The sequence below is a fragment of the Micromys minutus genome (genome assembly GCF_963924665.1).
Source record: "Micromys minutus genome assembly, chromosome: 1".
Classification (NCBI taxonomy): Eukaryota; Metazoa; Chordata; class Mammalia; order Rodentia; family Muridae; genus Micromys; species Micromys minutus.
In genome coordinates, this window is record NC_137969.1 from 52992400 (window position 1) to 53055408 (window position 63009).

General features: G+C 45.3%; 3 protein-coding genes across 9 annotated transcripts; 1 reads left to right on the plus strand and 2 right to left on the minus strand.

The window, feature by feature from the left end:
* Positions 1 to 8864: 8864 nt before the first annotated feature.
* On the minus strand, positions 8865 to 32278 carry NSL1 (NSL1 component of MIS12 kinetochore complex). The gene is made up of 7 exons (XM_080914404.1): positions 32140 to 32278; positions 31579 to 31988; positions 30378 to 30456; positions 25143 to 25273; positions 24060 to 24114; positions 12470 to 12537; positions 8865 to 11055 (listed from the first exon to the last, which is right to left on the minus strand). The coding sequence occupies exons 2-7, from the start codon at positions 31810 to 31812 to the stop codon at positions 10777 to 10779; spliced, it is 846 nt and encodes a 281-aa protein (XP_080770530.1). The 5' UTR covers positions 31813 to 31988; positions 32140 to 32278; the 3' UTR covers positions 8865 to 10776.
* Positions 31857 to 45138, plus strand: TATDN3 (TatD DNase domain containing 3). Of its 7 annotated transcripts, none has more exons than XM_080914349.1 (10): positions 31857 to 32047; positions 33544 to 33576; positions 34598 to 34716; positions 35546 to 35630; positions 37625 to 37687; positions 38663 to 38772; positions 39116 to 39171; positions 40760 to 40872; positions 42628 to 42708; positions 44672 to 45138. In XM_080914349.1, the coding sequence occupies exons 1-10, from the start codon at positions 31883 to 31885 to the stop codon at positions 44813 to 44815; spliced, it is 969 nt and encodes a 322-aa protein (XP_080770475.1). In that variant the 5' UTR covers positions 31857 to 31882; the 3' UTR covers positions 44816 to 45138. The 7 variants fall into 7 exon arrangements, with proteins under 7 accessions (XP_080770475.1, XP_080770471.1, XP_080770472.1 ...); XM_080914345.1 differs by having other exon boundaries at positions 34598 to 34671; positions 35492 to 35630; XM_080914346.1 differs by having other exon boundaries at positions 34598 to 34671; positions 35492 to 35630; positions 42631 to 42708.
* Positions 45139 to 49136: 3998 nt separating this feature from the next.
* On the minus strand, positions 49137 to 52167 carry SPATA45 (spermatogenesis associated 45; the record flags this gene model as incomplete). Its single annotated transcript, XM_080923728.1, has 2 exons — positions 49137 to 49222; positions 51882 to 52167. The coding sequence occupies 2 exons, from the start codon at positions 52165 to 52167 to the stop codon at positions 49137 to 49139; spliced, it is 372 nt and encodes a 123-aa protein (XP_080779854.1).
* Between the last annotated feature and the right edge of the window lie 10842 nt (positions 52168 to 63009).

Below are 63009 nucleotides of genomic sequence, written 5' to 3' on the forward strand. Positions count from 1 at the left end.
ATATATGTGTGCCGGGTGCACACCTGTGGCCTGAAGAGGGCATTGCATCACCCGGAACTGGAGTTACAGTCGTGAGCCACCACACAGGTGCATGTGACTCAAACCTGGAACCTCTGGAGAGCAGCCAGTCTGTCCATCAGTCCTGTCAGCTGAGTTTCACATCCTTGCTGATTTTGTTGTCCTGTTTGCCATGCTTATTTTCCTGTCTAGTAATTGCAAAATTTTATTCGCCGATCATATTAAATTTGCCTTTCCTTTCACTTTGGTGAGATTGCTCATGAAATTTAACATTCTCTTCCCCTCTTGATTATAGGTCAAATATGTAGTTGCAAATTTTCTCAATATCAAATTCCATGTGTGCATATATGTGCACACATATGTGGAAGCCAGAGGTGTACCTCAGATGTCATTTTCAGATGCCTTCTACCTTGTTTTTTTTAAGACAGAATCTCTGTGTCCTGGAACTCAGCAAGAGTCGGGCTAGAGAGTCCAGGAATCCCCCTGTCTCAGCTTCCTCAACGATAAGATTGCAAGTTTAAGTCATCACTCCTAGATCTCAAGCTTGGTTCTTCTTTGTGAGGCAAGCACTTATCTATGAAGGCACCTCTGAGTCGGTGTCACTCAAAGTAAACCCTTTATGAACTCTGTTCTTGTTTTGCTTTGGTTCTTGTTCTAGAAGAGGCCTGTGCTGATGTAGACAAGCTCAGAAGTACCCTCCAGCCACCGTGTCTGTGTGCAACTCTCCTGCATGGCCCCCGCCACACACACACACACACACACAGAGCACACTGCACAACCAACACAGGTGCAGGCAAAAAGCCTTCATTTCCTATTCGATATGGTTTTAAATGTTTGAAGGCTCTGCAGCATACTTCCAGTTTATCTAATATATCAGGGTTGATGCCCACTAGGCTATATAGCTTACAGCGTTGATGCTGCAGTTCCTCATGATTATTTTTAGCCCCACATGTTCTTCAAGTATATTTCCTCTTACTCTCCTCAGTGGAGGCAGGAAGGCTCCAGCCACCCAGCCCTTCTATCTGCCAAGGACCTTCACAGAACTAAGCATGCCCAGTCTTCGGCAATCTGCCATACTCTATCCTTGGCGTCTGACCCTGTCAACCAAGTCTGTCGTTTCTCTGAGGCATCCCTTACATGGTCTGTTATTCACTTTCCTAGGTTATTTTAAATTGGCCTCTCTGAAAGCTGGGAGCTACATCCCATGCTTTGGGACATGTTCTCTGACCTGGATTTATGCTAGTCCTCTGACCTGGCTATGGGTCATCTTGTGGCCAGTTCTTACTGAGCCCTACAGCCTGTGACTGAAGCATGAACTTCCTAGGAAAAGTCACAGTGAGTCACACAGACAGTTCCCGGAATTGGCCACTTTCTCTCAATGAATGGGGGATTAAGAAGGAAAAACTCCAGATTTCCAGTGTTTCCAGCCAGGGCTCCTCCCAGACATCCTGGAAAGCGTGGTTAGGGGTCGGGAGGCTCCTGGGATGGGTGCTATAGAAAGAGACACACATGTCTGAGGACCAAGTTCTTCTGGCCAGCAGCCGGGGCCACAGTTCGGCAGGGAAAAGGCTTGCAGAGTATCCTCGTTACCTTTCTATTACTCCGATAAAACACAGAACAACCTGGGGAGGAGAGGGCTTATTTCATCTCAGTTTGTCATCCATCACTGAGAGAAGCCGAGGCAGGAACCTGGGGTCAGGGACTGAAGCAGAGAGCGTGAGGCTCCCTTACCATGGCCTGCTCCCACAAGTTTTCCCACAGGCCATTCTGAGGGAGGCAATTCCTTCATCAGGGTCTCTCTCCCGTGACTCCTCTTGAGTCAGGCTGGCAGGGAACAACCAGTGCATTGAGCTTGCTCTCAACCCTGGGCTCAATTCCCAGCACAGAGTAAGCCAGGCGCGGTGCAGTCCTGCCTGTCATCACAACCAGGATGTCTGGGTCATCCTCCGCTACATAATGAGTCCCAGGCTAGCCTGGGATACACCATTTAACCTGAACTCCTGCCCCCACGCCAAAGCCACTCTGGTTTCTTGGGGGCAGCTTAGAAGCTCCAGGAAATTGACATTCACCCAAGTTGCTCCCTCCTGCTTCCTCATTTCTTTCCAGGCCACTTCTAAATGTAGGGCCACTGACACTGCTTGGGCGTCTCAGGTGCCAGAGAAGCCAAGAGATACAGTCCTGGTACTCCATGCCTCAGACTGAATCCTGCAGGAGTGTGGCTGGGAACTGTGTGCAGAGCCCTGGCAGTGTTCTGACAGAGTGGCCCAGTCTCCTGCTGGGAGCCCAGGCTGTGCCAAGGCACCTGATGGTGCTAAACATCTGCAGGTGACTGGACCGTTCCTGCAAATACTCACCTGATTAGGTTGGGGGGAGGGGATGGGGACAGGCACAAGATGTCCCTGATTTGGGCAGCCTCTCAGAGCCAAGGGTCTGTTGGTCCTACTGCATCAGGGGAGCTGTGTTCCTGGCCTGTGCTGTCACCAGAAGCCACATGGAGGGCCAGAGGACCGTGATCCGTGCTCCTGCTGACCTTGAAGAGCTCTGATATGGAAGACTGCAGACAGTGGAGAGAGGAGGACACGGTAGGCTTCTGTGACAACCTCCCCCACCCCCTGCAGAAGCCACCGAAGAGAACTCTCCAGTTTGGGCCGTGTAGACTGTGTCACCAGAGGAGCTTCCATGGGACTGCTGAGGTAGAGTGAGTTCAAACCCCAGAAATCCCAACACTCACTGAGTCAGCAGGAGAGGGACTAACACTCCCCACCCCCCCAACCCATTTCCATTCCTCCCTGAAGCATGTGACCCAGCAAACCCAACCAGGTTCACAGTCACCTGGAACTCTTCCCCCATGCTACTGAGGCATCCTGGACGTTCTCACCGCTTTCCCCAAACTATATAACCCTTGCTTTGTCCTGAATAAAGTGTCTGCGTATAAATCCACCCCAACAAAGGTATATGTACAAGCTAAGATAGTCCAAGAGAGCTGTGTTATTAAAAAGATCCTTGGAGAAGGCCTTCTCTCCCCACCCCTCCCTCTGTGCTCACCCCCAGCCCCACAGCATTCACTCCCGACTGGACCAGGATCCTGTCCATTGCAGACTCCACTCCATCCTTCAGGCCCAGCATGCTGTAGTGTCCGTACAACCCTAGAGGAGAGGCAGAACTCCAAGGCACACTTGGGTGGGGAGATGCTGAAGTGTGGCTCTCCACAACTGATGGTTTCTGGTAGAAGAACAGAAGATAGACTCGATTCTATTTAACAGGCAGGCCACTGGGAGTTTCCAGTGAGTATACAGAAAACACAAAGTAAATTTGTTTTTATTTTTTACTTCTTTTGTTGGGGGCAGGTCACAAGGCAGGGGCGGGGTGTGTGTGCAAAGGAAGAACTGGGAAGGGATTGTGATACGAAACTCAGAGAATCACTAAGTGTTATGTGGCGAAAAAGAAACCACTCACCCAAGTGGCCTCCGTCCTGTGGAAAGGGTCTGGTTTTGGGGCTCTGGCCTTTATCTTACCTCATTATTTTACTCTCTAGCTCACACCTCCTTCCAGAATACCCACAGGGGGTTTTTGTGCTCTCCGATCATTCATGAGGATCTTGGAGCCACCTCTTCAGGAAGTCCCCCTTTAGGCCCTCAGTGTGATCAGCCTCTGTCCTCCTAGAGCTGCCCCCTTTCTCCACAGAATGTAAACTCTGCAGCTTACCATCAGCTCACCATGTCTCAGACAGGTTATGAGAAGGCTGTAATCTATGGGGATCCCTCCCAAGGTGGGGGGCATGTAACTGGTCATGGGGTGCTGAACGGCAAGGCTTCAAACGAAAACGTGTGCATTTCCGACGAGCTGCTGCTTAACTGTGAAGCGCCAGAGGGCATCCATCCAACGAGTGTGCATGGGGACCAGCAAGTGCCACAGGTGTAGTCTCAGTGAAGTTTGAAGTTGGGGGGGGGGGTGTTTGCTGCTTTGTTACTTTGAGACAGTCTTACTAGGTAGCTAGGCTGGTTTCAAACTTATGACCTCCTCGACCTAGCCCGAGCGCTGGGAGTCATGCATCTTAGGGACAGGACTGCAGGGCTACGTTGGCTTTTACAAATCTTTTATGCACGTGGGTGTTCTGCACGTATAGGTGATGGATTCCTTGAAACTGAAGTTTCAGGAAGCTGGGAGCCAGTGGGTGCTGGGAATTGAACCTGGATCCTCTGGAAGAGCAGCCAGTGCTGATGCTCTTAACCACTGAGCCATCTGTCCAGCCTGTCTCCATGTGTCAAGTTTTGTTAGAAGGCCATGAATCTGGTTAGTAGGCCACTTTTGACTATCCCTGCCTTTGTGTGGTTCCCCGCCTGACCTGACTGAGTCAGGGCTGACCTGTGAGCTTTTATCAATGGAGCAGGGTGGGGCTGGAGAGATGGCTCTGTGGTTAAGAGCACTGGCTGCTATTGCATAGGACTGAGTCTTAGTTCCCAGAACCCACATGGAAGCCCACAACCGCCTGTAGCTCCAGCTTCGGGGACTGTGAACCCCTTTTCTGGCCTTGGTAGGTATGGCACACACCGTGCACATGCATACATGTGGGCAGAACACGTGAAAATAAACACATTTTTACATAGACTAGATGTTAGAAGTGAGATGAGAAAGAAGGCTGCTGGGCATGGGCTTTGGTGTCAGATGGGGCTGAGGAAGCTAGAGCCAGTCCTGCAGCCGAGACATGGTGTTCACACTGCATTGTCTGCAGGGCCTGTGCCAGGCAGCCTTCATAGTTCTTGAGACTGCTCCAGGCAGGATCAGGAAGTCAGACAGTAGACTGATGTGACGATCAGCAAGCCACTAAAATGACAATTAAAATTTTAGTTTCTCGGGCTGGAGCGATGGCTCAGTGGTTAGAGCACCATCTGCTCTTCCAGTGGTCCTGAGTTCAAATCCCAGCAACCACATGGTGGCTCACAACCATCTATAATGGGATCCAATGCCCTCTTCTGGTGTGTCTGAAGACAGCTACAGTGTACTCATACATAAAATAAGTATATAAATCTTTTTAAAAGTTTCTCCAATGGGAAAGAATAAGGATTAATTGTATGGATTAAGTGTATGGCAAGTGCTGTTCTAAAATGTGATGACCCAGTTATCAGGAAATCACTGGAAGCCTTATTAGAGCAGTTCAGCGAGTCAGCATTTCTTGTAACTGGTTTCTGAGTAGTGAATACTCTTCGTACCTTGGCTTTAGAGGCAGGAATATCCCAAGTTACAAGCAGCAAAACACATGTGACCCAAGGAAACCTGCTTTAAACATCTGTTTCCTTTCATAATTGACCCTACTTCTTTACATTAGCCACACCTGACGCATGGGAAATTCAGAAAGGTTTCTCGTCAGCCTTTACTCATTTGTGCTGCTGAGAGCAAGACAGAAGAGTCAGGAGGCTGAGGTGCAAAGCTGAGGACACCTGAGACCAGACTCGGCCTTAGCCGAGAGCCAGGCCTCTTTGTGCCTGCTCAGATCTGCTGGAAGGCAGCAAGGTGCTTAGCCATTCTCAGATCCAACTCTTCAAGACAGTGGGGGTGATGTTGCTCCATCTCAGGTGGTCTCAGCTTGTGGGAAATCCCGTTAGCAAACAGTGGTAAATGTACAAACTGGACATGGACGATGGCAGATGCTAGCCCACCGAGGCTCACCCACAATACCCAAACCTTGGCTTTGATCCTCAGAGTAAGTTTCCAGCATTCCCAGATGTGGTGAGGGACTAGGAGTTGGACAGATCTCTGGAGCAAATCAGACAGAAAGAGGAGGCAGGTTCTCACTATGTAGCTCAGGCTGGCCCCAAACTCGACATCTTCCTGTTTTAGTCTCCTGTCTCAAAAATAACAAAACAACAAGAGAGCTGCCTAGACCACACAGCCGAGACCTGTGTAAATGATCTTAATTATTTACATGCTACTTTAAACAATGCTATTGTCTGGACTCAGGGCCTTGAATATCCTACCACTGCTCTGGAGCAAATCTGTTCCGGCAAAGTTTTAATGAGACTTCCTTCTGGGAGGCACAGAAGAGGAAGTGAACTCATTAGGAAAATCGTGTTTTATGAGGATTAAACTCTGGCATCCTGCAAACGGTCTCAGGCAGCTGCAGCTGAGATCCCTGAGGGGGTCCCTTTCACAGATGGTACTGAGTGAAGTTCCTCACGGTTCCTCAGCTGCCTCGGCTGAAATGCCCTCGGTTCACTCTGTGGGGGACCCAGCACAGGCCCTCAGCTTGAAGCCACTGGCGCCACAAGGAAGCCTGAGGTGCTAGGGTTGGGCTGGGGACAGACTCCATCACCCCAGGCAGGGGGCTGTGATTGTTTATGAAGAGCCTAATGTTCCACTGCTGTTTCTGGGAACACACAAAGCCATTTCTTGCAAACAGTTGATTCCACAGAACTCGCCAAAGCTCGAGTTTCACTCTCATGTTCCCTCCAGAGGTCAAAGTGCAAGGGGCTCTGACTCCCCCAGATCCTTCTTCTAAAAGATCCTCAGCTACCACAGATGCCACGTGACAGAAGCTCACTGGACAGGTGGGGGATTCTCCACCCACCCCAGGGACCACTGCTGCTGAGTCGAGTACGAGTGACTACTTCAAACTTTGATTATAAAACTTCCCAGTGCATAAAGAAGTTCATCTCCGACCCACAGCTAACATCTTGTCACATTAGTCTTACCTCCTTTTGGTTTTGTTTTTGACAAGGTACTGCCAAGCATCCTAGGCCGGCCTCAAACCCTCAGTCTCCTCCTGTCTCCGCCTCCCGAGCACCGGGACTGTGGACCTCGCTATGAAACCTGTCTCCTTATTCGTCTTCCCTTTTGAAAAGGTTTCCTGCTTGGCCATCACATCATCTACACTTCTTCATTCTGTTTCCATAAAAGCCTCATGCTGTTATCCTGCTGGAGCACAGTACTTGGACCATTTTGAGTCTTGTTCCTGGGCTCTGCTCACAGTTGGCTCCAGAACAGACTCTTTTATTCATTCCCTTTGAGGGGAGAGCCCAGAAGGTTCAGAACCTACTTCAGTTTTTGATTAATGTAGTCTGACTCTTCAGTACCTAATTCACAACCTCTTTGCCTCTCAAAAGAACTGTCTAGATTCTTCATTGAATTCTGATCAAAAATACTATCAGTATAAATGCTGTTTCCTAGGTAACCTATTTGCAGACATGATTACACTTCCTTCCTTGGATAAATAACCTACCTACTGCTTTTACCATATTTGCTGCCCAATTTGTGATCTTGCTCAGGGTTCTGGAAGTTCTGGAGCATGGCAGGGCAGGGCATTTGCTGGCTTCCAGTGAAAGCCACATTCCTGTATTGATCTTAGCAGGCTGGAAGAACAGAAGAGCCAGTGGGGTTTGTGGAGAGAAGCAAAAGACTGAGCTATGAAATCAAACAGCCAGCTCCTAGAAGAACCACACTCATCCCTGGATGAAGGTGAAGTCACCATGGCCTAATGACCTCCCGAAGTTCCCTCCACCACCTCAGTCTATCCTGTTGGGGCAGGCCACCCCGACTCGGCCACAGCTCTTGTTGTTCCTCAGGCCCTCTTTCTGCTTCTCTACGTTCCTCTTTTGAGATACACACCACCTACTCCACCCCCTTTCGAGTGAACCACTCCATGGCTTGACAATCCTCACCAAGAAGCCAACACAACCTCTGCTTTAGAAAAACATTTCAAGGCCGCCCATGGTTAACACGTGCCTCTAATACTAGTACTTGGGAGGCAAAAGGAGATGGGTCTCTGTGAGTGTAAGGACTTGAGGACAGTCTGGTCTACATAGTGAGTTCCAGGCTATCCCAAAAATGAAAACGTATGTGTGTTTGTGTGTGTGTGTGTGAGAGAGAGAGAGACAGACAGAGAGAGACAGAGACAGACAGACAGAGAGACAGATAGACAGAGAGAGAGACAGACAGACAGACAGACAGACAGAGAGGGAGAGAAGGGGGCAGCACTCATGACACACAGTGCACATGTAGAGGACAATTGTGAGAATCTGTTGTCTCCTCCAGCATGTGGGCCTGGGTGTCAGGCTGAGTAGCAGGTGCCCTCACACATGACCCATCTCAACAGCTCTCAACTGTTAAATATGGGATTTACAAAGTCTTCTTGAGGATCTCTCTTCCTGGAACTTAGATTTGACTGTTTGTTTAAAATTTGCTGACACAACATGTTTTTTTAAATGGTGTATGGGTCTTTTGACTGTGAACCACATGTGTGCAGTACCTAAGGAAGCCAGAAAAGGGCATCAGATCCCCTAGACTGGAGTTAGAGTTGTGAACACTGTGGGTATATGGAATCAAGCCTGGGTTCTTCATCAAGGGCTCTTAACTGCTGAGCCGTCTCTCTGGACCTCACGGAGAATTTTAAGACCCTCTCCAATTCAGTCTTCCTTTTCCAATAGAGATAGAAAATTTTCAGTTTCTCCCCTCGGGCTCCAACTGTCTTTTTAGCTTCAATGCTTTCATCTTGCTAATCCATGGCCTCAAAAGAGGGAAATGCTTTTGTTAGTGTTGGCTCCACTCCAAACATCTACACCGTTGTGCTTGAGGGCAAGGCTGGGCTTCCCAAGACTTCAAGCCTCATCTACTACTATCTGCTGCTTCACGAGAAAAGGAAACTAATGTTGCACGGTGGGAGCGCACGCACACACACTTCAAGCACGAAGTAAATGTTATATCACAGAGGTTCAACACCATAAACATTTTTTATACATTTGCTTAATCTATCTATCCCTTTTGTTTAAAGAGCAAATCCCAAGATACGATGTCATTTAACTCTATCAACACATATTCCTTAAAACACAATAAAAATGCAATTACAACTAACATTTCTTTTTTATTTGTGAATTTTTTTATATGTATTCCATAGTCTGGTTTTATACAATAAGATCATACATTGCAGTTTGTCTTATGAAGGCTGACAATGGGGTATTTGGACAAGCGGTAACTACAACCGAGACAAACAGCATTTCCCAGACTGGCTGTAATAATGACAATTGCGCTGTTGGTCTGTTCTCCTCTCAGCAGGCTTCTCCACCGCAGCATCACTGGCCTTGGGCAGATGGCTAGCTGTAGCAGCCATCAGGACTCACTAGATGGCAGTGATTCACCCACACACACACACACCTTAAGTTATGATTGGCAAAAACATCTTCACAATTACCACAGGCCTGCTAGGACGATAACCCCCATTAAGAACTCCTGTTGTAAGTGGGCCCCAAGGATCCTTGGGGTCCTCCAATCACCCAGTTTCTGCACTGAGGACAAAACACCTCTCAGAGCTTATTACTAAGTGAGTGCTTTAAGCCACAGGCTCAAGTCACATTGGTACTGAGAGTGTCAGTCACTCCAAACTCCTGTGAGCCTGACCTCAGAGCCCACGTGTGGAAAAAGGCCTTTCACACTTGACGTTACAGGTCCAGCCAAAATCACCGAGGGGATGCCCCAAGCTCATTCCCCCATCTCGCTACACAGCTCTTGCTCAGTGGGATCCCAGCACATTGCCTCCCAGCCTGCTGGCCTGGTCTGGCTGAGCAGTCCCAAGCAAACTCCCTCACAGCACTTTAATGCCACGAAAGGCACAGGGCAAACAGTCACCTGAAGTCGCACAGTGGCTTCAGGGCAACAGCTCACTCTGAAATGCAGAGCCAGCTGCCCTCCAAGAATGCCTGGTGAGCCAAGGTTCTGGTCTTTCCTACATTACATTAAAAACCCAACTGCCCATACAATTATTAACATTAAATCAAATCAAAATTTAACTAAACCAGAATCTAAGTTCCATAAAGCATCATCTCCATAAAGCTTCCCCAATTGAGAAAACCAGACAAACCAAGTTGTTTATGATCATTAGGACATTATGAACAAAAGCAATACAAATTTTCCAAGTCAGAGAAATGGACAAAAGTATAATCACCCAAAAGAGAAACAGACAGCAAGCTCAGCGGCTTGTACAGTGCACTGGGCAGGAGACATGGTGCAAGTTGTAAGAGGCTGTGTTCAAATCTCAGTGTAAGTTTGCTGACACCGCCCGAGTCCGACACTATCTCAGATACAAACGTTCACAACTAGAGCAGTTTACTCTGCTTAGATCTGTGGTAAATGACATGTCAATCAATCCTAATATGTATTTTGACCTGGAAGGATATATTTGGAAATAAGGACTTTAAAAGAAACTATCAGTTTCCAGTCAAATTGTGTTCAAAGATCTAGGGAAATAAAAAAGCAGGCAATAAATAGAGGCACTGTGCCCCAGGTCTTCTTTTTAAGAATATTTCTTGCACAAATAATAGCCTTCTCATTTATCTGACAAAACTCTAAATCCTCAACCTAAGGCCAGGCCCACTGCCTGTGTGCTCATCTGTTAAACTGCTTAGAAGCGCACACGCTGCCGTACAGAGCCAAGGCTAGCTCTCAGGCCACAGAAAACCCCCTCAGAGCTTCACACAGAGAGCTGTGCACCAACAAAACTCCTCAGAGAAAACCCCTGGGATGCCTCGAAAGCTGCAAGGCAGCCAAGAGCTGATGTCATCTGAGGCCACCGACAAGTCTGTGCAGGACTGCAAAGTCTTTTCACAGAGGGCACAGAGACTCGAGGGAAGAAGCAAGTCCTCCACCGCCTTCCGGGCACCACAACAGCACACTGTACCTGTGGAGTCAGCTACTTTATATAAACTCACCCAGGCATCCGACGGTGACCCAAACGCTGACAACACTGACTTTCAGCTCCCCAACAAACAGAGCTCACATATCCAGATTAATTCTCTTCAGCCGCAGTGGGTAGTGCTTCCTCTGGGCACAGTCTGGGGCTTGCTTTCTCTTTAGCACAATGTTGGAAGCTTTCCTGGCTACAGTCTCGGTCGGTGTGGATTCTACGTGTGTCACACACTTGTCAGGCTTGGAAGCCGCTTTCCTGGAACAGCTGGAGAAGACTTCCTGGTTGATCCTCTGCAGCTTGATGACAGGCTGAATCTTTAAGACCCGAGAAAAGCCGTCTCCTTGTTCAATTAACACTGGCAAGGCCTTGGGAAGGAAAACCTCAGGTTGAAAGGTGAATGTAGATACAGCACTCACACTGACGCAGACACTGCATTAATTCTTCAGGCCAAGTCTATTGCTAAGCCTTGGTTCCCCAGGGTCATGGATGTTTGGCTCTGTGTTTTAAAATCCTACTTTAAGTGAAGGGATTTTAACTAAAGCTAAGACTCAAAAGATCTGGCTCATTCCCAACATAGCTGGTTAAATCGGACAGGAGTCAGAGATGCTCAGAGATAAGAATTTGCTCTTTGATAAGCATGCTTTTGGGATCTTGGTCATCAAGAGAAGGGAAAGGCAAGTTCTGACTATAATGGATGAACAGTAAGCACTTTATACTCTGCCAGGGACTCCCTGCCTAAGACCTCAACCTTGGCCAGCCATGTGGTACATGAATGTAACCTGGCGCTCGGAGACAGAAGCTAGTTTGAAGCCAGAGTGTGGACTGCAGTGAGGCCCTGTCCTCAAAACAAAAGAGCCCAATTCCACTAACAGGAAAGAAACAGACAGGAAGGAAACAAATGATTCCATGTCGGCTCCCATAAAGCTGTGCTTATAAAACTGAGGCAGGCTATTGCCTAGCTACCGATTCTGGATCAAGAATAGGATAAAAGTAGTAAGTTGACCAATTATCAGGAAAACAGAATTAATACAAAAAAGAAAAAGGCACAGAAAGCAGACATCAGAACTGGGAAGGTTCTGAAGGAGCTTAAAAATAATGTCCATGTACCAGGAATCTGTTTTGCTGTTTAGGTAAAATAAATGTCCCACTAGAAACCAAGGTGTTATGACCTTGAGCCTCTCCAGCTACAGCCGTGTAGTAAGAGCAATTAGGATCCACAATCCATGCCTAGGGAGCAGCTCAGGGTATAGTGTGCACTGAGCACATACCTGACCTGGGTTCACACCCAGCACAAAAGCAGAAACAAACAAACAAACAAAAAAAAAACAAAAAACAAACAAGTTCCAAAGCCAGAGTCTCTGGTTCAGTTACTTGGTAGGCAACATATTTAGGTTCTGAATGCCTCTGTTTTCTCACCTGTAAACTGGGGTTAACATACCTGCCTTCTGTGGTTAGTATGAACAGGATAGTAAATGTAAAGCAGACAGACAGACACATGCCCCTACGTGTTATAAACAGCATTGTCCCAAAGAGTCTGACAAGCTGCCCACACAGCTTACAAAGTATGAGCTCACCAGGGAAGCCAGGTAGAACACACAGCTTCCAGGAGAATATGGGGCACACAGCAGGCACCTGATAAATGGAACTCTTAACTTTACTGTTGCATAACAAATGTACTCAGGAGCCACATAACAGACTCCTGAGCATCTATCCTCCTGTGCTGCACACCCACTGTTGGTAAAGCACCATCTTTGTTGATTTATGCGCTCGCTGCATTACCTTCATGGCCTCACTCATTTCCTTAGCTACGGCTTCTCCACGGCATTTCAAATCCTCCACACGAGGCGCTACAAGAAACCACCAGACAGCATATTAGGTTCTCTATCTAATTAGCCAATCATAAAGACATTTAGATGTGATCCGTTAGGACAGCTCACCTGATTTTAATCTTTCTAAGAGCTTGGTTGGTTGTGACAGGATCTCTGTGTCGCTATGACTGTCCTGGAACCCACTCTATACACCAAGTTGGCCTCAAACTCATAAATTTTTGTTGCCTCTGCCTCCCAAGTGCTGGTATTAAAGGCGTGTGCCACCCCACCCTCAGTACTTTGTAGTTACTAAAGTCAATGTCCTCTTTAATTTATGAAGATAAAGGAAAAGACCAGGAGGACATCAGAGTGTAATGCAGAGGTCTGCACTTAAGAAAGCAGGCCAGACACTGAGTACCACCCCACGGTACAAGCACTACTGCAGCTGGTACCTCTCTGCATGCCATCAAGGGTTAAGACAAATGAAAGCTAAAACGTTATTTTTAAATGATTCTGAACTTTATGAAAACAAAACTCAGGCCAGTGAAATAACTGTTGGGCAAAGGTAGTTGCAAGGAGCCTGGCAAGCAGTTCAACCCAGAACCCAGGCAAGTCTTGAGGAGAGAACCCATTTCACAATGTGTTCTGACCCTCATGTGCATTCTGTACCATGTGTATACTCCTACACACACTCACGCGTGCACACACACACATGCACGCGTGCACACCATAAAATAAAACTTTTAAAGCAACACATCATCTAAACCTAGAATGCGATCACTCTGTATTAAGGCCATGTGTAGATAGATATCTGGTGGAAAATTCTAGCTTTGATTGCTATTGCTACCTTTTTTCTTTCTTGATGCTTTTCCTGAGTGTGTGTGTGTGTTGATCTGTGCGTGTGTGCATGTATGTGCATGTGCACAAGTCACCATGAGGTGACTTTCTCTATCACTCTCCATCTTGCTTCTTCAGACTGACTGACTAACAAGCCCCATGGCTCCTACTGTCTGCGTCTCCAGTTTTTAACCTAGGTTCTAGGAATTCAAACTGAAGTCAAAGCACTTGGTCAACAAGCATCATCTAGCCCTTTTCTGATGCAGCAAGTCTCAGGCTGAAGTACAGATGCTGGTCAGTACTTTACGGCCACAAGAAGACAAAGAGCACCAGTAAAGCCTCATGAGCCGATATGTAAGCCAGCATGATGTGATTCATAATTTAAAAAGAAATGCACAAAGCACTCTATGAAGCTATGCCAGTTGGCACATGATGTATAAAGATACAAACGGTCAAGGAGGAGGGCAGACCTACACAAAACAGACTTCCCAGGCAGTGTGAAAATAAAGCTGGCTTAAAATTATAGGGCTATGATGCTGACACACAAATTGTGATCAAAGAAGCCACTGCCCTAAAAACTATTCAGAAAATTAAAGTGATATGCTGCAAACAGATCAAGTGAACAAAGGAGAAATGAAGGACATGGCGGACAGAGAATATGATTGATGGACAGAAGGACATGACGACAGAGAATGTGACTGACAGAAACACTGAAGTGGAGCTAAGTCCTCCCTGTCGGTCAATGTGACTATCAGTGGTTACACTCTGCTACTGAAAGGCTGAAATAGAAGCTGGCAACTGGATAAAACAAACTTTCCAATTAGAACACACCACGACTGTCCTATCAGCACCACTATGGAAGAGCTGAAAGGGAAGGGAAGAACCATGACATTCCACACAGACACGATCACGGGATGGCTGGGGCCACAGCTCAGCAACTGTGTAAGGCCCTGGGTGTGACTGACCCACCACCCCTCCTGCTGCATTAGAAACTCAGTTACAAGAGAATATACTGATAAAAGGCGCAGCTCATCCAGAAGAACAACAACCTTCTTCTCCTTTTAAATTCTAAACCTGGTTGGTCTCAGAGATCCACCTGTCCCTTCCTCCCAAATGCTGGGATTAAAGTCATGAACCACCATACCTGGCAATCTAACAACTGTACACACAGATGTAGCAAACAGATCCCCAAAGTACAAGACAAAGGAGTTGGCAAAACTGAAGAAAGTTTGACAGTAACTGTTGGAGACTTCACACTCATCTGTAATAAAAGGACAAGAGAATATCAATGAAATGGAGGCAATGAACATCACCAACCAGCTAGACCTAACACACGTGTGCAGATCATTCCACCAACACAATACACTATTCTACTAGACCTAACACATATGTGCAGAACACCTCACCAAACACAACAATACACTATTCTACTAGACCTAACACATGTGTGCAGAACACCTCACCAAACACAACAATACACTATTCTACTAGACCTAACACGTGTGCAGAACACCTCACCAAACACAACAATACACTATTCTACTAGACCTAACACATATGTGCAGAACACCTCACCAAACACAACAATACACTATTCTACTAGACCTAACACGTGTGCAGAACACCTCACCAAACACAACAATACACTATTCTACTAGACCTAACACATGTGTGCAGAACATATCACCAAACACAACAATACACTATTCTACTAGACCTAACACTGTAGGTTGTCCTGAAGCTGTTAGTATTTTAATGTTAATTCTACTTCCCCAAGTAGAGCTGCTCAGTGATGTGAGTCCAACTAAACCTTCCAATTTTAATTAGTAAAATAAAGAAAAGCCAGTGACTGGTTGGGGCAAGGGAATTAGAGGGGGCTGAGGAGGTCAGAGGAGGTCAGATGATGGAAGGAGAAGACACCGAGACAACATGGAGCTTCCCAAGGACCAGCTAGACCCAGGTGATATTTATTGGTGTTAAAAAGCTATGAACATTAAGGATTTTATAGGTCTAGCATCTTATATGAAGGGCAGTTTGTATCTCTGTCTATTTAATGCAATCTTGTTGTGCAGAGGGTTTTTGGATTGAGAGTTGAATATATAAACCTGTATGAAAGGCTACTGGGCTGTAGAGTTGTGTTTGTGTGGGTAGAAAAACACCCCAGGACAGAGGCAGAGAATAGGTGGTAGAAAACTGCCAGGGATGGGAGTTGCGGGGACAACTTGGGGCGTGGTGGTGGCTCAGACCAAGCGCCAGAGGTGTGCGCAGCTCCAAACTAAAACCGGGCTTGAGGAGACCTCAGGGCTGGTAAAGAGGTAAACCCATCTGTTTTTTAATATTTACTGCAACGTAACACATGTGTGCAGATCATTTCACCAACACAACAATACACTATTTTACTAGACCTAACACGTGTGCAGAACACCTCACCAAACACAACAATACCCTATTCTAGTTTAATTTCTGATGCTCGATAAATATTATTTTTATGGTGGTTTTGAATAGGAACAGCCCTCATGAATGCTTCGTCGTGAGGGAGTGGCACTACTAGGAGGCGTAGCCTTGGAGTAGATGTGGCTTTGTTGGAGGAAGTGTGTAAATTAGGGTGAGCTAAATGCTAAAGTCAGGCCCAGTCCCCCCCCCCCCCCCGCCTGCTGACTCAGCTATAGAGCTCTCAGCTCCTTCACTGTAAGCCAGCCCCGATTAAATGTTTTCCTTACTAAGAGCTGTTGAGATCATGGGGTCTCTTCACAGCAAAAGAAACCCCAACTTAGAAGATGACCACAAGCAACTTGGGGAGGGAAAGTTATTTGACTGACATGTACAGGTCACCATCCAGCACCAAGGAAGTCAGGGCAGGAACCCCAGGCAGAAACCGTGCAGGAGTGCTGCTCGATGGCTTGCTCTCTGCTGGCTCATCCACAGGCAGCTTCCTTACACAGCCCACGCCACCATCCCAGGGCCAGTACTGTCCACCAGGCCTGAGCCCTTCTGTGTCCTATCAATCAAGACAGTGCTACACAGACCAACCTGATCTAGGCAATTTTTTAATTGAGGTGCTGGCTTCCAAGTGACTCTGGTTGCTTCAAATTGAGAATAAAAACTGACCAGAATACATGCGTTGTCTCGGCTGCCACAGGAAGGTGAAGCAGCACTAGCAACACTCCATTGGACACAGAAAGAATGAGCTACAGCGTCACACTTAGCATAAGCAAAGCCATGCAGTCAGAACACAGACAGCGCTGGCCCAGGACTGGGGAGGCAGACTGAACTGTTCAACGTGGAGTTCTCTTCTGAGTAGCAAACTGCTCAGGAATCCCCAGGACACAAACACTGGCTATCAGTGGATGGTGGGCTTTAAAATGCACAATATAGTAAACTTAAAACATTTATTTTATTATTGTTTTTATTTGTGTGTGTGTATAAACATGTCTACAATGGCCAGAGGAGGTTGTCCTGGAGTTAGAGGAGGTTGTGAGCCACCAGACATGGGTGCTTGCTGAACACACAACTCTAGCCCTCTTCTAAGAGCAGCAAGTACTCTTAATTACTGTGTCCTCTCTCCAGTCCAAACATGCTAAGTTTTATGTGTATTTCTACTACAACTATGGCTAATTTTGGTTGTCGACTTGAATAAAGTCTGAGGGATGTTGCTGACTGGATCACTTGAAGTTGGAAGACCACACCTTCTGATGGCAGCCAATGTAAAAGAACATGACAAAGGAAGCTTTTGTTCTTTGCCTGTTTGCCTTCACTCTTGCTGGCAAGTTACCCTATTGCTGAGGCATTCCTTCATTGTTATTAGAACCTACTTCTCTGGGATTTCAATTTAGACTGAATACCAACAACTCTCTAAAATTCTCCAGGATTCTAGCACCAGATAGGAAATTTACTCAACAGCTAGCTACCTTAGCCTTTCTGTTGGTAGTCAGCCATAGCTGAACTACCTGGCCCATAGCCTGCTAGCAGCTTTCAGAACATTCTCCCTCCCTCCCTCTCTCATACTGAGACCACTGACTGTCCCCTCAGAAACTCCTAATACAGCAAGAAAGCATGAGTATCTTTGTGTGCACCAGCCAGCTTTACGGTGCTCCGATGAGCCCACCTCAGTGCACACTGAGGCACTTCTCTTCTCTGCATGAAGAGTAACTTAAAGTTCAAGTAACAGCATGTTAGGTCCAAGATGTTTAGAAGGTGTTTTAGGACAAGTTCCCTCATGAATGGCCACTTTCTGTCACAACACTGGTAGAAACAGTTAGGAGACGACAGGAAGTTTAGAGGCCCATGCCTTGAGGAACTAACACTCCTTCCAACAGGTTAATGACCTCAGAAACCACAAGGGTTACAACGTGTTTACTGCTTTAAGCTATTAAAATTTGAGATAAGTTATTAAGTAACAGGCAACAAATCCAACATTAGGTTTCAAATCAATGCATTTAGTCCTAAGTCTAAATTACAATTTTCAACGAGTGACTATCTAGAACATTCCAGTAGATGTAGAATGTTACCCAAAGGCCAATGTGTTACATGCTTGGTCATCAGGCAAGCCTTTTCTCAGATCTCTGGGGATGTGTCCAATATATCTTGTTTCTCACTTTACTCTCTCCCAGATAAAAACACTTCTGAACTTAAAGACACGGGCTCAATTGTTGACCTGAAGAAACACAATAGACTATTTTCCTTATGATTCCAGGTTTTGAAGATACTTTTGTATTCACAGCATACATGAGAGCACACTAAGACACACTTGAGCAGAGTTTAAAATGTTTAACATCTATATCCAGTCATCACACTTACATATCTACATGGTGGCTTTTTAATATGTATGTATGTATGTATGTATGTATGTATGTATGTATGTATATATGTAGGAATGCATGTGTAACTTCAACAAGTTGTGTACTGCACATTACTCTGCAACAAACACATGTATGGAACAAAGAATCTTACTTCTATGTCTGAACAGGCAGTCATAGTCTTCATTAGTGTAGTTTTTACTTGTGGTAGCAGCAGAGATAGTCCTTGACTTTCTTACAGATTAAATTCTATCTATGACTAAGACAAACAATTCCTAAAATACCTAAGCCACCTTTTGGTCTTTACTTTCCCATTGCTGAACAATACCTATTTTCATCTGTTGTACAGTGAGAACATATAAGCTCAGGAGTGGTTTGGGCGTGTGTGTGAAACAGGTAGGCTGAAGGCCTGCACACTTACAAACGGACTTTCACACCCAAGTGTGTGATGGGGTATTCTAACGGTGGGCCAGACACGTAAGACATTTAGTATTCCTGCAGGACTACAGAATGCCAGACACACCATTCCTTACCTCTGAACATCCTCCAAGCTCTTCAGAAGGACCACTAGAGGGCAGTGTGGACAACAATGAGAAGCCAGGAATATCCCTAAACGTTGACAATTTCCTGGGAAGAAGTCTGGTTCTCTAATCCTGGGATCTTTGGTGCTCACAGTACCTTAGAGTAGGTGCTCCAAAGCTATGACAGGATTCAGCCATAATAGAGAACACTTCCTTAATCAAAGATGGTAACATCAACTCACGGGGAACTGTATTACAGAGACTTTGCCTTAAACAGGGATCTGATGTCAAATGGACTGGGGAGTTCTAGGTCAGAGGCAGGTGAACAGGATACACTCTACCCAAATAAGGAAATAAAGGAGAACCTGGAGAAAACAGGAAGCAGAAAGCACAATCCAGCAAAGAAGTGAGGGAATTCCCAGGATGGTGTGAGAGGGGCAGACAGGATGAAGGTTTGCTGCAGGCAAGGGGAGCTGGTCAAGACAGGAACAGAAGACCGGAAGGTAAGAAACAAGACTGATGGATAACCTCAGGGGCTTACTACACCCAGGAATTTATAATTCTGGGGGCAGAGATAGATAGGACAGAATGGGATGGGGTTTAGGGGGGTGGGGTGGGGCAAATGTCACAATAGAAGAGATGCACTAACGTGGCTTACCCTGCAGGATATTTACCTAGTGTAAGGGCTGAACAGACTGATTTTTTTCCTACAAGAATAAAAGAGATTAAAAGTGAAGCTAGTGGACAGCCAACACCGGTGGCACAGGCCTTTAATATCAGCACTTGGGAGGCAGATGTCTGTGAGTTCCAGCCTGCTAGGGGTCTACACAGCAAGCTCCAGTACAGCTGAACAACACAGAGACCTTGTCTCAGGAACAAAACAACCACAAGAGTAAAGCTGCTGGGTACAAACTCGTCTTGTGAGGAGCCAGCCTGTCACAGTGGCTAGGAACTCAGGACAGACACGCCCTGAAGCCTACTGTACTGTATGGGCTGCTGTGGTCACCACACACCCTGTCCTTCTCAGACCATTCCATAGCAGGCCTCACAGCCTCCTTTTACAAACAACCCAGGAAAGGGAACTACAACTGGAGGGAATTAGAATTCAGTATAAATCTCTAAAATATCACTCTGCCAGGAATCACACTCTTTCTGCAAGTGTAATTCACAATTGGGCAAACCTTAGCTCCAGCATAAAGAAAGCTTCTTAAAATAAAAGATACACTGATACCATTCTACAATTAAATGTCTAACTGTGAATTTACAATACCTCTTCTTTTTAATTAAGTAAGCTAAATCATTCCCATCCAAGCCTAAAATGTATCGGCAGCACATGGTGGTGCTCACTCACCTTTAACCCTGGCACGTGGGGGAAGCAGAGATCAGCCTGGTCTGTTCAACAAGCTCCAGGCGAGCAAATGATACATGGTGCCTGAAGAAGCTTTCTTACTGGTAGAAACTGGAGTCTGTTTGTACATTTTAAAGGATTTATCTAATGGTCACAAAGATGTTAGGTCGCTTACAGAAGAGGGCACACAGGGCTGGGAAGGGCTGGAGAGATCTTGTAGGATCCCCTACAAGTGTTCTCTATGTATCTCCACACACTCAACAAGAACATCTGTATGATGCCAATGTCTAGCACTCTTAGCAATGTCAGCAAAATGTTCCTAAAAGAACCACACCTCACAGGGATCCTTCTCACAGCTGACTAGCTTACTAAATACATAGGGGAGGGGATAAGATGTTTCAAGGTCAGAGCCTAATTATCTGAGATCTCTCCAGTAAGAAAGCTTCTTCTGTCAGAGAGCATCTGAGGCTTTTCTGTTACCACCTGCTGACACTTGCACCGATACACTGTCAAAGTGTCTGTCTCAGTTTATGATTTTCTGTTGTTATCATAAAAAGCCATGAAATTGTTACCACATTGCAACATGAAAATTGTAGTAACCTAAATCTGTATTCCCTAGCCACAGTCATATTTGTCTTCAAAATAAACTCTCTTATCATCCTCTTACAGTAAAAGTCCCATAGCCCCTACACACGACACACGTGAACTCGTGACAGAGATGCTAACTACATGTTCTTATCTATGCACAGACTGCTCAGCAGTGTGTGAAGCCAGACAGCATTTCCAGAAAACAAGACAGGATGCCTGACTTTACAGGGCCAGCCCAGAACTCGAATCCACTACAGAACCGCCGACCATACCCTCGCCATCACAACTGTGCAATGTGAATGGTGGGAAGAGCTCTCACTTTGGGGACTTTGCACTAATGACTATTCGAGGTTGCTCCTGACAAATGAGAACCACATCTTACCTTGTTGGTAAATAATCAGTAGATAGCAGGGGTGAAGGGGGAGGGGGAGGGGGTATTGCTCTTAAAAATGTGGAAGTTGAGTGGCCTGAGAACACTGTTCCCTAGTCGCCTGCCCCCTAAAGCAGAGGGAAATGAAAAAGTGGAAACGAAAGCCTGGGCAATGAGCCCAGTTTTGCTTCTGGGTCACTGTACTGACTAGACAAGGGACCATGAACCGCCCCCAAGCCTGCAAGTTCAGCAGAAATGCACCAGCTGAGAGCATCCTATTCACTTCCAACGTAGTTCCTGAGGACGAACAAGCAAACATACGCAGGGCACCGGCCTGTATTGTTTCTAAGGACTGAGGAGGGAAATCAGCATTCCTGCAACAGACAGAAGCAAGTTACAGATCTGTGACCCCAGGCATGTCATGACATGCAGTACCATGGTGTCAGTTTCCTGAGTTTTTATCTGGTCTCAGCCAAGTGTCTGATCTTATTTCTCAATTTCTTTTGTTCCGTGGACTTGAGTTCACTCCTCAGGAGCTTTGTTTAGGCTTCCCTCTGCTCTAGAGTTCTTCCTCTTGAGTGTAACCACATAACCTTCTATCCACTCTTGCCACAGAAGCTCCCTCCCTCCTGAACACACTGCCCTGGTGTCATGCTGCCCACCCAGTGAACATGATACAGCCCAGAGGCTGCTTCTTGGGTCACCATGAGGAGGCCATGCTCTGCGGAACTGAGCCCTAGGTCACAGTGAACCAGCACAACCTGGTGAGAACCAGTTCCTTGTGCAGACCCCAACTAGGGAATGGCAGCTACAAACCTGACTTTCAGGAAAGAGAAAAGAGCCTCAACGGGCCAGGATGTGGGATCATCAGCGTGCCTGCTTAGGACCAAAGTCTGAGATGAGCCTTCAAGCTCTGAAGCAGAGGCTGGAAAAAAAACCTGCCATTGACCAGCAGTTGTACATGAAACCACACCACAAGTGCAGGGAGAGAAGTAATGCCTCAACCCGGCCTTGGCCTGTACCATGCGCCTACCTACTGACTGCTGGCCAGATGCACTATCTGCAATATCGCAAGTGTGCAGAGCCTCTGCTGCCAGAGTTTGTATCGCCGTGGGCTGCTCCTGACTAGGTGAAGGCAGCACAAACTGAAGGCAGGAAGGAGAGAGAAGAGGCAGAGCAATGGACACAGGGAAGTCACAGTCCAGGGAGCTTCCAGACACAATTCTAAATACCTGAAGAAAATAATGCCATAGACGATAATCAGTACAGCTAATGTGAGAGGGAGGGGCTTACTGCATCACAGGGCTGCAGAGATGGCTCATGGGGCAATGACTGCAAAGCAGGCATGAGGACTTGCATGAGGGTCCCCAGCACTGATGGAAAAGCTGAGTGCAGCAGCACCTGTCTGCAACCCCAGTACCAGAGAGGCAGGGACAGGAGGATCCTGGGAGCTCCTTGGCTAGTCTGACCGAACAGTGTGATATCAGTGAGTGGTAGGTCTGACCAGGGGGGCCATAAGAGACCCTGACACAGGCTGACACGGACAGTGTGAACAGATAAAGTAGGTAGGTTATACACAGGCCCAGTACAGGCTTGGTAACAACCTAGATCAGTGCCTAGCATGTAAAGTTAGGCTTCTGTGAGGAAGGTTTAAAAGGTCGAAACACCAGGCCCAGCAGAGCTACACACAAGCTGTGCAGCTTGAAAATGCCATCACAATAAAAATCACTGTTTACAGAGAGTGAAGCCAGGGAGCTGGAGGCTCTAGAGTTCCACCTGTACTTGCAGAGGACTGAGTTCAAGTCCCAGCATCCACACTGGACAGCTCATGGCCACCACCTGTAACTACAGCTCCCGGAACCCAGAGCCTCTGGCCTCCTCTGGCATCCAAGTTCATGTGCACACACACACACACACACACACACACACACACACACACACACAATTTTAAAACATAAATTAAGAAATCTTTAAAGAAATGAAAAGGACAAAGATAATGAGTTCAATATATTTAACATGATGAAAGCAAATAAAAATTAAGAGCAAAAATGAAACAGACACAGGGCTGCTCCTCACAGTCCTTACCTAAGGCACCCACAGAAAGAAGTACATGCACGAAGTAAACCCAGAGGGAGGCACAAAATTAAAACAATAGTTCTTTCAGAATTTTGAATTTTTGGTTTATAAATATAATTAATCACCAAGTGTACAAGAGTAGCTACTGAGTAAGACTTGGTGGTTCATACCTTTAATCCCAACACTCAGGAGGTGGAGGCAGGAGGATTGTGAGTTCAAGGATGGCCTGGGCTACATAATGGGCCCTGCCTCAAAAACCAAGAACAAATAAAAAGCCCACTAGGTGGTGAGCACTTGTCTTGCAGGGACAGGGCCTAGGTTCTAGTCTCAGAAGGACAATAAAAGTCTTAATGGGTGAATTTTATCAATTTAACAAAAAGAACTAAAATTGGGAGTAAAAACACAGAAAACTGGGAGTGAGGTGTGCTTACTCAATGAGGAGAGAGCACAAAAGTCCATTTCTAGCTCAAGAAGAGTTTCACAGAACTGGATAAAGTTGAGTAACTTCACTAGGGCAGTAACAATTTTACAGGAGACATAGAAGCCAGAGAAAGAGACTAAAGACCACTGTATGCACACAACAGAAGGTAGCCAAGGCAGGGCTTGACACGAGAGGACTGGGATTGGAAACTAGGGAATTAGCAAGTTCTGCAGGACAAGATTACGTCTGCTTCCAAAGTGGGGCCCACCAACTGTGGCCTTAACTGCATTCATCAAAACTTACTGAACTCAATGCACCCAAGAAGATAAATATGACAAGAAATGTACAAAACCAGGTAGAGCTCATTAAAGGTAAAACCTCCAGTCATGAAAACACTACAGCAAAAGAAAGTTCCCGCAAAACACAAGGAAAAGCGAGAGCCTGGAGGAGCAGACACAGCTCTGCAGAATCGAACCCCAAGCGTGCTTACTAGAGAGAGGTAGCGTGTGGAACAAGTGCTAGGCACGGAGTGTGGAGGAGAGGACACGCAGTGAGGAGCTCACAGAGGGAGCTCCATCTTCAGCACATTCTCACACTGGCTTACCTGGGTCAGGGTCACATTTCAGGTCCAGAGGATGCACGACAGGGTGATACTGCTTCTAAACACAGCACAAAATAAAACATTAATTCAGACACGAAATGCCTCAGATAACTAAGCGTCTCTTTCAGCTAGTGGAGCAGACACACAGTCAACAGTGCCAGCCTCAGGGTTTCCTCTTTAGACCCTGAGCGCTGTGGAGCAAATGTCCTGGGTTTGAATTCCTTTTGTGTGCTGCCATCTGCTGCACACAGTAGAGAACAGCACTGTAAAGATGGTAGAGCAAACAGAGCAAGGACTCGGAATAAATGCTGGAGCTCACAATTCCTATCTCCACAGAAACTTTTTTAAAAATGGCTAAACTACCAAAGCAGCCCTTTCCTCTCCACACTGAGGAACACAGAACAGCCGCACAAGCCAGTCAGGCGAAAGCAAAAGGGCAGTACTCCTTCTGTCACTCAGTGACGAGGGTACAGCAGTGTTCTCCTGTCCCTCCGCCTCAGCCCCACTGACTAGTGTCAGGGTTCTCTTTAGGGAGGTCAGTCAGAGACAGGCACAACACAAGTCAACGACCAGCAAGCGTTTTCCCTGCTGTGTGGGAAGGGCTTTCAGGCCAGATGTGTAAGAAAGGGACCGTCCTCAAGAATTTCCTTTTCCTATCATGATAGGACTCTGGTGCTTAGATCAAGTGTAGGCCTTTAATGCCCCAAAGCATTACTGAAGGAGACACTACTGGAGGGTCACACTTCAAATCTGCTGACTTAAAAAACTAAAGGCAAAGATGACAGCACAATCTAAAGGCTGCATGTGGTCATTTCGAGGGGCAATGGCACCCCAGCAAATCTCCTCAGCGTTTGCCTCAGGTCATCGCCGCCTCTGAACCTGCCTCTGTTTCATTATGATTCAGGACTCGTTTGCATCTGTTCCAGTTTTAGTAAATCTGAGAAGACTGGCATGTAATAGCCATGGTGACTGATCCCAGCCCATGAAAGGTGGTTAGAAGATCGGCCTGCACTATACAAAAGGAAAGTAAACTAATTCTTTACTGTGGTAAAATACTGTGGAAGGATTTAAATGTAACCGTCTCACCAGACTCGCATGCTGTGCTTTCAAGGTTTTGATGACACTCTCAAGGATCCTTCTGGGGTACTGCCTCCGTTTTGTTGCAACATCTACTATGAGCTCATCGAATTCATCTTCGAGCACTTTGATGTCAGAATCTATTTCAGAAAAAGTCCATTATTAGTACATGGAACAGTTAGGCTGTGAGGATACCCTGGTTCTCACCTGAAATAAGTAAAGCCCCAGGAACATAAAGTGAGATGGCAGGTGCTTCCTAGTTTCCTGGAAAAAAGAAAAAAAAGCAGGCTCCCCCACGCAACCCACACCACAGCCCCCCATAAAGTGGCATCGGTCATGTAAAGTGGCATTGGTCACTCCCCAAGTGTCCCCCCCCGCAGGTGAGGTAGGCTCAGTCAGGCCCCAAGACCCTCCTCCTCAGGTAAGATGTGACCAAAGGTCATGTAAGCTCCAGGCAGAAGCAGGACAACACCCAATATGTTAGACAAGGTCTTCCCAAGCTCTCAGGCCAAACCGATAGGAAGTACCTGTGGTCAGACTCTGAACCATTTCACAAACTGTTTATATATGGGAGGTTTGTTCAAGAGTAAGGGTGTACAAGAATCATTCCATCATCTGGGAACCTCTGCTTTAAGAGCTGTTAACACGGCCGTTTGGGAAGAGATTTCCTCTCCCAAAGCCTCTTGCACTGCATGCTGGGGCCTCCTGCTGGCTCAGTTCAGCCTGGCTGGGTGTCTCGTGGCAGCAGTGGAAACAGGGGCAAGCCAGACCCAGCAGTGGAGGCGGCAGAAGCCACTCCCATCTTTGAGCAGAATTCTGTGTGGGACTTCTGACATCAAGCCCAGTCCAAAGTCCCATACTAGTATGGAAATATTACATAAGCATAATTCATAGAATAATTAAAGAAAACAAACATGGTAAATTAATGGAGCCCCCCTCATCTCCACACTGATTAAGCACCTCCAGAAAACATGAAGCATGGTCCCAAGAAACAGGCACCTGATAAATGCAACAGGGGCATAAAGATGAAGGATGCAGAACAAGGAGACAGGATCAGTGGGAGTTTTAGCATTTAGGTCTAAAGTCCAGGTAGGAGCAAAGGCACTGGACAAAAGCACTCAGGGAGAGGTACCTGTAGGAGAGGAAACTTTAGCGACACTGAACCTTGCAAACAGAAGCATGGGATAGATTACAGGGAGGAGGGCAGAAGTTGGGTTGTACAGCAGTGAGAAGGACGCCCACTCTGAGACCTGACTCACCTGGGCAGAGAAAGGAAAGGCATCGTGACCTGGAGACTTTCTCAGACTTCAGTGACAACTATTCTATCAGATCTTACCTCGGAGATAGACAGTGGTTCTCAAGATCAAGCAGAAGGAATGATTGCCAAGGAATCTGTCACTAGTGTGTAAATCTGGACTCAGGTGTAGGATAGGGCACAGAAAGGAAGCACCCAGAAGTGACTGCAGACAGATGCAGCTGAACTCATTTAAAAAAAATAACTTTATAGAGTAAAGATACTGGTATGGGGAAGGTAGCTCAGTGGTGAGAGCCTCTGCCTGGCATTGGCAGGGGTCTGCACTCAGTCCCCAGTACTGGAATTGTTTTGAACACTGAAGACCCAAGTCCTCAGCTCAGTGGCTCACACCATGAGCTTTACTGGATCAGTCTAGGCTAATCTCATCGACTAAAGCTTTACTAGGAAGAAGGCTGGCGACAGCACGTTTCTGAAACATTCTGACACTGACTGATACTCATAAGTCCCAATACACTGCCACATCTGACCAAAGCCGTGCAGTGGGTGCAGCCTGTCACTCCTGAGCTAATACTGACTGAGTCCTCAGCGGCTTCTTCGGAGAACGTCTGAGGGGGATGTGGGACTCTCCCTCACAACACTCTCTGAAATAAGGGGCTTTGGGCTTTACTGTTCATTTGAAGAGTTAAATCACCAGCCTGCAAAGAACAGCATGTGGTTTTATAAAAGCTCTTTTTTTAAAGTGTGTGTATGTGATGGGAAGGGCACACACGCCACAGCATGCTGTGAGCAACTATGAATCAGCTCTCTCCTTCCCTCCTACAAGAGCTGGAGGGGAGGGGAATTCTCCCTGCTGAGCCAGCTCGGCCACACTGCAACCTCCTGTGGAGGAAAAGGTTTCTTGGCAACACCAAGGGGCAGAATCTGCAAAGCTGAAATGTATGAACAAATGAACAAACATTACTGAAAAAGAGGATACCTCTGACTTAAGGAACCATCTGCCTGACTGAACCTCCATCCTGAGCAGTGACAGTGAGAGAAATGAGGCTGCTTCTCAAGAGTCTACTCATTCTTTGCAAAGTGTCATCGAGTGCAGGAACTTGGAAATCTAAATAAACAGAACCAATAAAACCTCTGCCCCTGGCCCAGTGGTGGGCACATCTTTAATCCCAGTGCTCAAGAGGCAGAAGCTGTCTTAGGTTCAAGAATCTCTTAAGTTCAAGGCTAGCCTGCTCTACAGAATAAGTAAGCTTCAGGACCACAAGGGCTCCAAAGAGAAACCCAGCTCCAGAACAATGCAAACAACAACAACAAAAAAAAAAAAAAAAACAAAAAACAAAAAACAATCCACCCCTTTGTTCTTGTGAAGCCTCTGTTCAGCTTCTATATATTTGCCTAGAAGCAAAGCCTATTAAATCTGTTCACACGGTTCTTACACTTCTCACCTAACACTGGGGGTACAGACAGCACAGACACAGTACTTGCCTGGCATAAGTGAGACACACACAAACACACACCAAAAAGACCAAATCCCCCAAACAAAAGAAAACTCCTGTGATTCCTCCAAGACCACATGACAAAGCACACATCCCTTTGTACTTTATCACCTTTCACACACTTGCTGTTATTTCCCAATCCCCACACACACATCACTGCCTTGTGCCTCTTTCTCTAACACTTTGCTTCAGATAAAGACCCCTAAAGAGCTGGGTAGTGTGGGAACTGTTTCTGCCTGGCTTTTATATACACTACTAATCAACAATTATTGCGTTAATATTTCACAAAACTGAGGCTGGTGGTTTTATCCTTTTATTATGTAAACCCGAAATCTCAGTTTTGGTAATTCTGAACTGACAGCTAATAGACAAGAAAATCTGAGCACAGCCCTCTGCCACTATTGAGAAAAAAAGGTAAGCACAGAGTTGCTGGCGGACGGGTAATCAGCTCCTGTGACAGGGTGATGTGAACACAAAGCAGTGAGTGTTAGTGTCCATCCTGGTCAGCCCTGAGGGCAGTAGTATGTGTGGCTTGTGAGGTGAGCCCTGCTCTGGGCAGCACTGCAGGCACAGACAGGGACACGTCCATCTTTTCTCAGACTGAGTCTTTCCTTCTACTAATGTTTCCTTCCTACTCTGACTTTTGTTTTTATTAACATGTTGCCTGCTTTAGGCATGCCAGCAAGGTACAACAAGTCTAAGCTGGGTGTGGTGGTGCATGTCCTTTAACTCCAGGGCTTGGGAGGCAGAGGCAGGTAGATCTCTGAGCTCAAGGCTAGCCTGGACTACAGAGTTCCAGAACAGCCAAGACTATACAGAGAAGCCCTGTATCAAACAAAACAAAAAAAAGTACAATCAATTGTTTGGAGTAAAAAATTATTCTTAAGACGCTGTGATGATTTATATACGCTTGGCCCAGTGAATGGCACCATTAGGAGGTATGTTCTTATTGAAATAGGTGTGTCACTGTGGGTGTGAGCTTTATTTCCTTTGTCCTAGCAGTCTGGAAGCCAGTCTTCTGCTAGATGCCTTTGGACAAGAGGTGGAATTCTCAGCTCCTCCAGCCCCATGTCTGCCTGGACACTGCCATGTTCCTGCCTTGATGATAATGGACTGAATCTCTGAACCCGTAAGGCAGTCCCAATTAAATGTTGTCCTTATAAGACTTGCCTAGGTCATGGTGTCTGTTCACAGCAGTAAAACTCTAAAACAGAAGTTATCTACAAATTTGTGGCATCCTCTGCATGATACGCATATGATTTTAAACTTAACTTTAAATGTAAAACACTTCACTATCCTTTCTAAGTATTATCTAAGCATATAAGGAGCTTTATAGAAAAACAGAAATTTTTCTGGGCCTATTTCTTTAAGTGGGGACAATTGTACAATACCCTCCAAGAGCTGACTGCCCAAAGCATCTAAGGGACAGGTGAGAGAAAGAGCCCTTTAGGAAGTCATAACACCATAGGGTAGATCGAGGAACCCACTGAGTTTCTCTTGGATTATGACTTCAATAATCTAATTACTTTCTTCTTATTCCATAATAATTGTTTTTTAAAATAAATGATAGAGGTCGTGAGATGGCTCATCAAGGAAAAGTGCCTGCCGCCAAGCCCAAATCCCTGCAGCCCTCATGGCAGAAAGATTAAAACAACTCCTGAAGGCTGTCCTCTAACCTCCAGCTGTACCTGTGACATGTACATCCCCACCCAATGAATGTTTATAAAAGAGAGTGGATTTCTTAGTCACTGTTCTATTTCTTAAACACCACTGCAAGTGATATAGCAGACAGGTATCCTGGTAGGGAATCCCACAAAGTCACACCACACAACAAACCTCACACAAGAGATTTATTGAAAGGAAAACCACAGAAAAAAATTGAGCAGGAGGCAGGCTTTATGTAGGGCTTCTTGTAGGGGGAAGGCATGAAGCTTGCTAGGGTGGCCTGTGAATGAAGAGATTTCATGGGGCATAATCTTGGGGGCAAGGTCAGGGACTTTGGTGGGATTTTTTTTTCTGTAGGGTGGGGCCTGTCCACTTTTTGGTACCTCAAAGGGCTTACACCCATGACTAAGGCAACTCTTATAAAAGAAAGCATTTAACTGGTGATTTGCTTACAGTTTCAAAAACTTAGTCCATTATCACCATAGTGGGGAGCATGGTGGCATGCATGTAAGGCACTGGAGTAGCTAAGAGCTACATTCAGACCTACAGGGAAAGAGGGGGAAAAGAGAGACAGAGAGATAGACAGACTGAGACAGGGCATGGGAAACCTCAAGCCCACTCCAGTGACAGACACACTTCCTCCAACAAGGCCACACCTCCTCAAATAGTGCCATTCCTGAAGACTGTGAAGTCAGAGATGGGCTGAGAGAGGCCATTCTTACTCAAACACCACAGAGAGATAATGGGAACAGGATTGTAAAATAGCATTCAAAAAAAAAAAAAAAAAAAAATCTCAGAAATTAACCACAGAAGAAAAACTAAGTCACGTACCCATCAAACAATGGTCTGTAGCTTCCTCCCAGGCCTGTCCATTAATGCTGACATTCTCGTGCACAGCGGACTCAAAAGTCTGCAACAAATCCACGGCATCCAAGTCAGCAAAAGTGACTCTAATACAGGATTCAAACATGTTAGTAAAACAATCATGGGCTCTCTGTGGTCTAGAATGGAAACAGTGGGAAAATTAACTATTAAGAAAGGGGCTAAATGGGCTGGAGAAATGGCTCAGTGGTAAAGAGCACTGACTGCTCTTCCAGAGGTCCTGAGTTCAATCCCCAGCAACCACATCGTGGCTCACAACCATCTGTGCAGGGATCTGATGCCCTCTTCTGGTGTGTCTGGAGACAGCTACAGTGTACTTACATCCATAGCAGTGGGAAAATTAACTATTAAGAAAGGGGTTAAATGCCATAGCACACAGTAGTGACTGCATTGGCTCGATCCATAACACCAGCACCACAAACATATAAGCAACAAACAACAGAGAGTGGTAGACTATAAAGAGTGAAGGTTTAGGCTCCACCATATGCTCTCCAGAATAGTAAGGTATTTCCAGCAAGGGTTCAGGACAAATGGGGAAGTCGAAAAGGACTTAATATACGAAATTGTTTGAAAATGCTTTCAACGGGCATACCTTCTATACCACTTGTACAGTTAAAAATAAGTTTAAATAAATGACTGATAATTATAATAATATTCTATACTAGTATCTTATAAAAGAGGCTGTGATTGAGCTCAGTGAACAACACTTTGCTAGCATGAGCAAGGAAGGCTCTGCATTCAATCTCCAGCACTAAAGGAGAAAAAAAAACCTATTTTATAGGGTAAGATTATTACTTTATTAACCTCTCAAGGAGTAAATGAGAAAACAAAATCTTTGAAATAATCATTGATGCTTCGCCAACCATTTAAGTATGTTACTGTGTTTCTCAGTTTTATCTATACGTTTATCAACAGTCAAAGCTTCTTTATAAACCTAATACACTAATATCGCCTGTGACTTAAGATAACATACGTGTTCACCCTGTATGTCCCAGGACCGGAAGCACCCAGGTGGCACTAGCATCTAGTTGCCTTCCCTGACAGTTCCCTAGGCCAGCCTGGGACATCGTTCCATCTGCGGAGGCCTGACACGGGCTCCGAGCCAGAGTCAGACTTTGTGGGGTGAGGGCCGGGAAAGAGGCTTCCGTACCCACTGCGCGTCTCGCAGCACGAGCTCGCGGACGTCCTCCGGCAGCGTGGCCCCGAGCTCCTGCACGAAGTGACTGCACATCTTCATCACTTCCACCACGGCCTTCTTCAAGGTGCAGCGCACTCGGAAGTCCTCTAGGGGAATGGCTGCTGCCATGACCTGGGAGTCTGAGGCGGCCTGTACATCTTGATCCTGCGGGGCGGAGACAGGCACTATCTCAGAAACACCCGCCATCTTCCCGGTTTAAACTAAGGCGGGGAACGCTCACACAGGAAGGATGCTTCCCTCACTGGAACTCTCCTGCATGGGTCCGACCGGAAACTGGATGCACCACCGCTCCAAGGTTCCGCCCCGGCTTCCGTGCCTCCAGAGTTTCGCCCCCGTTCCGGTCGAGAAGCCTGTAGGATTAGCTATGGGTTTGGGGTTAGTGGACTGTCACTGCCATCTCTCCGCCCCGGACTTTGATAGCGTATGTGAGGGCAACTTGGGGCATGCGGGAATCGGGAGGGCCGCGTCCTTTCCCGCAAGTTTTCTTTTCTCCCTCGAATCCTTAGACCGTACCTAGTCTGTGGGGGACCCTTCAAACCTTCGTCGTCGTCGTACTGATTGTTCTTCCTGATCTTAGATAGCCGTTAACTATTTCCAGGAAGCTTAAGTTTGCCGTTTCAATAGCCCTTCTTCTACCACTGGAACTCCTGAGATATACTGGTCTGATCCAGCCCTTAGCAGAGGTTCTTGTTCTAGCCAGGGAGAGGGACAAACACGTGATGGGGCTAGAGTGTATGGGGTGGGAATAGGTTTTACCGGCTACGTTGTGAAGAATGAAGAAGCAGGTATCTGTTTCTTAGGAGGTGACGCTTATGGTGCGAGTTACTGTAGTGATGAACACCGGCAGGTTGCTGACCCCCACACAGTACAGAATTTGGCCTATCTTAGTTAAGCAGCAGCTGGAAACACTTAATAAAAGAGAACTTTCAAAGATTGGGGAGATTTTCCGGGAGATGGGAAGGTTAGGTAAAAGTCAGTAAAACATTCCAATTGCATTAGATGCACAGTTTAAAGTTTAAAGACAAACCCACTTTTTAAAAAGAGAGAAAGACAGACTATTCTGAAGACAAATTTGCTGTGGAGTGGCAAAAAGTTGGAGGAGAGAATGCTACAGCATTTAGGAAACGTCTCAGTTTACAGACAAGAGCTGGTAGAAGCCAGTACGGGGAGGTTATCGTGAGAATCAGCATAGATGTGCTCAACATATTTTAGGAATAACACCAACAATTCATGCAGGAGCTTTGGATTCGAACAGAAAAGGGAGAAAGAAATGGATCATGACTTAGATCGTTAGTTTGTGCTTACTGTAAGGAAGATGGTGATGGCCTTTGCTGAGATGAGGAAAGAGCAAGGTTTGGGATCAGAGTGGGGAAGTGGGCAGATAGAAACCCTATCGGGGACACATTGGCTAAGTCTGATCTCTTCCAAGTGGAAAGATTAGAGGACATAGTCATTTCAAATGTGAGTCAAGGGTCCAGGAGAGAGTAAAAACTTGGTAAGCTGGAGACTCAGTTTGATATCTAAAACCACGAGACGGGGGGAGAATATAGCTTAGAGGTAGAGAGACCTTACATAGTGTGGTCAAGGGTGCTCAGAGTTAACAGAGGAAGGTCAGGGAGACTGAAGGGTGACCACCATTGAGGCTGTGGAAGCAAAGTGTGGGAGAAGTGCCCAGAAACTGCAGAGGGACAGAGGGAGGGAGGACAGAAACCACCCTGTGTATTTGGCAGCAGAAGTTTCTGTTTTGGTATAGTGTGTGTCATAGAGCGTGAGAGTAAGCAGGAGGCAGGTCACCTGGTTTTCTGCTGCCCTGTTCCTTGCTAATGATGTTGTTTTTGATGGTGCCTCTACAGCATGTGTATGACCCAAGAGCAGTTAAACTTGTACAACAAGCATGGTTGCTTCTGTTTATTGTAGGATCTGGATGACGTGTTGGAGAAAGCCAGGAAGGTAAGCTAGAATCTATAACTCCCCATTTTGCTCCCCTCCTGTTTTCAGTCTGTGTACTGTTTTTAGGGAACGTGTAGACAGACCCTGCTGTTTCTGTGGTTAGCAGTATCATTTAAGCTCTCAGTCTGTGCCAGCCACAGAGCTAAGCCCCCACTGAACATTAGATCATTTAAAGTCTCACCTTCTGAGGAAGTGACTCTTTTATAGTCCTATATTCTCCATTTGATAGATGAGGAATTCAATATCTAAAGGTCAAAAATAGGACAAAGACACATGCTAGTGAAGTGATGGAGACATGTTAGTCTGATTTGAAAACATGTCCCTATAGCCACCGTGCTTAGCAGCACTGTAGAAGGGGCAGTCAGTCTTTCATGGCTTAAAGTCACATTGTTTTGGGCCTAGGATATATTACAAAAGTCTTTGGAAACATTCTGATTTGTTAGAAAAACTTATCAAGGGCTAGAAAGATGTCTCAGTGGATAAAAGTACTTACAAACCTAATGTTCCAAGCCCAATCCCTGGAACCACAGTGAAGAACAGAACAGACTCCAGAAAGGTGTTCTCTGATTTCCACATGTTCACTGTGTGCATTTGCGCACACACACACACACACACACACACACATACACGTGTGCACACACACAATAAAAAATAAAATTTAAAAATAAAAATTATAGAATCTTGGAAGTATATTGTGGATTACTTGTACACTGATATGTGGTAGCTTAACGGGCATGAGGGACATGAGCCTAAAGAGGTTGATTCCTTCCAAAATGCTGTCTCTGTCCAATGAATTAAAGAAATGCCTACCTTTGATCTGTGTAGGTTAATGAGGTGACATCAATACTCATTGAAGCTATGGCCTGAAATAAGAAGAATTCAGTGGTAGTCATTTTGATTATGTTACTGGAACCTGGCTAAAAGTAATAATAAAATGTATTTGAATTTTAATACTTCCATTAATTTCTATTAAATGTGCATGTTGTTTGGTATTATGTTCTTTGGTTTTGTTTTGTTTTAGGCTAATATCATGGCCCTTGTGGCAGTTGCTGAACATGCAGGAGAATTTGAAAGAATCATGCAGCTTTCAGAAAGGTCATTGTGGTTGTTGTTGGTCTCCTCCTCCTCCTCCTCTTGTGTGTATGTGCATTTGTGTGTGGTGTAGAGTGTGTGTGTGTGTGTGTGTGTGTTTTGTGTGTATTTCTGTGGTGTATACTCATATTTGTATGCAGGTGTGCATGCCTATGTGGATATGTGACACCCAAGGCTAACATTAGATATCTTTTTTATTTATTGAGATTCCTCACTAAACCAAGAACACTCACAAAGCTACTGATTTGGGCTAGTCTAGTTATCCTGGCTTGTCCCAGGGATTCCCCTGCCTCTGCCTCTCCTCACTGCTTCTCAGTGCCGAGATTATGGGGAGCCACCGTGGCTGCCGGCTGGGGAGCGGAACTTCATCCAGCTTCATCAATTGAACCACCTCTCCAGCTTTGATGCTACTTTTAATTAACCTCATTAACTAAATGAGGTCTTGACCTCATGACCTTGAGCAGCTCTCCCCCCTTAGCCTTCTGAGTGATGAGACTGGTTCATAGACTCCATAGCTGCTCTAATGACGGCTCTAAAGACTTGTGAAGAAAGGTAGCCATGTTCAACTCTCACGCTAGCAAAGAACTGTGAGCTAAAAGAAGGAGAGCCTGGCATGGTAGCACACACCTTTAATCCGGCTCTCGGGAGACACAGGCAGGAGGATCCCTATGAGTTTGAGACCAGTCTGGTCTACAAATTGAGGCCAGGCCAGCCAGGACTACATAGTGAGACTTTTGTCTCCAAGGAAATAAAAAAAAAAAAAAAATGGAGGAGGAAAATCATCTTAGTCCTAAAGGCATGGCATTTCCTCTTTGTTCTTTAGGGACACTGTGGTCTTCTGTCCTACTGCTGTTTTCTTAACTTTCTACGTTTGTAGGTATAATGGATTCATCTTGCCGTGTCTGGGAGTTCACCCAGTTCAAGAACTTTCACCAGAAAAATCAAGAAGTGTGACATTAAAGGTAAATGTCATATAGAATAAGAGGCATAACTAGTGTAACCAACTCAGTCATCACCCCACTCTGCTTTCCAAGTTCTGGTTTCCGGGTGTTGGGCCTAGGACCTCAGACATGCCAGGCAAACATTCTGCCACCGAGCCGTAACCTCCACCAAGTTTTCATTCCAAGAGAGGGTCTCACTGAATTTTCCAAGCTGGCCTTGAACTCATACTCAGGCAGGGCTTGAACACATGATCCCCCTGTTTCCACTCCCCAAGTTGTTAGAATTGCAGCCTGTGCCGCCAAACCCGGCATCTGATTTGTATTCTAAGTGAATAACTGAAAACAAAGAAATGGGGCCTTCAGTCAGGTCAAGCTTGTACGACGTAATGACATGGTGGGATTATGGACTTACTCTCTCCATAGTTTTTAACCATGTCATTTTGCTTTGTTCACCACCCCGCCCCCCTCAAAATGATGGAAGGGCTAGGGAGATGGCTCAGTTAATAGAGTGCTTGTCACACAAGTGTGAGGCCCTGAGTGTGATTCCTAAACCACATGTAAGACAACCGTGGGTGTTGACAGGCACTAGTAATCTCAGTGCAGTGGAGGTGCTAACTGGAGCATCCTTAGAGCTCACTGGTCCTCACAGGCCAGTGGGAGACCTGTCTCAAAGCGAAACTGTCTTAACATAAAGTTCACTGAGAGAGATGGGCTCAGTGGAAGAATGCTTGCCTCACAGAAGGGGTCCTAGGTTCAGTCCCCAGTTAACAAAAGTCCTGAGGCCAGAGAGATGACTCAGTAGTTAAGAATTCATATAGCTTTTGCAGAGGATTCAAGTTCAGTCTCCTATACCTCTAGCTCTCCACAGAGTGAACTCCCCCTGATAAATCTGCTGTCTCTCTCTAGGGCTTTTAGTTGCTCCCCCTCAGCCCTGCCTCCCTCTCTTCTCTTCCCCTGCTATCTGCTTCGCTCCTTTCCCTGGTTCTTCCTTATTCTGATTTTCTTCAATAGAAGAATTTAGTTTATGTATTCTGAAAATAATCCACCAAATGGTTTAAAATGTTCTACAGGGAGCTGAAGAGGTGGCCCAGTGGTTAGCATACACCACCCTTGTGGAAATGGAAGGTTGGACTCTCAACACCTACACCAGGGTGACACCACCTGAGACACCTAGTCCCGGTGCCCTCTGATCTCTTCAGGCACCTGCACACACATAGCACATGGAATTCACTGAAACTCATATATCACACACATACAATAAACAATATTTTTATTTTGTTTCTTTTAGAAAGGGTTTCTCTGTGTAGCCCTGGCAGTCCTGGAAGTCACTCTGTAGAGTTCTCAGACTAGCCTCGAACTCACAAAGATCTGCCTGCCTCTGTTTCCTGAGTACTGGGATTAAAGGCTACTACTGCCCAGCTAACAATAAACAAATCTTTAAAATCTTATCTACAAGCAATTTCTAAATTCTGTCTTCACCTTAGAAAGACAGCACAGGCCAAATTCCCTTAAATGCATGAGGCTATATCACTGAAATTAACACTGAAACTACAGCAGCTCCAGATGAGCTCATACGGGAGATGTTTATACTGTTGAAATCTTACTGCGACCGACCAAGCAGGATTATAAAGACAAATCAAGGCAAAGAGAACAAGGGGAACATGGGTCTGCCCCTATTATAAACTGACAAACCACTGCTTAGAAGGAGACAAGAGCTATGTGCACAGCAACCACAGAACTCCAAATCAGACCTGTGAGGACATGTCTCCTTCTAAGCAGTGGGCTGTCTGTAAGTGGGATCTTCACAAGCCTGGTAACCAGACCCAATGTGGCTGTTCCTACTGAGATTTCTAGTTAGAGCTGCTGTCATGATGGAGGGGGTGAGTTCTGTGGAGAGGTTGGGCAAATAGATTCAGGCATGTGAGGTGCCAATATGGTGTAGGGCCTGGTGCACGGCCACTGAGGAACTAGCATTCTTACTCAGCACATTTACAGATATAAAATTTTTTTTGCAGGATTTGGATGTAGCTTTGCCTATTATTGAGAATTACAAGGATCGGTTGTTGGCCATTGGAGAGGTAAACCCATTTGTTGGACACATGAAATCTAACTCATAGGATATATGTAATAATCCTTGGTTCAGTACCAGTGATTATAACGGACTTGGATGGTTATGTTCACTACCATGTTCAGCCTGCTAATAAATTGATACTTATGCAGTAAGCAAGACCACTTAGGAATGGAGCAGTAGAAAGCCTTACCCCAGGCTTGTCTTAATGGCAACATAATGCATTTTCTGTTTACAATGGAGATGTAATAATGTTTCTAAAAATGCTGCTTTTGCTTAAGTGTGGCCATTGCTCTGAGAAGCTAAGACAGCCTGTAGAGGGAGGGCCATGAAGTGGCTCAGCAGAAAGCACCTGCCACCAAGTCTGGTCCACACAGCGGAGAGAGAGAACTGGCCCCTGAAAGGTGTCCTCCGACCTGCACATGTGCACTGTGGCACCCATGCGTGACCCTCCACCCAACACATGTACTTTTTAAAATTAAAAAACAACCTCACAGGTAACATAAAGGCATACTTTAGTCTTGAGTTTGTGACTAAAGACCTTGTCCCTCAAATTATTAATAATGCTAGAGAACTTTTATCACAGTAAAAGAATAACCCCTGCCTATTAAATGTAAGAGATGGGAAGACGCATTCTGAACGGAGTGCACAGAGCCCACACCCAGCAGCAGTGGGGTGGCCTTCTGTGCCCGGCTCTGCTCACCATGCAGCCGGCCTACCTGACTTCTGAACATGTGCGGGGCTGCTGCACCAAACTGAGGTGTACAGCGTACACAGCAGGTGTTGACGTGGTAACACCCCACCAGAGGAACTTAAAACAACTTAGAATTCGGGGTACTTCAGATATTTCATGTTAGCATGTCTTCTTGGCTGACACCCTCATGTGGCTTCAGTGTAACGGTGTCTGCGGTCTGTGTGCCCACTCACGGTCTTTTGGGGCTCATCACACGTGGACGTGTGATTCTCCTTTGTCTTTCTGTTGCAGGTGGGGCTAGACTTCTCCCCCAGATATGCAGGCACTAATGAGGAAAAGGAAGAACAAAGACAAGTCCTGATCAGACAAGTCCAGCTGGCCAAAAGACTAAATGTGCCTCTGTAAGTACACTGCCTTTCTGCTCACTACAGAGCACATCCGCAGCAGTTGGTCCTCTAGAAATGAGTTCTATATCTTTTCATTCTCTCTGTGTGTGGGTGCTTGCCTGCTTGTGTGTCTATGGACCATGTGTGTGCAGTACCTGTGGGAGCCAGGAGAGGGCATGGAAGCCCCTGGACCTGGAGTTAGAGTTGTTAACCAGCTGCTGCCATGTGGGTGCTGGGGACATACCTGATCCTCAGCGACAGTAGCTGATTCATCTCCCCAACCTCCTGACTTATTTTAATACAACAGAACAGTGTTTTCCTATTTAAAAGTCTTCAAAGGAATTTTGTTGTTAAACAGAAACGTGCACTCGCGTTCAGCCGGAAGACCCACCATCAGCCTCTTACGTGAACAAGGTATTTTACGTTCCTAACATTCAAGCGTCACAGTTCCAGTGGAGGGTCTAAGGAGCAAGTGTGTTTCCCTTTAATCCCTTAAAGACAAAGACTGCCTAGAGAGTGGAGGAGGGCCCACCAGCATGAGCATGTGCCACGCTAGCACTTACCAGGTTGTTTTGTGTAATTATGTGTTCAACCAGCTTAACTGGAGCCAATGAAAACTTGAAGTTTCAGTTTCTATTTATCTTTTAAGATTTATTTACTCATTTTAATTCAGTGTGTTTGAGTGTTTTGCCTGCATATATGCACATTCACTGCATCTGTGCCAGGTGTCCTCAGAGGCCCAAAGAGGGCATCAGGTCCCCTGCTACTAGAGTCATAGACAGCTGCGAGCTGCCACGTGGGTTCAGCCATCTCTCCAGCCCCTGGCTCCCACAAGGGAAATTAAGATGAGAAGGACTTGTTGCTTATGGTCGGCTTGTTTTCTGTCTGTTGCTTTGGGGATCAGATCATAGATCTCAGTTCTCACAAGGAGCAAGAGAGAACCAAGTCTCTGAGGAGGTGTCCTCTGACCTCTGCTGTGGCACATGGTACTTTTACAAACACATATATACCATGAGCTAATATATGAAAATGATACGTGAATAACAAAGCAAACATTACTGTGCAGATTGTGGCCGTAGTTTGTGAAAAGCATGCTCACCTGCTCTGGCTTTCCTAACCCGAACACAGTTCTTTTCTAAGGGATAAAATGCCATTCTCAGTAAGAAACACTCCTTATTTTTAGACTCCTATATGCATTAAAAAGTCCTTTCAGATGTATAAGAAGCAGTACACATACATGTACTGGTGTGTTGAATCTACAGTTGTGTATATACAAAAAAAAAACCCACATCAGTTGGTTGTGGCCTACTCAATAAATTTTACAACAAATTTATGATCATAACAAATATTCACATGACTTGCAACTCAGATGGTGACATAATGGAACTCGCTGCAGTTAGAGGCATGTCCAGTGATGGATTTGTCAGCGCTGAACCCTCTGGAGTCAGTGAACACAGATTTATGCAGGCTGAACAACTAGCCTGTAGGATCTGGACTTGGTGTGAAGGATGTACCTTAGTGGTAGAGAGGTTGCCCAGCATGAGTAAGGTCTGGGTTTGGTCCTCAGCCACACACGCACAAATGCACAGATAGGAAGAGAGACTGGGGGTTATGAGCCTTCACCTCTTTAATTTGTGAGTACTTTTTTTCCTACTAGCATTTTTTTTTTAAGGAAAATTGAAGGATTTGCCTGAAAACCTTCTCTTAGAAATAATAGTTTGACATCTCACGGACGTGGAAAAGACCTAGCAGTCTAGATAGTTTATATGATTGCTTTTAAAACTGCATTTTATCATTATTCAACTATTTTATTCTGAAGATTAAAAACTTATTTTTTTCCTGTTTGAACATCATGTGTTTACTGAAACTTTAGAAGCAATGTAATCTGATCTTTGCATGATGTTAAATATTTACTAAAAATTAAGATCTGTTTTAAATTGACTAATGGGATGCTCGTTGTTAGGAGATAAAATGGAACTGTAATTTGTGTTTGATTTGAGAGGTGCAGAGCAGGTACTGCTGCATGCGTTTGATGGCCGGCCATCTGTGGCCATGGAAGGAGTGCGAGCCGGTTACTATTTCTCCATTCCCCCATCCATTGTGCGAAGTGGACAGGTAAAGTCCCTGATGAAAACTTACCAGACACTTTGTAAGATAAATTAACCTAAGCTTTGTGACAGACTTGTGGTGCTATTGTAGTTATGAATGAACAGTTAGTCTTAAGTCTCTACTCAGACCTTTAAAAAACGTAATTCAAAAAGAATCCGGCAAGGGACTGGAGAGGCAGCTCAGTAGTGAGGAGTACTACTCTAATGGTGGGCAAGGTGGCTCACACAGTTAGAGCATGTGTAAGTGCAGATGCAGTCAGAGCACAGTGTACAGATGTGTAAGTGCAGATACAGTCAGAGCACAGTGTACAGATGTGTAAGTGCAGATACAGTCAGCACAGTGTACAGATGTATAAGTGCAGATACAGTCAGCAGTGTACAGATGTGTAAGTGCAGATACAGTCAGAGCACAGTGCACAGATGTGTAAGTGCAGATAGTCAGAGCACAGTGTACAGATGTGTAAGTGCAGATACAGTCAGCACAGTGTGAGGATGTGTAAGTGCAGATTCTGTGATAAAAGCAGGAGCCTGAATGCAAAGCCGACAAAGGATTTAATTCTGACTGTGGGAAGCAGGTGCTTCTCTGAAGAAAAAAAAACACAAAAGATGAGTTGGTACCAGAAGAGAAGCTCAGCATTGTTTACTCAGGAAGACCAGAACAATACTACTCCACACTACTCAGTCTGAGAGTTCCCGTCAAAACCATGTGGAGAATTATTGCTACCCACTAACTCCACCCCAGTAAGATAATTCCAAAGGGGAAAAATCTTCTACCATAAATCCAAACATGGATGCTCATGGTATTGTGGGTGATGTTCAGAGCAGAGACAAGCTAGAAGTGGTTCTACTGATGGGTATCAGATAAGTACTAAATGGTATACCCATGCAGCGGAGTGCTACTCGGCAATAAAGAGGAGCATGCTACTTAAACCATGTCAGAACATGACTGAACCTGAAAACATTTGGAGACAGCAGCCAGACACAAAGATCACATGTCGTAAGATTCTATTTAAATGAAATATGCAAACTAGGCAAATCTATGGGGAGAAAGTTGGCTAAAGTTTGCTAAGTGATTGGAGGGACGGATGAGCAGTGACTGGTAAGGGAGTGGAGTGATATAGTGTAGTGGTTATGTATGTACACATGTATATTCACATACACACACCCTTGTGCATTGTAGTGCCAGGTATGAAGCCTCAAACATGTTAGGCAGTTGTCCCCTTAGCCTGACCTGTATGTATTTAAAGAGTAACTATTATGGCATATCCATTACTGTCCAAAATCTTTAAAAGGCAACCTCTGCTAATGTCCCGTATCTGGTCCCTTTCTTGACACCCATTTGTCATAGTCCATCAGATGAGGATACAGATCACATCAGTGATGCGTTGGATCCTGTGAGACACATCGGTAGCGTTTTCTTAAAACCCAGTGTAGGTACAGAGTACAGAATGAAGTCCAGCTAGAGGGATTTAAATCTGTGAGCAGCTGTTTGTCATTTTAGTCGATTTCTTGTGGGGCATTTCTTACGTTTATTTGATTGCATTTGATTCCCTGAAAGCTTTGGATACTTTTTGCAATTTTAGGCAACATTCCTACCTTGAAGTAGTCATGTGGCCATCTGAAGGGCACTGATGAAGGCTCATGGTAGCTGTCCAGTGAGCTCTGGTGATAAAGTTTGTGTCCCACAGGACAAACTCATTCACATGTAAGTTAATGCTTTCCACTTCCTCCTGTTTTAAATGTCCTCTCTCTTTTCCCTAAGAAGCAGAAGCTTGTGAAACAGCTGCCTCTGAGTTCTATCTGCTTAGAAACAGATTCACCTGCACTAGGACCAGAAAGACAGGTAAGCAGATCTCTGGTTTATGGCAGTACTGAATGCACTGTTTCATCTGGACTGTTGTGACTTAGCTGGGTCTGGCTGCAGTACTTGGATGCTAAGTTGAGGCCATGCTCCACGGAGGATCTTTTCTAAGTACTGCTGATCTCCAGAGAATGTCATTTGACTGGGAACATGCTTCATTTGTGTCACAGTCAGTGTCATAAAGCATGTCTGGGATTATTAAGATTTCCATCAAATTCTTTTTGAGAGTCCACAACTTTGACTCCTGACTTTGGGAAAGCTACTTAATTTCTCTAAAACTATATTTATCTGTTTATTTTGCCATTCATTCATTAATTCATTATTGAAACTGGGTTTTACATACCAAAACTGCTTCAAACTCACAGAGTTCTGCCTACCTCTGCCTTCTGATGCTGAGGGAAAAGGAGTACGCCATTACCAACTGGTAAGACAAGGGTCTCACATAACCCAGGCTGGCCTCAAACTCACTAGACAGCTGAGGCTTGCCCTGAAGGCCTAATCTTTTTACCTCTGCTTCCCTAGGGCTGGATTGTAGGAATACACCACCATGCCTGGCTGACTTTTCAGTTATAAATATAAAATGTCTTCAGTATTACATAAGGATTACATGAAGAAATGTATGTGAAAATGCCTAGCAGTCCCTGGTGTGGAGTAATGAGCAGCCTCTATTATGAAGCCCTGGCTGTTCCTGGAACTCTGTAGACCAGGCTGGCCTCAAACTCACAGAGATTTACCTGCCTTTGCCTCCTAAGTGCTAGGATTAAAGGTGTGTGTCACCATGCCCGGCTTCATTAGCTCTTTATAATATCAACATCTGAGAACAGAGTACTATGTGAGGTTAATAAGGCATTCATTAACCAGAGGGAATAGAGCCTTCTCTATGAGAAGTCAGTAAGACTAAGGACTCATGTCCTTCTAGACCACTGTGTTTGTATCTAGACACAGACACATTTCTCTAGGATAAGATCAGCTGAACACAATCTTTCAGACCTTCTTTCACTAGTATATATGCTAATAACTGGGCTTCTCCTCCAAGTGTTTCATATTGGTGGTTTGTCTTATGTGTCTGCTTCTGTGAGGGAGTTAATCCTCTGGAACTAGAGTTAGAGACAGCTATGAGCTGCCATGTGGGTGCTGGGAGTTGGACCTCAGTCCTCTCTGGGAGAGTAGCCAGTGCTCTTAACTACTGAGCCATCTCTCCAGCCCTCAAAGTGTTTAATAACCACAGTGTTCCACTGTTAAAATTTGTTAGAGATGGGAGAGATGATTCAGTGGTTAAGAGCACTGGTTATTCTTCCAGAGGACCTGGGTTCAATTCCAGCACCTACCTAGCAGTTCACAGCTGTCTGTAACTCCAGGATCCGACATCCTCACAGAGAAATATATGCAGGCAAAACACCAATGTACATAAAATAAATTTTAGAAAAAGGAAAAAAAAAGAAATGGTGCCCAGTATAAACAGAATGTTTCCTTAGTTCACAGATATTAAAGTAAAGTGTGTGGGGGAGGGAGAGGGTGTCTTAAAGTCAGCAAGCTGGCAGAACCTAACGGAGCAGTCTTTCCAGTCCTTGGGACATTGGAAACCACACTGGGCAGGCAGCCTTTGAGGTGAGGGGCCAAGCAGTATGCAGTGACCTTTCCAGAACTCATGCAACAGCACAAGGGACAAACAGTCCTTCAGGCAAGGATCTCCCTGGGTTCAGTTTGCAGACTGCTTCACATGCCTCTGAGCTCTTCCTGGAACTGCACAGAGATAGAGTTGCCTGTAACTGCCAAGTTCATCTCCCCATTTCCAAAAGCATTTTAGTAAAGGAATGTTAGCGCCTTCGCAGAGGAGAAAAGGAGCTCCCAGGGTGTCTTATCAGCTCACTCTTGTGTGTGCTGGTGTCTTAGCTACCGTCTCCACGGATCTGCACGCTGAGTGCCAAGTCCTGTTCTCTTTCAGACACGGAATGAACCCTGCAACATTTCCATCGCAGCAGAGTTCATTGCCCAAGTGAAAGGGATCTCAGTGGAAGAAGTCCGAGAAGCGACGACACAGAATGCATTCAAACTGTTTCCCAAGCTTCAGTACCTGCTCCAGAAATAGCTTCAAGATCACCCTCTGCGAGCCAAGTCAGCTCAGGGCAGTGCTGGAGGAAAACCAGTGTTCACTTCAGTGGCCTGAAATGAAGAGCATTTTATGTGGCCAGCAGTCGTAGTTTTACAGAAATCTTCCTCTTAAAAACCTTCCGGGCTGGAGAGATGCTCAGCCATTAAGAGCACTCAGTTGCTGCTCTCCAAGACTCATGTTCGGTTCCCATCAGCCATGTTTGGGTGGTTCATGACTGCTTAATTCCCTTAAGCTCCAGAAGATTCAGCCTTCTCTGCTGGCGTCCTCTGGCACCAGCTCACATGTGGCTATCTCTACACAGACACACTTAACATAAATAAAAGTAATAATTTCTAAAAATTAAAAAAAAATAATATGTCTTTCATACAGAAACCCTGGGTTCTGACTATAGCCATGAACTATTTTCAGTAGCTGGGTCCTGGAGTAGACTGGAGAAACACACGTGGTGGCTTCTGGAGTTATTGCCCACTTGAGGGAAGAAAACCTCAAGACACTGCCCCACCCCACACCCCTTTTCCCCACATAACAATCAGCCTATAGAAGACGGTCCATGGGTGGCTGTCTTTGAATGCTTACTAACTGGCGAGTACATGGCAGATGTGCTTCATATTTGGTGGTCAGTGGGTCTCTATGGGTTATAATGTCCTTGGCCAGAAGAAACAGCAGTTGTGAGAGTACTGAGATATCTCCTGCCCCTCCCCCTTTAAGGAAAAAAATCTCACTGTGTTGCTTAGGCTAGCCCCAAATTCTTAAGCTCAGTAATGATCTCTCATCCTCCTAAGCAGCTGTTGCTGAAGCCTTATACCACAGCAATAAAGGCATACATACCTTTAAGGAACTGAGCAGGCCTATGTGATGAGATATGTTTAGCTGATTTCATCAATGGAGACCATAACAGGAGAAGAGAGACTGGCCCTGCTTGTCCACATGCTTGTTAATTGGTTTCTGAAATCAGGAAGCCCAGGATCTTGTGTTTAAGCACAGGCGACGTTTTTGCCCCAGACAGGAAGCTCGAGGGGGCCGACTGAAATACTGCACTAGCTGGCACCTTGGCAAAAGTGGAGGTATTTTTATGAATAATGGAGAAGCCATCTGCTGCTCTGGTCACAGTTCCTGCAACAGCCTTTCCCCTCTCACAGACACCAACAGGCATCCGACAGAGAACACTACGTATATCTCACAAATAGACTAGATCTTGCAACTACACTCTAGGATCTCATCTGGGGAGTGAGTTACATCACGGGGGTATCGGTAGCCAGCTCCCACCCTTCCCTGCCTTTGCCTGGGAATCGGAGAGCCCTGCAGCAGCTGGCCTGTGCTATGAAAGCTCCTCTGTCCCCAGAAAGGGGACATTCTAAGAAAAGACTCCCACTTCTGCAACAGTGACAAGAGTCCCAATTCCCGTCTTCAGAGTCCCTATCATATCATCTAAACTTTCCTCAGAACCCCTGCCATGCTGTTGCCTGTTTGTGGCATTAATATCCCAACACTCTGTGTTCCCTCGAACCAACATTCGAGACCCTTCATTGTTCTGAAGAGGCACCTGTGCCCCTCCTATTGGCTATCAGATTATTAAATCAACGGGCCTCAGGAAGTTGGAATCTCCCTCATGGGAAGGAAAGGCTTTAGTCTGGTGCCAGCTAGAGAAGGAACTTGTCTCCCAAGAAGAGATAACACAGCTCTAACTACTTACCAGATCATTTTACAGGGCAGACCAGAGTCCAGATGGTGATGAATAAGAACAGTTCTTGACCAAGACTACCTAGTTACACATATATCCCCTCTATTTAAATCAAATGTCATGCAGGTATCATAATCATAGTGATGGCCTTGATTTTTCCCAATATGACCACAGTTTTTCTTTTCTTTTCTTCTTTTTTCTTTTTCTTTTCCTTTTTAGTATTACTGTATCTCACCCAACCCCAGTAAGCCTGTCTGGCCTGGAACTCACAATGTACACCAACCAAGCTGGCCTTGAGCTAACAAACATGCCCCTGCCTCTGCTCGCTGAGTGCTGAGATGAAAGGAATCCCAAAACTCCAGTCTACTGACAATGTCTGAGGTCCAGACTGTTCTCTGTTACCTGCCTCGAGGTCATGGAGGAGGAAGTGCCTACAAAAGGGGGCATAATATGAAAGAGCCTGTTCAGCAAAATCTCCAAGAGGATATAGCAGATTCACTGGTCTCTGCTCCTAAGTGGAGCCTCTTCTTCACACAGTCTGTTCATGCTGAATCACAACCCAGCTCTTACCTTGACCCAGGCCCTTCTTTTTCAGAGGCCCACTTAGACGGTACAGGCCTGTTAGTTCTGACTGGCCTCTAGCTCCGCCAGCCCCTCTCTTCAGGCACCCTTGAGGAAGGGCATGGATATCTGTAGGAACTTAGGGAGGGGGTCGGCTGTCTATGGTTACAATGGCAGTGCTCTCTCCAGAGGACCAGGGAAGCAGCAGGAATCCTGCATGCACATGCGTGCACACTACAGAAAGCCACGGCAGAGAAGAAAAGTGCTGCCATATGACGACTCCTGGGAGGTGAGAGGCTCCACGCCTGCTGTTTCAGGTGGGGCCAGAGTCCAGACACAGCTGTACTGAGTGTCTGCCTTAGCTCGAGCCTGCTCTGGGGTATGCAGGGCAAAGTAGAAATGTCTAGTGGGCAGGGCTGCAGGAGCGTATGGAGGAGGTGGCATTTAAGTCACAGGCAGGGAAGGGAGCCAAGAGATAAAAGGCAAGTTGGAGAACTGCAACCAAGTTGTATGAAAGCAGGGGCATACCTACTGAATGGGGTCAGGAAAGGAGGTTGAAGGGAGTCGACCTCTGTGTGTAACCTGACATTCTTAGCTCTGTGCTCATTCCTAAATCATAACGAGCGTTGACATCTCTAGTTGGGCCACTTAGGATATAAACTCTATGGATCTGGTCCCTTGTTTCTGTCCAGCCAGGGAGCAGAGGCTCTGATAGCCTTGGGACCAAGTGAGCACCTCAGAAGACAGAGATAAGAGCTCCCTCTGGGCAGCGGTAGGCCTGGTTACGTCACATAATAAAGACAGTATCTCCTAACAGGCAAAGGCTGGGTCAGTTAGGCTCAGCAGAAATCCTCTGCTGGGCAGCCCAAGACCATGTAGGGTCCTAAGGCAGTGGGCTGGGGGATAAGAAAACCAGCTAGAGCCTAAGTTCTTTGGCTATGAACCATGAGTCTCAAGTCTCCTATCAGTGCCCGTGGTCATGAAAGGAGCAAGCAGATCTTCAAGGTTTTTGAAGCTAAGTATCCACTGCTGGGAAGTGAGAACTTAGTTCTAGTCTTGTTTTATCACAGGTCCCCAGCCTTTTAAGGACAAGGTCCTGAAACAAAGCCCAACCTGGCCTGGAATTCACTGTTCCTGAGTGCTGGAATTACAGGTATTTACCTGACACCAGTTTCTTTTATACTCAATGTTTGTTTCCAAATAATTCACAGACATTGAAGACTGAAGGAAGAGAGTTTATTGGTGTGTCTCTGGAGATGTACTTTAACCAAATATGGCATTATCTGAAAGATAAAAAAATACATTTATTAGGCTGTCGAGATGACTCAGCCATTAAAGGGATCAGAAAGAAATGCATTTCAGTAATCTAATCTATTGCAGTTTCTAGAACAGCCGGAAGGGCAGACAGGGTCATTACCCTTTCGGGTGTCCTTTTCTGTGCTGAGATTAACTGTAGTCACTGCATGTTTCAGATAGACAGATAGAGAGAGAAAAGAGAGAGAGAGAGAGACAGACAGACACACAGACACACAGAGAGACGGAGAGAGACAGAGATGAGCAGAGGAGATCTTACAGACAGGCTGGGCCTGTTTATGGAGAGAATCATGCAGTATCAAGTAGGAATGTGGATTTCCTCCTCTGTGTGGTGGGAAACCACAGATGAGTTTTGTGTAGCAGGTAATATAACACATGGTTCTGATCAGTTCACTCAGGTTGTCCTGTGAAGTAAGTGTGGGAGCAGAAGGGGTGCCAAGTGGGTAGCCTGAGGCTCCTGTTCCACTTCTGTGCCTACAGGCTGGACCAGGGCTGTGGCAGGGCTCAGATTTAGGACTTGCTGACACAGTGGGTATGAGGTGTGAGGACCAGAATTCACACAGGCCTTTGGCAACTTTCCCAGGTGAGGAAGGTGAGGCTGGGTGGGGGCAAGAGACTTGTTTAGTAACAGGGATTTTGTCTCATTCAAATGAAGAGGACTGCACACCAGGCAGGTCAGAAGGTCAGATATTAAAATGTGGGGTTATCAGAAAAGAAATGAAATGTTAAGTCCCCTAGCAGTTAAGTTTGGATGAGAATATCCCCATAGGCATTGGAACATTTGGTCCCCAGTTCATGATGCTGTTTGAAGAAGTTCAGGGTGTGTCCTGGGAATGAGCATAGAGGGGTTAACACTTAACTCTCCTTGCAAAGAGCTTTTTCTGCCTTGTGCTCCAAGTTGAAGATGTGAGCTCTCAGCATCCTGCCCGGGTTGCCATGCCTGCCTGCTGCCTCCACTCTGCCATTATGGTTGGTCACTAACCCTCTGGAACTGTATGTCAAACTCTTCCTTCTATAAATTGTCTTGGTCATAGTGGCCTACCACAGTAACAAAGTAACTAAGTCTCCCAGCTGCCAGCATGGGGCTGCCCTAGAGAGGACCAAGAGGGCAGGTGTTGTACCTCCTCATACATCAACATTCAGAGCATGGGGGACCATTCTCTTTCAAAAAGAGGCTGCTACTTTGTAGCAAATGTTGTGTCTAACTTAGTAGGCGTTGAAACCTACCAAATTAATACCTTTGTTGAGCCATAATGGCCCAGCTCCTAATTTAACAAGTGAGAGTTTTCTCTGCACCAGCTGGCCTCCAGGGCCAGGCTCATTTGTTCTTAGTCTAGAGCAGCAGATCTCCATCCTGCTCTGGGCACAGGTAACGCTCTTTAGGAAAACAAGAGCTAGCTAGCTACTTGACTGCTCTTACTGAGTTTCTCCAGGAAAGATAAGTTTTTTTTCAATAACAAAGCCAGTATTTTTATTTCCATCTTATTTCTCATTTGATAAAAACTCAAATCAAAGGTAAAGGGCTTTGTAAGTATGATGGGGGGTTATTGATTTACAGTTTGACACTATGAAAGTTAGTTATGGGATTAGGTGTATTAGATTCTGTATTGTATGAAACTATGCATGTTCCTTAGAGTTGTGTCCTGCGTCTGTCCAAACGTGTAGATTTTCTCTCCACCATCAAAGTCCTAAGAACTGGCACAACATTGTTCTCAATCATTTTAGCAGAATGAAGGACTGGAGTGTTTCTTTTATAACCAGGAATATTGGAACATTTTTCTTTGTAAAGATGGTGTTTGTTTGTTTGCTTTCATAAAAGAAACTGGATGGTTACAAAGTGACTTCCAATCACAATGCAGCGTCTGGACTTTCCCTGTCAGCTGACCACCTCCCTATATTGCTACCTAAGGTCACTGGCCAAAAGCAAAGTCAGAGCTCCATAAAGGCCAATGTGGGCCATTCTTTGTAAACTAAATTAATAATGTATTGGCTATATTGAATATAAGTACATATGCACACTCTCAAGTACATATGCACATTTTCTCAAGTAAATGAGAAAACATTATTAGTTGCCTGCCTTGACTATATAACAGATATTAACAATCCATATTTTAAACAATACCAAACAACCGCTCCCCTCCCCCAGACCACTCCCCTCCTCAGCCCACTTCTCTCCTCCAGACCACACCTTCCCCCAGACCACTCCCTTCCCCTAGACCACACCCCTCCCCTACCACTCCTTTCCCCTAGACCACACCCCTCTCCAGACCACTCCCTTCCCCTAGACCACACTCCTCCCCCAGACCACATTCCTCCTCCAGACCACTCCTCTCCTCCAGATGACAACTCCCCTCCCCCAGACCACTCCTCTCCTCCAGACCTCTCCCTTCCCCTAGACCACACTCCTCCCCAGACCACTCCCTTCCCCTAGACCACACCCCTCCCCCCACCACTCCCTTCCCCTAGACCACACCCCTCCCCAGACCACTCCCTTCCCCTAGACCACACTCCTCCCCCCCACCACTCCCTTCCCCTAGACCACACCCCTCCCCCCACCACTCCCTTCCCCTAGACCACACCCCTCCCCCCACCACTCCCTTCCCCTAGACCACACCCCTCCCCAGACCACTCCCTTTCCCTAGACCACACTCCTCCCCAGACCACTCCCTTCCCCTAGACCACACTCCTCCCCCCCACCACTCCCTTCCCCTAGACCACACCCTCCCCCCCACCACTCCCTTCCCCTAGACCACACCCCTCCCCAGACCACTCCCTTCCCCTAGACCACACTCCTCCCCCAGACCACATTCCTCCTCCAGACCACTCCTCTCCTCCAGACCTCTTCCCTCCATGTTTTTATTACTGCTTCTCCTGGCATTATGTGGCACATTTGTTATTAAAACTCCATTTTACCTCCATTTTGAACTTAAAACTCTGTAAAGCGGGGCTGGAGAGATGGCTCAGTGGCTAAGAGCACTGGCTGCTCTTCCAAAAGGTCCTGAGTTCAATTCCCAGCAACCACATGGTGGCTCACAGCCATCTGTAATGAGATCTGATGCCCTCTTCTGCTGTGTCTAAAGACAGCTACAGTGTACTCATATATAATAAATAAATAAATCTTAAAAAAAAAAAAAACTCTGTAAAGCACAGAAACCATGAGACAGTGAGACAGGTGGTATCTGAATGCAACTCTCAAATGTAATTGTCAGACAGTCAGCAGCTAAGAGCCACCTCAGAGGGCTGGAAGTGCAGGGTGCAGCACCTGAACACCTAACTGCTGAACTGCCTGGCCTGTGCTCTGGCTTGGGTTCCTATAGACACAAGAAAATGAGTCTCTGGTCCACGGTGGGCCTTATACCAAAGACTCTATGTTTGCCTTCAGACACATCATCACCTTCCAAGACTCCCTTGGAACTACTTTTAACCCAGAAAGGTCTGTTGAGTATCTCTATATACTTATCCTTCCTACAGATTGTATTATCTTACTTTTTGACAGGAAGTGCCTTTTCTCCTTGTGCACAAAGAGATCCTGCTTGATCCAGGAGGTCCTGTTACTTTCGGGAACAGATTCTTTGATGTGCATGCAAGCTAAAGACTGGTAGGCCTGGCTGAAGTGCCTCTTCTGAACTCTCAGCAGGCTGACTCGGTTGCTTCTCTCCACAAGACAGTAGGACTCACGCTTCGCATTTAGCTCTTCTAGGAGCTGCTTCCTGTTTGCTCCCTGTTTCGCTCCCTGTTTCTTTGCTTCGCCGCCCTTGTTCATGGAAGCCATTTTGTTAGCACACTAGTTACCAGTTGATTCTTGCTGTCCTGCCAACACATTGAGCATTATTATTATTATTATTGCTATTATTATTATTATTAGTTTTTCGTCCAACTCAGAAGCCAGCTTCACCTGGAATCTACCATTTACCAGGGCTTTCCCCTTCTGCAAGACCATGTTCTAAAACATGGTACAGAACCAACTCAGGTCATTATTGCCCCAAAATACTGCAAAAGCCAGCAATGTCCAACAATTTGTGCTGTATTTTCCTGCCTCAATAGCTGGCTGACTGTTCTAAGATGGGCTTACCAGCAGTGTATGTCTCCCCGATTGACATACCTTTTCCATGTTATATAGATATATCCACTTTGGGAAATCTGTGAGCTTAGAGCCGTATCCTTTACAATATTTACCATGGTTTAAACACAGTATAATGAAGGGGCCCACTAAGAAGCCGTTGAATCTGGGTGTGTATGGTGCTCACATCTGTAATCTCAACAAACTTCAGGAGACTGAGGTAGTAGGATTGCACGGAGTTCATGGTCAGCCTGGATTACAGAGTAAGTTCTGGGCTAGCATAGGCTAGAGTGAGTCCCTGCTTCAGGAAACAAAACAATAATAAAAAAAACACATGTAAACGGAAATATATAGCCTACCTAAAGTAGACTGTTGGTGGTCAAGTGACTTCAATAGATCTCTTTAGATATGTATTGCAGAAGAAAAGAACATCCTCTCAACACTGGATTTGGCAATTTTTAGTTAATGGAGTTTAGAATGTCTTGCAGAACAGTTAAGGAATATTTTCAATTACTTTAATAAAATTGACCATTCTAAGTCCCATTTAGTAGTGTGACATAAAAACTATCAAGAACAATTTACCTGGATGTGATGGTGTATACCCTGTACTAGGGAGGCAGAGGAATCTCTGTGAGTTCAAGGCCAGCCTGGTCTACATAGTGAGTTCCAGGACAGCCAGGGTTATGTATAGAATCCGTGAATCAAAAATGAAAAACCCCAAACTAAACAAACAAGATAATGGATAAATCTACAGTTAGCTCAAATACCTCATTTATCAGCAAACTTTATCTATAGATGGTAATTTGTAAGAAAACTCTAAATTCTATCTCCTTTAATACTTTTTGGGGATGGTGAGAACTGCATATGAGGCCAGAACTAGACAGCTGACTGCCATTCTCAGCCTGGCTTTAACCAGTCTCACTATCCTCTATGTACATATCATAGGATTCATATTTTATTAAAAGCCCATATTATAAATCTACTGCAAAAGACATACCATGGTTCACTGAGATCACAAGATCAAAACTTTCATATCACCTGCAAGTTAGAACCCAACACTCAGCTGTAGAGTCTTTCGGTAAAACCATGGATTTCCGGTCATTTGAGTTTACATGCTATGGTACCTACTGTGTGCTTAGCTAGCTTAAGTTACCACAGTTCCTGACACAGTCAGTGAAAACATTACCCAGGTCAGAGTATCCTATAGACCGAATGAGCTGACACTCATGAAGAGTTTGCTATCGCCACCCTCAACAAATGGTCACCTATCTATCACATAATCAGATGCCTTGAAAGAAAGGGTTTATTCTATCTGATAAGGAAATAGTATACATTGGTCGCCCCCAATTACTAATCTCCTTTGCATGTGCTGTGATGGGAATGGTGGGATCCAGTGAAGATCCAAACCGCCAGATCCTAGGTTTTTTTTTTTTTTTTTTTTTTTTTTTTTTTTAAGTCAGTTGAGACTTTCCGGAAGTTGGTAGAAGGAAAGAACCTGGGCGTGTCTGAGGCCTGGTGAGGACCAGCCTGCACAGTAGGCCCTTTGTGTGACTGGCCCAGGAAGGGGTCAGTTTCCACTGTCCTTCTCACAGTCTTTGAGCTCACTCACAGTGCTTTAGAAGCTACGTGTGTAACTTGTGACACTGAAGACACTGGGACCACGAGCATGGGCACAGCACTAGCTTCCCCCTCATTGAGATCTGCTGGCCCAGGTCACTTCCTGTGGCTCTCACTGTCCATGGAAGCCAAGTGCACAGAGCAGCATAATGGCTGAGTGTCCCAATGCCACCCAGGAGGCTGAGTCAGGAGGATCATCTGAGCCCAGCAGTTCAAGAACAGACTGGGTAAAATAGTATAATCTAGCAAAATCACGACAAACGGCAAACATACACTATGCACTGACTGGCTGTCCAGTGACTTAGACCATGAGCGTGGTCATCTAAGAGACTGGTATTTTCTAGTTCAGTGTTTGCAGTGTTTTTATGGCTACAACTACCAGAATAATGAGAACTGACTACACACAGAAAAACACCATCATCCCTACAGGTACATCAGTTATAAATTACCTTTAATAACACCAGCCCAAAGCCTGTCTGAAGTCCACAGTGAGGATCAACCCACTGGACTGGTGCCCTGGTGACAGAATTTTTCTGAGCTCTGTCACCTCAGTTCCGTTCTGTTCTTAGAACCCTGGCTAGCAGGGGAAGCCTTGAGCCAGAGACCACTTACTTCCTGGCGAGGTGTCCTTGGGTGAATGACTTGACCTTTGTTTTTATTATCAGGAAGATATTAAGTCACCTGTAAGATGGAAACAAAGATACTCATGAAGTCTAATGGCAGATGATAGGGCAAGATTACATATGAAAAAAAAAAAAATACCAAAAACTGTGTGCTGTGTCTGCCTGCCATTCACTTCAACTTAATTTCTCAAGCACTCTGTACCTGGTGCTCCTGAGGAAAATGGTGACAAGCAAGAGTGTCCTTCTGTGAAAAGAAGCGCTAGGAGCTCACTGGAATTTTCAAGCCCAGGAATTTGGGACCAAACCTAAGTAACACCACCTGGTCTCATTTCCAAAAGAAAAAAATTACCTTCATATTTCACACAGAGGACTATTAAGATATCTGTAAATAAAACCAAAGTCTCATTGTGTAGCTCTGGCTGTCCTGGAATGCACTGTGTAGACCAGGCTGGCTTCAAACTCACAGAGATCCATCTGCCTCTACCTCTCTCTCCCTCTGCCCCTCAGCCCCTCTGCCCCTCTGCCCCAAAGTGTGAGCCACTATGCCCAGCTCAGATAACTTTCTTCAGAAGAGGATCTTTTGCTTTTTAAGAAAATCCAAAGAAATACATTTCGGAAATATAAAAAACAAAACAACAAAAACAGAATTTCGTTTACTTCCTTGTAGGAATTTGTAATAGAGGAAAGACTGGTACTAAAAGTTTACACATTGGTTCATGAAGCGTATGACTCAACAAACACATTAGCTCACCCAAGTGTAAAGAGCCTGGGGTGTGGTAACCATGGAGACCAATGCAGAGTGTTTGGAGGGATGAGAACAACTTTGTTTTGTTTAGGATGCCACCGATAACTTGAAGACTTTTCAAGAGAACACATATCCACTGGGCACAAACTCAGTATTTTTAAATTCATGCTCTATCTGGGTTCTCTCATTCCTGAGGCAGCTGGAGGAAGATTTTTACCCTGTGAGCCTTGGCTTACCTGGCAATAGAATGACTAACCAGAATGGATCTGTGGAACTGAGAGACACTGAGGGCTTTTGAGGTCCCAACTCCCCACTGAGAGCCTTACAGTTCCCCTCTTCCAATGAGGGCTTTCATGGTTCTGCATTCTTCAAGCAGGAATGCTTCAACCTTATCTGGGAAGCCCCTGGAATGTAGGGGAAGAGTTATGACCCTGAGACAACACTTCCCAGAGGGGAGTTACCTTATCTGGGCAGCCCTGGAATGAAGGGTATAGGTCCTTAGCTGCAACCCATGTTGGCAGCAGCCAATCGATTTAAAGTCAACCAAACCCACCAATGCTTGCATGCCTAGTCACCATTGCTGTAGTCCACCCATTATTAAATGTATAAAAACTACAAATGGATAGCGGGAGTTGCCTCTCCCAGTGCACAGCATTAATAAACCTCTTGCTTTTGCATCAGTCCCCGAACTCTCGTCTCATTCATGGGAGCCTCAAATTGATAAGACTCAATTTGGGTCTTACAGAATTAGATAACAAATTTAAGTATCTGAAGGAATTAAGAAAGATGAAAAGATGTTCAACATTAGTTTTTTCTAAAACATGTATTAGAAAGTAATTGAGAAAGTTATGGGTGCTGCACTCAAATACCACAGATACTATTGCTGTGGTGAAACACTATGACCAAACCAACTGGAGGAGGGAAGGGTTTATTTGGCTTATGCCTCCTCATCACAGGGAGTCAGGACAGGAACTCAAGAAGGGAAGGAACCTGGAGACCCAAGCTGATGCTGGGATCATAGTGGAGTGCTGCTTAATGCCTTGCACCTTGTGGCTTACTTGGTCTTTTTTCTTATAGAAAGAGGACCAGAGCCCAGGGGTGAAAATGCACTACAGGTTTGCCTACAGCCTGATCTTATGGAGGCATTTTCACAACGGTCTCTCCCTCTTCTCTGATGATTCCAGCTTGTGTCAAGTTGACCTGAAACTAACCAGTTTGCGTAACTAATAAACATCCTCAGCTGTGTTAGGAATACTGGTCCACTGGGCATTCCCGTCTGGACCAATGTGAAGGGAAGGAGAGTCAGAGGACTTTACTGAGTAGTGGTACACACCTGTGATCCCAGCACTTGGGAGGTTGCCACAAGAGACAGTTGTTTGTGGCCAACTTGGGCTACATAGTAAGACCTTGTTTCAAAAAAACAATAGAAAACTTTATTTTAAATAAGTAACTAAAAAACTATAAAAATTATTTAGCTGGTTTATGCACCAAACAGCTAATAGTTATTTGAGATACAATATGCATTATTAATGCTAAAAATTGTAGATATAATGGTGGGATAAAACCACGGAGAGACAGGTACAGTCTGCTTGTATATGTTTCCTCAAGCCTTTTGTTTGCCATTTCTTTGCATTAGGAGACTTCCTGTGGCCCAGCTGTGTCGGGCGTTCCCTGTAACACAGCTTCTGGGGAATATTTATTCTCTGAACTCTACATAAATAGAAACCTTAGGATTCCTCTGAAGTATATGCTTTGAACTGGGTAGGGATAGGGAAGAAGATAAAAAGTATTTTTGTCAGACCAAACTTCAAGATTTTACAGATTAATTCCAATGAGCCACATCTCCCCCAATTTGTTATTTTAATGGTTTTTTGTTTGTTTATTAAGATTTATTTATTTTATGTATATGAGTACACTGTCGCTGTCTTCAGACACACCAGAAGAGGGCTTTGGATCCCATGACAGATGGTTGTGAGCCACCATGTGGTTGCTGGGAATTGAACTCAGGACCTTTGGAAGAGCAGTCAGTGCTCTTAATCACTGAGCCATCTCTCCAGTCTTTTATTGTTTATTTTAAGTGATTTGTTATTTATTTGTATTTTATGTGCATTTATTGGATTGGTGTTTTGCCTGCCTGTCTGTCTGTGTAAGGGTGTTAAATCCCCAGGAGCTGGAGTTAGAGACAGTTGTGAACTGTCATGTAGGTGTTGGGAATTGAACCTGGGGCCGTGGAAGAGCAGTCAGTGCTCTTCACTGTTGAGGCGGTTTTCCAAGCCCCTAGTTTTGGTGTTTAAAAGAATGATTTTGATCTCAGTTTAAATTTGTAAATACGACTTTAAATCTTTTAGATGGTATGTTCATCAGGTTTTCTATGATTGGTCTCAGAGGTTCAGGCCATGGGTTTTGCTCCCTAACTTCTCATGTGTGGAACATGAGACAGAATAAAGTGTTTCACTTCCTGGTAACAACGAAGAAAAGAGAAAGGACCGTGAATGGGTCCAGATGTCCCTTTCAAGGACCTAATAATGACTTAACTCCCATCTGTTAGGTTTTCCTAAGGGTCCCACCACCTGCCAGTACAACCATCATCTGAGGACCAAGCCTTTAAAATACAAGACCTTAACAATTCAAACCATAACACGTTTTCTTTGACTTTCCGTAGCGTTGAATAGTTAGATGCAGCATTTCCCATTTCCGTTGTACAAACACTTCCATTACGAACGATTAAAAATGTTTTGACTTAGTTAATTGTGCCATGTGCATTCCTGGAGTCTGCACAGGCCAGGAGAGAGCTGCAGATTCCTGGGAACCAGAATTAAAGATGGTTGTGAATCACCATGAGAACAAGGCTGGCATTCAGGTTCTCTGCACGAGCAAGAGCTTTTAACCCCTGAGTCACCTTTTTGATCCTATGATGGACAATGTTAGTCTACCAAGAGTGACTTTGTTAGAGCTCAGGTGAGCTCACTAAAACTCAAGAAGAATCAAGACTCTCCTAAGCCTGTACAAGCTCGCTATAGTATGACACTGTTTGCCCCATACGTCAGACATTATATTTGAGAATCTCTCGGAGAATAGAAATCACATGTTCAACCTAAAATAAAATGAAAATGTTTAAAAGCACTGGGACAATCCTTGTCACCTTCTCAGCGAGGCTAAACAAGTGTGGAATGGCTAACTCACAGATAGAGGATCAATGGACTCTCGTTGCTGACAATTTCAACTGCTGTAAAGGATCAAGAGCAAGAAAATCTACACAGGAAGAAAAATCCTAGGATTGCAATATATATGCACAAAACTAACATGTCTCGGGGAGTGTGGAAATTTCATATCTGGATTTCTCCACTGATTTCCACTTCTAACTGGTTTTTCTAGAGGAGAGAGGCCTAGCTGATCCAGCACAGGCAGGCAGAACAAAGTAAATCTGTCCACTTCCTCACAGAGCATAATGGATGGTATGTCAGCAGGTTCTGATCTCTACCTCATCCTCTGAGTTTCTTAGACCACAGGAAACCTTTGCTCATGAACAGCCACATCACATCTAATGGTGTCTTAGACCTTGACTCCCACTTGCTGGCCACATTCCAAGTTTCTAAACTGTTACTGTTACAAATTCAAATCTCTACAACTTTGTACTTAACCCTCATGATACAGCTCAATCTGGTCTTGACTCCTGGCTAAGAGATGCTCCCAGTAGTATCCTTTCCAATCCAGATTAAGGTTCGTGTTATATTATATACCCAAACATACAAAAGTATGATTCATATCACACTGGTTAATAAGTATCTACCTCAAGAGAGAAAATTCAAGGTTAAGGAAGTTGACCAAAACCACAAAGAGACCTTGCTGAGTTTTCTTCTTTTTCTGTATTCAATCTTTACCGAGTGTTGTTGAAACAGGTGTATAAACTATATCTAATTCTTCCCTTAGATGAATCTATTTTTACTAGTTACAGGGCAAGAATGTCAGGAGAAATCTCAAACACCACATAGCTCAGCTTTCTAAGAAATCTGTGGAATTCAGGAATCGTATCCACAACATACCTGTTCAGACAAGTTTGTTAATGTTTGTCGGGGATGATGGCAGTAAGCATGGAGCTGTCCAGGTAAGGAAAATGGTGACCCTTCTGACTGTTGATGGCCTCCGGTGAAAGCAAGGCATCCCTTGCTATGCAAGGACCTTAAGTCCCTAAGTGCTTCTCTTCAGGAGTAGCCTGAAGACACCCTCTAGGTATGGGTTCTGTTATTATAGATCCAGATAGAAAGTACTTGGTGAGAACAATTGTATGACAATTCAAGCAGGCTTAGACAAACTGGGGCCAAACCAAAATTAATAAAAAGAGTGAGACATAAGAAACACTAAGATACGAGTAGATAACAATGGTGATAACATTTATGGAATATTGATACAGGAAGAGGTCAGGTCCTCCTAGAATGTGTGCTAGTTACTTATTTATTTTATTTCTCACAACAATAGTGAGGAATAAAATAATAGTGTCAGCACTATCCTCATTTTATAGCTGCAGACACACACGCACACAAGAGAGATAGACAGAAACAGAGAGAGAGAGAGAGAGAGGAGAGAGGTGTGTGTGTGTGTGTGTGTGTGTGTGTGTGTGTGTGTGAGAGAGAGAGAGAGAGAGAGAGAGAGAGAGAGAGAGAGAGAGAGAGAGATTATTCCAGACCATATAGGCAAAAACTGCAAAAGCTGGGATCTGAACCCTAGTCTTTGAAGCTTGAAATTTTACCACCCCACACTAGATTCGTTCCTAAGTAAACTGAGAAAGCCTACCTATAAAGTACCTAGCATCATTCAATCTTTTAAACATCACAATAGTCCCAGAAAGGATCCTGGGGCTATTACAAAAGAGCTAGGTTAAGTGCTCACAGCTAGTAAAAACTAAAGGAAGAATTTAGGTCTACATAACCAGCCATGGTAGTACATGCCTTTAATTTCTGTACTCAGAAGACAGAGGCAGGAGCTCTGTGAGTCCAGGGCTACCCTGATCTACAGAGGGAGTTTCAGGACAGTCAGGACTATGTAGAGGGACCCGGTCTGGAAAAAAGATATTCCTAACACCCCCACACACCTTCATAGCCTGTCCTTAGTTAGGATGTTCTTTTCCACGTCTACAGTCTCCCTAGGTAATGGCTTTGTGTATGGTTACAGTGTTATAAACAGAACTTTGTCATGTGCAAGAAGGGCACATGAGAAGGAAAGCAAGAGTAATATAAACATCTGAAGGGAAAACCAGAGCTGATCGGCTACACCAGGAACCTAGGGAGTCATGAACCAAACAAACAAGAACCCCCAATTCCATGCAGAGACAAGGGGTTATCTGTCAGATATGGTAAGAGATGATCTCCAATTCTCACCAGATTATAGAGAAATCATATCTTCTATATTTTGCCAAATTTGGGACTTTTGAAAGGGAGCAAGTGCAGAAAGGTATGTGACATTCAACCTCAAAGCCCCTTTCTGAACAGTTGTGTTTTTTTAAAAAAGGCTGGGCTGGGGATGTAACTCAGGTGGCAGAGTGACCGTCTGGTATGCCCGAAGTCCTGGGTTTGCCCTTCACACTATATAAAACCGAACCTGATGGCACTTGCCTGCAATACTTGGGAGGCTGAGGCAGGAGGATCGGGAGTTCAAGGTTATCCTCTGCTCCTTAGTTTAAGGCCAATCTAGGTTATATGAGATTCCATATTAGAAACAAAAAAACCCAAGTAAATAAAAATTTCCTAGGCGATCCTGTTATGTTAGCCAGGCTACCTTTGAAAGACCAGGATAAAACCTGACCTCCTAACAGGTAAAGTAGAAGACCCCTAGCAGGTAGAGTAGAGGAAATTATGTAGGATAGCTGGTTCAGTGACTCTGTTTCAGGAGCTGACTGACCATAAAACCATAAAAGTTAAAATAACACCTTATAAACATTCTTGAGAAACCGGGTGTTTCCCTTGTGATTCTTCACTGGTATTTTTGGTATTCTCCAATGACATACTCCCTGCCCCCTTGGTTGTGGTTTTTTTCCTTTAAAAACCCCTTCTCCCAGCCACTCTGGGTCAGACTTCTCTACCTTTGCATAGGATATGAGTCTCTACCCCAGTGCACTGGTTCATTAATAAACCTCGTGTAATTGCAGCAAGGTTGGTCTCTCGTGAGTTCTTGGGAGATGGTGTTATCCTGAGACTTGAATGAGGGTCTCCCCTTTGTGGGGGTCTTTCACCTTTAAATCTGTGGGCCTAAGCGATTCTTCTGCCTTAGCCTCCAAATAACTGGGATTCCAAACAACAAGTATGCGCCCAGCTTGAACGTATTTTATTTATTTATTTATTTATTTAGGAGCCTTACAGGCTCCACAGTACCTGAGACCATTAACATTTATGAATACTTAAGATAAATTGTTTTGAGCATTAAAAACACAATTCATGTTTTTATAAATCCATAAAATAAACGCCTTAAGCACAGAAGAAATCCATTAGATTCTTTATTTAGTTATATTTTTCATTCAAGAGATTCAATAATCTAAATATTGAATAGAATACTCGATATTCTAATTTAATTTGGTTACTCAGTTATCTGAAACAATCTCCAAGTCAACATCTACAAAGTCATGTTGGGAAGAATTTACAGGGTTTTTTTTTTCTTATCATAGTGTGTGTGTGTGTTTGTGCGTGCGCGCGCGCTGAGGGAAAGCCTGTGTGATGGTCAGAGGACAACTCTGCAGGTGCTGAGGAATCGAACTCAGGTTTGCAGGCTTGGCAACAAGAGATGAGTTGCCCACTGTGCAGTCTCGCTCTATAAAAGCTTTCTTTTTCTTAAAGAAATGAATTAAATTACAAAATACTCGGTGGAGCTAGTCACAGCTCCGGTAACTCCCAGCGGCTGCAACGTCATAGACAATGCCTTCTTCCTCTACACACCCAAACTGTTAATAGTTTCCCTCCCATCTCCCCATGACTGAAGGTTTATGGGCTCTGTCTTGTGCAGATCCTGTGCAAGCAGCTGTAGCTACTGAGTTCATTAGCACCACAGCCATGCTTAATGATGAGCATCTTTAATCCCAACACACAGGAAGCCGAGACAGGTGACTCTCTCCCGATGAGTTCGGGATTCGGGTCAACCTGCCTACACAGAGTCCTGGGCCATCAGGGATACACGGTGAGACCTGGTCTAAAACGGAGGACGGGAGAGTGAGTATATCTTAACACCTGGCTCCCCTGTTTGCACGTACAGCTTCCCAAAGGGTAGCAGCCTGACTTTGTCTGAGGCCCCAAGGCTTCCGGCGCTCCATCCTCATCCGGTCCCGGGATGTGCAAGTCCACAAAGAGCCTACACACAGACTTCGGTCCTTGAGGGGGAACAGGAGGCAGGCAGGGGCTGCACCTGTCCATCACCTTCTTCAGTCCGTTGCGTGTATGGAAACGTGCGGCTTACCAACCGCGCAAGCTTCTCAGGAAGCCTCTTTCTCTGGGCGGACGGAAACCCTTTCTGGCGCTCTCCTTCCCAGATAATCCGAGGCCAATCGCTGCTGAGTGAGCACAAGGAAAGGCCTGGAGGCTCCAGCAA

Excerpts from the sequence above, each read along its gene's own strand:
- NSL1 (XM_080914404.1), bottom strand. The coding sequence starts at position 31,812 with ATGGCGGGTGTTTCTGAGATAGTGCCTGTCTCCGCCCCGCAGGATCAA. Across the intron at positions 24,115-25,142 it reads AAGCACAGCATGCGAGTCTG|AAGCAGTATCACCCTGTCGT; the intron begins GTGAGACGGTTA and ends TGCTGTGTTTAG. Across the intron at positions 12,538-24,059 it reads GAAATGTGACCCTGACCCAG|CGCCTCGTGTGGAGGATTTG; the intron begins GTAAGCCAGTGT and ends GGTTTCTTGTAG.
- TATDN3 (XM_080914345.1), top strand. The coding sequence starts at position 31,883 with ATGGGTCCGACCGGAAACTGGATGCACCACCGCTCCAAGGTTCCGCCC. Across the intron at positions 35,631-37,624 it reads CAAGAAGTGTGACATTAAAG|GATTTGGATGTAGCTTTGCC; the intron begins GTAAATGTCATA and ends TTTTTTTTGCAG. Across the intron at positions 40,873-42,627 it reads CCATTGTGCGAAGTGGACAG|AAGCAGAAGCTTGTGAAACA; the intron begins GTAAAGTCCCTG and ends CTTTTCCCTAAG.